This window comes from Saccopteryx leptura, chromosome 4 (genome assembly GCF_036850995.1).
Source record: "Saccopteryx leptura isolate mSacLep1 chromosome 4, mSacLep1_pri_phased_curated, whole genome shotgun sequence".
Classification (NCBI taxonomy): Eukaryota; Metazoa; Chordata; class Mammalia; order Chiroptera; family Emballonuridae; genus Saccopteryx; species Saccopteryx leptura.
The window spans coordinates 131,353,805-131,425,893 of record NC_089506.1 but is presented as its reverse complement, the minus strand read 5'-3'; the positions used below and the strand labels follow the sequence as shown (position 1 = coordinate 131,425,893).

Genomic DNA, 72,089 nt, shown 5'->3' with positions numbered 1-72,089 from the left:
AGAAGCAGAAAGCCTAAACAGACCAATCAGCAGGGAGGAAATAGAAAAAACTATTAAAAACCTCCCCAAAAATAAAAGTCCAGGCCCAGACGGTTATACTAGTGAATTCTATCAAACATTCAAAGAAGACTTGGTTCCTATTCTACTCAAAGTCTTCCAAAAAATTGAAGAAGAAGCAATACTTCCAAACACATTTTATGAGGCCAACATAACCCTCATACCAAAACCTGGCAAGGATGGCACAAAGAAAGAAAACTACAGACCAATATCTCTAATGAATACAGATGCTAAAATACTAAACAAAATACTGGCAAATCGAATACAACAACATATTAAAAAAATAATACATCATGATCAAGTGGGATTCATCCCAGAATCTCAAGGATGGTTCAACATATGCAAAACGGTTAACGTAATACACCATATCAACAAAACAAAGAAAAAAAACCACATGATCTTATCAATAGATGCAGAAAAGGCTTTTGATAAAATACAACACAATTTTATGTTTAAGACTCTCAACAAAATGGGTATAGAAGGAAAATATCTCAACATGATAAAGGCCATATATGATAAACCATCAGCCAACATCATATTAAACGGCATAAAACTGAGGACTTTCTACCTTAAATCAGGAACAAGACAGGGTTGTCCACTCTCTCCACTCTTATTTAACGTGGTGCTAGAAGTTCTGGCCAGAGCAATCAGACAAGACAAAGAAATAAAAGGCATCCATACCGGAAAAGAAGAAGTAAAGGTATCACTTTTTGCTGATGATATGATCCTATACATCGAAAACCCGAAGGACTCCACAAAAAGATTATTAGAAACAATAAACCAATACAGTAAGGTCGCAGGATACAAAATTAACATACAAAAGTCCATAGCCTTTCTATATGCCAACAATGAAATATTAGAAAATGAACTCAAAAAAATAATCCCCTTCACGATTGCAACAAAAAAATAAAATACCTAGGAATAAACATAACAAAGAATGTAAAGGTCCTATATAACGAAAACTACAAGGCATTATTAAGAGAAATAGAAAAAGACACAATGAGATGGAAAAATATTCCTTGTTCTTGGATAGGAAGAATAAATATAATTAAAATGGCCATATTACCCAAAGCAATATATAAATTTAATGCAATTCCCATCAAAATGAGATTTTTTAAAGAAATGGAACAAAAAATCATCAGATTTATATGGAACTATAAAAAACCCCGAATAGCCAAAACAATCCTAAGGAAAAAGAATGAAGCTGGGGACATTACAATACCTGACTTTAAACTATATTATAGGGCCACGATAATCAAAACAGCATGGTATTGGCAGAAAAATAGACACTCAGACCAATGGAACAGAATAGAAAGCCCAGAAATAAAACCACATATATATGGTCAAATAATCTTTGATAAAGGGGCCAACAACACACAATGGAGAAAAGAAAGCCTCTTCAACAAATGGTGTTGGGAAAACTGGAAAGCCACATGCAAAAGAATGAAACTCGACTACAGCCTTTCCCCGTGTACTAAAATTAATTCAAAATGGATCAAAGACCTAAATATAAGACCTGAAACAATAAAGTACATAGAAGAAGACATAGGTACTAAAATCATGGACCTGGGTTTTAAAGAACATTTTATGAACTTGACTCCAATGGCAAGAGAAGTGAAGGCAAAGATAAATGAATGGGACTACATCAGACTAAAAAGTTTTTGCTCAGCAAGAGAAACTGATATCAAAATAAACAGACAGCCAACTAAATGGGAAATGATATTTTCAAACAACAGCTCAGATAAGGGCCTAGTATCCAAAATTTACAAAGAACTCATAAAACTCAACAACAAACAAACAAACAATCCAATAAAAAAATGGGAAGAGGACATGAACAGACACTTCTCCCAGGAAGAAATACAAATGGCCAACAGATATATGAAAAGATGCTCAGCTTCATTAGTTATTAGAGAAATGCAAATCAAAACTACAATGAGATACCACCTCACCCCTGTTAGATTAGCTATTATCAACAAGACGGGTAATAGCAAATGCTGGAGAGGCTGCGGAGAAAAGGGAACTCTCATCCACTGTTGGTGGAACTGTAAAGTAGTACAACCATTATGGAGGAAAGTATGGTGGTTCCTCAAAAAACTGCAAATAGAACTACCTTATGACCCAGCAATCCCTCTACTGGGTATATACCCCAAAACCTCAGAAACATTGATACGTAAAGACACATGTAGCCCCATGTTCATTGCAGCACTGTTCACAGTGGCCAAGACATGGAAACAACCAAAAAGCCCTTCAATAGAAGACTGGATAAAGAAGATGTGGCACATATACACTATGGAATACTACTCAGCCATAAGAAATGATGACATCAGATCATTTACAGCAAAATGGTGGGATCTTGATAACATTATACGGAGTGAAATAAGTAAATCAGAAAAAAACAAGAACTACATGATTCCATACATTGGTGGAACATAAAAACGAGACTAAGAGACATGGACAAGAGTATGGTGGTTACCAGAGGTGGGGGGAGGGAGGACATGGGAGGGAGGGAGGGAGGGAGGGAGAGAGTTAGGGGGAGGGGGAGGGGCACAGAGAACTAGATAGAGGGAGGCGGAGGACAATCTGACTTTGGGCGAGGGGTATGCAACATAATTTAATGACAAAATAACCTAGACATGTTTTCTTTGAATATATGTACCCTGATTTATTAATGTCATCCCATTATCATTAATAAAAATTTATTAAAAAAAAAATTGGGAAGAATATTTTGGATGTAGAGGTTCTCCCTGAGGAGAGAGGGGTCCAAACCCCCACCACCCACCCAGTCCAGGGTTCCAGTGTGAGGAAGTAAAGTCCCCATAACTTCTGGCTGTGAAAATCAGTGGGGGTTGTGGCTGAGTGGGAAGAAGCGTTGCTGAAAAGTTCCCTAACCTGGTGAAGAAAATAGACACAAGTCCAGAAAGAACAGAGAGTCTGAAACAAGATAAATCCAAAGACATCATACCTACAGCAAGACACATCATAATTAAAATGCCAGAGGTTAAACACACAGAAAGAATTTTAAATATTCAAAGTAATGAAAAACAAACACCGAAAACCAAAATTACTCTACCTAGCAAAGCTATCATTTAGAATCAAAGGACAGATTAAGAGCTTCCCAAAAAAGAAAAATCTAAAGGAGTTCATCACCACCAAACAAGTATTACAAGAAATGTTAAAAGGTCTTCTAAAAGAAGAAGAAAAAAATCAAAAATATAAATAATAAAATGATAATAAATACATATCTATCAACAATTACTTTAAATGCAAATAGAATAAATGCTCCAATTGAAAACATATGGTCGCTGAATAGATAACAAAATAAGACTCTTACATATGCTGTCCACAAAAGATTCACTTCAGCCTGACCTGTAGTGGCACAGTGGATAAAGCATCGACCTGGAAATGCTGAGGTTGCTGGTTCGAAACCCTGGGCTTGCCTGGTCAAGGCACATATGGGGGTTGATGCTTCCAGCTCCTCCCCCCCTTCTCTCTCTCTCTGTCTCTCTCTCCTCTCTCTCTCTCTCCTCTCTCTCTCTCTCTGTCTCTCTCTCTCCCTCTCTCGCTCCTCTCTGAAATGAATAAATAAAATAAAATTTAATTAATTAATTAATTAACTAATTAAAAAAAAAAACCCTCACTGGGTGTAAAGGAAGGGGCCAAGACTCCCCAGAGCCAATGGTAGGAGGATTGGATTTAAAAAAAAAAGATTCACTTCAGATTGAAAGACACATGCAAACTAAAAGAAATGGAAAAGATATTTCCTGAAAACAGAAACAAACAAACAAAAAAAGCTGAGGTAGCAAAACTTATACCAGACAAAATAGACTTTAAAACAAAGACTATAGCAAGTGATAATGAAGGACCTAGCAATTTCACTTCTGGCCCCAAAACACTAAATTGAAAAGAAAAATGCATCCTTATGTTTACTGCAGCATTATTTACAATAGCCAATATATGAAAGCAAGCTATGTATTCATCAATAGATAAATGGATGAAGAAGAACTAGTGCATATACACAATGGAATATGACTCTGCATAAAAAATAATGAAACCTTGCTATCTACAAAAACATATATGGATCTAGAGGGTACTGCACAGAGTAAAATAAGTCAGACAAAGACGAATGCCATGTAATTTCACTTATATTTCTAAAAATCAAAATAAAAGAACAAACAGAACAGAAACAGACTCATAGATATGGAGAACATTTTGACAGTTACCAGACTGGGGGCGGGGAGTTGGAAAACTAGGTAAAAAGGTGAGGGGATTAAGAAATACAAATTGGGCCCTGGCTGGTTGGCTTGGCATAGAGTGTTGACCTAGTATGTGAATGTCCAGGTTTGATTCCCAACCAGGGCACACAGGAGAATCAACATTTGCTTCTCCATCTCCCCTCACTTCTCTCTCTCTATCTCTCTCTTCCCCTCCTGCAGCCATGACTCAGTTGGAAAAAGTTGGCTCCCAGCCTTGCCTCAGCTGCTAACATAGCTTGGTTGCTGAGCAACAGAGTAATGGCCCCAGGTGGGCAGAGCATTGCCTCATGGTGGCTTGCCAGGTGGATCCCAGTCAGGACACATGTGGGAATCTGTCTCTCTGCCTCCCTGCTTCTCACTTAAGAAAAAAAAAGAAATACAAATTGGTAATTACAGGACAGTCATGGGAATGTAAAATACTGCATAGGGAATATAGTCAATAGTTTTGTTAACTATATATGGTATCAGATGGGTACTAGATTTATCAATGTGATCACTTTATAAATCATATAAGTGTCCAGTCATCGTGTTGTACACTTGAACCTAACATAATGTTGCACATCAACGTTAATTTAAAAAAATTAAAAATTATGTTTTAAAAAATCTCCCCCCACTATTCTGAAATTTTACCATTTCAGAAACATTTATTTGGCCTGATCTGTGCTGGCACAGTGGATAAATCAATGACCTGTAATGCTGAGGTCACTGGTTCAAAACCCTAGACTTGCCTGGTCAAGGCACATATAAGAAGCAACAAGTAGGAGTTAATACTTTCCACTCCTCCCCCACTACCTTTCTCTCTTTTTCTCCAATTTCTGAATCAATAAATAAAATCTTTAAAAAAAGAATATTTAAAGCAAGGCAAAGTTTCTCAAAGTAACTAATTTTGTTTAAAAATTCCTCAGGCTAGTTATTTGGCATTTGTTTGACCAAAAGATCTGCTGGCAATTGAGTTTTTCAGTCACCATAAGTATTTGATTTTCATTTCATATCTCCTTCATTAGATCAATCAGGAAGCAGAAGTGATGTATAAAATAGGGTCTTTATTTGTGCACAAAGAAATTAGCAGTTCTTATGTATTTCCTGTTTTGTTTTTTTTCTTCCTCTCTACTAATCTTTCTCTCTTATCATACTGGAAAAGCACTTACTCACAGTTGCACATGGTGCCACAGAGCCACTATTCACATGTCACTGCCCTCAAAGAACTTACCATCAAAGTCCCTTCCTATGCAGGACAGAACTATTTCCACAACTTTCGCCCAGCTATCTGCAAGGTTTAGGAAAGAGGTAGACAAACTAATAGGATCTCAATAAACCAGAAATAAATCAAGTACTAGACCTGTCCTTGTCTACTGCAAGATTCTCCTAATCTAGTGAATTTTTCAGAATATAACCAGATCACTCAGAGACCCCATTCAATACAGAAATTCAATTTTATACCTATTCTCCGAACTTGTGTAAGGAACGCACTGAAAAACCAAATATACATCTTATCCCAAGTTGTTAACTGTGGTATATCTTCCCCTACCAACTCTTAATAGTGCCTCCTTCTTTCCATAGGCTGAGGAATTCTTCTGCATGCAGGCACAGACTTTCCAACTATGGCTGCTAATGCCTGCCCAGCTTTGACTCCAAAGCTTAGAAATGCATCTCAGCAGTTTTATTGGAAGCAGGAGGGACCAGAATGGAGAAAGAATTAAAAGAAATTGACTTCAGAAATTTCCATCAGAACTAGATGTGGTCCCAGCACCATCAAACACACTACCCCTTTCCTTTCCAGTACCTCTGCCTCAACACTTCTGTGAGCAACATTTGAACAATTTTGTGGGAAGACACTATAGTCTTTGTTAATGGACTCTTATGCATATCTATCAACACAGGCAGTTTTTCTAGGAGCATGAACCAAGGCCTCAAGATTACTTGTTTCCTCCATCTACTACTCCTCATTCCATCCCAGGGAGGAAGACATTTTGCAACAAAGTTTCTTCCAATCAAAATTCCTGTGAACAGTGATTGTGTTTAGCAAAATGGTTTCTGACTTCACCTCTTCCTCGACCTCAGACTCCTGGAGACACATCAGGTGTGAAGCCCACGTTAAAAAGGGAAGAAATCAGATAGTGTAAATATTTAGGTGGGTGACTTATAAGCCAATAAACACTTTACAGGTTTTTTAATGTACTTTTTTTTATTTGCCTTTAAAGAATCATAACTCACTACTATTTCTTATAGTCTGAAGAATCTAAGACTAATGCTTTGGTTTGATTTTCAAGACTGAATATTTTCTGCTGGTATAAATAGTATGGACACAGTAAAAGGACTTGAGAGGGTCTAATGAACCATTTCTCACACCCCATTACCTTTAGTCTGATATGACTGAGAGTGCAGGCGCTAATTATCCTCCCTTTTACAGACACTGACATAGATCTCCAGTAGGTCTGAAAATACAATTTCCCATACAACTCAACACTTTTTGATAATAAAGTCCTATATTTTTCTTTTTGTTACAATTTAAGTGAGAAAAGCCAGGTTCTTACCTTCCTACAACTTTCCTAAATATAAAGAGCAGAAACAGTTATTGATAATTTTTTTTAATCTTTCCTTTGATTTCAGAATGGGGAGGCAGGGAGGGAGTGGGAGAGAGGAAGAGGAAGCAAGAGGGAGAAAGAGGGAGGGAGGGAGGCATCAACTTGTTGTTCCACTTAGTTGTTTCATTTATTTATACACTTACCGTTTGCTTCTTATATGCGCCCTGACTGGGGATCTTGGTGAGCCAGGGCAATGCTCTATCCACTGAGCAACTTAGCCAAGGCCAGTTCTTGATACTACTTAAACTCCAGAGACCAAACTAGAAATGAGAATTTTTGTTTAAAAATCACATCTCACAAAGCTTCTGTCTGTCCATGGAAATATGGCCTAAAATGCATTTAGGAAGTCAAAACACAATTGTAACTTATTTCCTACCAGGCTATATGAAGGATTTTTTATACTGAACCTTACTTATCATATAGATAGCACTGGGAATAATTTTTTTTTTCATTTTTTATTTAGAACTGTTTCTATATATTTCTGCATCGCTGATTCCAAATCTGAAATCTATTTTTTGCTGCATGCTCTAGTTTTTATGCAATTTTAATTTCTTTTTGTTACAGTTAATGGCATGCATTGGTTTTTAAATTGGAGTTAAAGGCCAACGACTCTTGGATTGAACATAACCACAAAGCAATTAATGTTTTACACACATCACTTTTACATAATTGTAATTGTTTTTAAATGTAAAATATTATTATCTGATAAAAAAAAACACCCTCTTATTTTGTTTTAAAATTGAATCATGGCTTCTTCGAGTAGGTATAAATGTAAGAATAGTCCTGATACCTTCTGTTATATATGTGGCTGTTATACACTTCAACATCAAAGGCGCAATATTTCATCATTTGTGACACGTGCATATAATGCCTATTTTCAAATTCCTCTTGGCGATCAAGACAAGAATTGGGCTCCTCATATTGTGTGTCATAATTGTGAGAAAATTCTTCATGACTGGACAAAAGGAAAATGCAAAGGAATGCCTTTAGGTATTTCCATGGTTTGGCGTGAACCTAAGAACCACAGCAGTGACTGTTATTTCTGTCTGATCCATACAAAGGGCGTTGGCAAGAAAAAAGGCATATGATCACATATCCTAATATTTCTTCAACAATACAACCTATCCTACACTCTGAGACACTCCTGGTTCCAGTTTTCAATGGTTTTATTTCTTCTAAGGACAAAGAAAGTGAACATGGTGATCAAGTGTATTTTGATAAGATACATGAGGAAATAAATGGTTGTAGAATCTGAAGGGTCTTCTGATGCCAAACAGTCATTAACCCCTCAGCAGTTTAGCCAGCCCGAATTGAATGACTTTAGTAAGAATGACATAAAATTGTCCTTGACTTTCTGAAGTATGAGGAGCATAACTGGATCATTTGTGTGAATCTTAAAATGATAAATTTCCTGCTAGGATAACAGAGAGGTTTCATTGCTTTCTATGTTTATCAGACAGCCAAGCCCAGGAGAAACACTGGACACAGAAGGAGTGGCCGAAACGTGAAGCTCTGGAAGTAGGGATGCAAAATATTGTGAATGAACCTGTAGTTAATTGAGACGGGATCATTTTCTCCCCACTTCACATCAAACTTGGTTTAATGAAGCAATTTGTTCAGGCTGTGAATAGAGAAAGTGAATGCTTTCAACATATTATTTCTGCTTTTCCTGCCTTGTCTTTTGAGAAGATAAAAGCAGGTGTATTCAATGGACCTCAAATTCAAACCCTCCTACGTGATGAAGAATTTGCTAGGAAGATGAATAAGGAGGAGAAAGCAGCATGGCAGTCTTTTGTGGCAGTTACAAAGAACTTCCTTGGCAACAAAAAAGCAGAAAACTATGAACTTCTGGTTCAAAGGATGCTGTTGGCTTTCTGTGACATTGGATGTAACATGAGCTTTAAGATTCACTTCCTGAACAGTCACCTTGATAAGTTTCCCGAAAATCTCAGAGCTGTTAATGATGAGCAGACTACTGCTGGAGCATCAAACGAGATTGTCCTCAACAAGTATACAAACACAAGAGCTACAAATGCAAAATTTTGCCTGAACAGAATTTAAATAATTTTGCACAAATTTTATAATTAAAGTGTTTTAATATGTTCTATTTTGAAATTGTAGACAAATTCTGATTCAATCATATCTTTTAGTGTATTAGTGTATTTACTGCATTATATTAATTATTATATTTTCACAAACATGATGCCCAAGAAGACATTCTACTTCATTATGTTAAACTAAATGTTGAAAATTTTATAGGATGAAAACCTAAAATCTTGAATTGCAAAAAAACTGTAGCTTACAGAGAAAAACTAATATCAGATTTGAGATCAGCACACTCGAATTAGGTAAGAACAAGTGTTTGTGTGGATTTTGTTCCACAGTGATATATACTGCAATATGTCTGGTGTAATGAATATATTTTCTCCCAGCATTATACCACTCTAACTTGTGAAAGAAATAGTTTGTGTCTGAATAACTTTGATAAATGTTTTAATTATAGGAGGAAGAAGTCTTTTAAAGAAGTCAGGCAAGAGCCCCTGTTGTGAGAAGTCTGTTCACCTCAATGTACAGAATAAATACTATCATTTTTTTCTGTATGTCATAATGTAGAATAAAGTTGGGGGGCATTGCAAGAGAACCTTGATTCATAAGCTAATCCTGCTAAAGAACTGAAACTATCCTCGTAGAATTTGTGTACCAGGAGGTGGTGCAGTGGACAGAGCATCGGACTGGGACGTGGATGATCCAGATTCAAAACCCTGAGGTCACTGGCTTGAGTGCGGGCTCACCAGCTTGAGCATGTGGTTGCTGGCTTGAGCATGGGATCATAGACATGAACCCATAGTCACTGACTTGAGCCCAAAGGTTGGTAGTTTGAAGTCCAAGGTCGCTGCTTGAGCTAAAGGTTGCTGGCTTGAGCAAGGGGTCACTCGCTCTGCTGTAGGCCCCTGGTCAAGACACATATGAGAAAGCAGTCAATGAACAACTAAGGTGCCACAATGAAGAATTGATGCTTCTCATCTCTCTTCCTTTCTATCTGTTCCTATCTGCCCCACTCTGTCTCTCTGTCTCTTGTGTATCTTTGTACACAAAAAAATGAATTTGTGTACAAAGATATGGGACAAGTGTAAGGTTAGCAAGATTTATTTTCTGTACCACCATATTTTAATACAGTTGAGGAATAAAAACCTACAAAATGCATCAAGTCTACAAAATCCTTGATCCCAAGGACCATGAAGTGACAAAGTTAGTGTGTGGTTCCTTGAGTGTTCAGGCTATACAGATACACAGTCATAGATCAAAATGAACTTCATCAAATAGATGAAGTCATCCTGACACCACAAACACAAATTTAGCAGCTCTTTTATAATCTATTTTCACTGTCCGTACTTCATAGCATATCTTAAACAGTGTATAATTATCTATCATGTGGCAAAAGATTCTTATTCTCATTCTTTCTTAGAAGAACCACTTTAACTGTGTTCTGAGTCACTCATTTCTGTCTATGGAAAATCATTTGCCTATCTTTCTTGCTTCTCCTTCTGTTCTCTCCTTCACATGTGAACATTTACAGTCTCCCACATGTTTAAATACCCCCTCCCAGACTTCACATCCTCTTCTTATCATTTTATCTCTCTGCTTTTTTTATATCAAGTTCCTTATAATAGTGCTCTACCTTTACTCTCCACATTCTAACATGCCATTTATTCCTTGGACTTCTGTCAATTTTCCATCCTTAGACCAGGCCAAGGTCACTTATGTATGACCCCTCACTGCAAATCTTATTTGACCTGTTATGTACTCCCTCCCTGAAACTTGGACATCTTATTTATTGTGTTAATTATTCCCTCCTTCTTGAATCTCTTCTCAACCCTAGATTCTAATGAGTTCTCTTCTACGAGTAACGTATCTCAATATGTCCAAAACTGCGCCAATTACTTCTCCTCAACTCCTCTTCCTCTCCTATAATCCTTATATTGATTAATTACACCACTATCAGACCAATTGCCCAAACCAGAAATTTGAGAGTTGTAGTAAAGTCATTTTAAAATTCTTGTGACTCTGGCTGGTTAGCTCAGTCAGTTAAGAGTGGCATCATGAAACAAGGCTGTGGGTTCAATTTCCAGTCAGGGCACACACAGGAAGCAACCAATGAATGCATGACTGAATGGAACAGCAAATAATGCTTCCCTTCCCCCTCCCCTCTCTCTTTTCTTCTCTCTATCTCAAAATAAACAAACAAACAAACAAATAAATAAAAATTTAAAAAACCCTGGGCAGGATAGCTCAGTCATCACAGAGCACAGAAGTTGTCAGTTCAATTCCTCGGTCAGGGCACATACAGGAGCAGCTTCATGTTCCTGTCTCTCTCTTCCTGCCTCTCCCCCCAAAAAGCAAACAAGTTAAAAACACAACAAACAAACAACAAAAATACTCACGTGATAATAAGCAATAAGAAATCAGTCCCAAACTACAAAATAATTTTTAAAGTAGGTGAGTATTTAAAAATAACTGGGATACTTCACAGACTCAAAGGAAGAGTTGACAGCAGAAATGAAGGAACCAGGACATCACTGGGAGCTTCAAAAGATGACCTTTTCCCAGAGCCTCATCACAAATATATTTTCCAGGCTCTATATATCTGTGTTCAAAGGTTCTTTTATATTCTCAAGGAAAGAACTGTATTAGTCCAGCTTGTGCCATGAGTCACTTATTAAGTTAATTATGGAGGCCCCCAAATTAGAAGAATGAATTTGTAACCTATATACCAATAAGGAAATAGTATTACAATATAATTATATTCCCTGCAAATCAATATCCCCATTCTACCCCATAACCCCAACCACAAAAGGGGAGGGGATATAAACAGACAATTTTCAAAGCAGGAAATGAGTATTGCTAATAAAATATAACAAGTTGTGGCCCTGCTTTGGTAGTTCAGTTGGTTAGTGCATTGTCCCAATATGCCAAGGTTGTCAGTTTGATCCCCACTCAGAGCACATACAGAAATCAACCGATGAATGCATAAATAAATGGAATAACACACAATATTTCTTTCTCTCTCTGTCCATAAATCCACTTATATATATATATTATACTATATATATATTTTTTAATCTCCATAGTAATCAAGAGATAAAAATAGAATCATTTTGCATTAATCAGAATAGCAAAAATTAAGTCTGATAGCACTAATACTGCAAAGGATGGAGAAATATAAATTTATCTCAATATTTTAGCAAGTACTTTGACAATACTAAGTAAATTTTCCATAACATTACCCAATAACCTAAAAATTTTACATCTAGGTATTCACCCTACAGGAACTTTGCACATGTGCACAAATATATATAAGAAGGCACATTGTAGTACTCTTTCTTTTTTTATTGTTATTAATTTTAATGGGGTGACATTAATAAATCAGGGTACATATGTTCAGAGAAAACATCTCCAGGTTATTTTGACATTTAATTATGTTGTATATCCATCACCCAAAGTCAAATTGTCTTCTGTCACCTTCTATCTCGTTTTCTTTGTGCCCCTCCCCTCCCCCCACCCCTGTAGTACTCTTTCTAATGAGTAAAAGCAACCAAATTATACCTCAGTAGGGAAATGACAAGTTTTTTTCATGAAATAGAGTAGTATATAGTAGTGCTAGGATAGTATACAGCAGTAAAATGAGTTAATGAGAATTTTACTTATCTTTAAAAACTGATGTTGAGAGAGAAAGAGTCCTGAGCAATCAACTCCTACAACAATAGCATGAGGAGCTCACTGACCCACTTTCCAGTTAAACTGGTGAAAATTATTTTGAAAACAAACATCTAGAGCCTCTGGATATGAATGGTCTTAAGGGAAAAGAGCAAATGAAGGAGCTTGAATAGATAGTCAAAAAAGTCTATAAAAATTTATTTAACAAGACCAGAATCTATGGTATTTAAACCAAGATTGTTCCCTCCTCCCACTCTCAGCTCAGTGAGACTTCTCCAGCTAAGAACTTTTCTAGCTAAGAACACAAGGCTCCTTCTGCCTCCAGCATCCAGCTTCTGGAGAAGAATAACTTTATCATTTTCATCCTGCCCATGGAAACCTATTGCTGAGGGTAAGGCCTGGGGGAGTATGGTCAAGAAGTGGGAGTTCCCTTCTTTTACCCAGCCTCAAAACAGAAGCTCTATCTTGGTGTATGTAGTGCACTGAGAATACTGGAAATCTGATCACTTTTGCCCCAGATCATAAAGTGGAGGTTCCATGACAAGAAGAGGTGGACCAAAAAAAAAAAAAATCTCAGGTTTTTGGCCCTATTCCACAGAGCACTCAGGTTCTAGAGCAGCGGTGTTACTCGAAGAGAAGTTTTCATTGTCCCTCTAAGCCCCAGCTCAGAGATTTTGCCTGCAGGGATAAGCAGGTCTAATCTCTTCTCAAATAAACTTACTGCACTTGTAACAGTATGGAGAGGTTCAAACCTCAAGGTATGCTCAAGAATAGTAGAGATTTTGGTGAAATGCAATTAGGAAGAAATTAATGAATTTAAGGAAGAAACACAACTATAGGTGACTGGTTTGCAAGGGAGAACAGGGTAATAAGAGAGTGGGAACAGCCCTCCTGGAATCAGAACATATATCAAACAATGACCTCAGAAAGTATTCATTCAAAGGAGCCTCAATTTATTGGATATATTTGTAGAGAAATTTATTCCCCCAGATCATTAGTAAAAACAGAGAAATCAGCCAGCAATCAGTAGAGTTAACAACTGGATGTGGTCTGAGAAAGAGAAGAAGAGAGCCCAACCCATCCTCAGTCATCCTAGGATAACTGGAGCACACACACCCAAAGCTGCACCTCCCTGAAGAACTCATCAGAGACTTAAAACTGTAGGGAGAAAGAGTATAAATAGAATTCATTACAATAATCCAACTAGGCACTAAACAATAAACAAGAAGAAGGAAGTCTATGGGGAGAGAGGTCCAAGTATAGTAATGAAATATATTATCTAAAATGCCTATTTTCCAACAAAAAAATTACTAGGCCTGCAAAAAAAAAAAAAAGAAAGGAGGAGGAGTTGAAGGAGAAGAAAAGAAAGAAAGAAGAAGAAAGAAGAAGAGGGAGAGGAAGAAGTAGTGAAGGAGGAGGAGGAAGAGGAGGAGGAGGAAGAGGGGAAGAGGAGGAAGAGGGAGGAGGGGGAGGGGGAGGAAGAAAAAGAAGAAGAAGGAATTTACAATACAAATATTAAAAAGAAACCAGATGATAGAAGTTGCTGGTAAGAGCAACCAAATGTTGAATTTAACAGGAAAATATAGTTAAATTAGTCATAGCTTCAAAGTAGTCATTATTATAATGTTTAGAGAACTAAAGAAAAGCATGATTAAAGAAGTAATGTATGAGACCATGAAAACAGGTTCAGAGATATGCTACGTTGCTGGCTTTGAAGATGGGGCCACAAGCTATGGAGTATGGGTGGCCTTTAAAAGCTAGAAATGCAAGGGAACAGTGAGACCCTCCCTGGAAAAGGAATGTATCCTTGCCAGTGCCTTCATTCCAGCCCAGTGGAAACCCATGTCAGATTTCTGAGCTACAGAACTCCATGGAACCCAGACCACATCCTGGATCCATGCTGTGATGAGCTCACTGACCCTGTCCTGTGCAGAGGAGAATGAAGAGGATGGCTCCAGGGAACCTCCTGAATTAGAGTTAACGGTTTTCCGTGGGAAGCTGAGCTCCATGGTCTTCCAGCATCTCTGTCTACACGGATGGCCGAGACGCCTTGTCTAAAATAGAAGTAAACACACACTACTACTGAACTTGCAAAACGGGCACTCCGCATTTAGGCTATTTTCGTAAAATGTTTTGCTATAACTGTATGTTTACGGGATCAATTGCCACTACAGTAGTTCTTTAAGAATAATCTAGTCCTATTTTTCAAAATCATATATAATTAGATTTATATATTATGTATATCTTTTTATATATAATTAGATCTTTGTGACTTTTTTTATACAGTTCTTTATGGAGTGTCTGATACAATGGTTTCTGCAATTAAGACATGTTGGAAAATGATGTGAACATAGTGAAATACTTCATTTATTTGATAATTCGCTAACCTTTTATATTTGTGTGATTTAAGCAAGCTTTTGGATATCTTTTTAAAGACCACAATTAGACAACTATCTCACAGGCTAGTGAATATTGTTATGGGGCTTTCTAATTTACATGATGCTTTTCTGACCCTGTTACTTTCAAGCCATCTGACATGCCCATGATGCAGACCCGGTGGTAATTGTTATTCCTGTATTTCAGTTATGAAAATAGTGGTTCAGAGAAATGAGACACCTGTTCTGAAGCTGAGACTCCCCCTGGAGTCTTCTAATAGTCTGTCCCCGCCCATTTCCACAGCACCCTGCTGTCCCAGCAGAGGGAGGTCACAGCCCCACACAGAAGGCACCGTAGCTCTGTTCATGCAGCTGAGCTCCATTCCGTGCACTCCAGCGGCCGCAGAGATGCAGGAGACATCCCCTCAGTTAGACATGGCCCCTACATAGCGCCACTGTGGTCTGTGACCCCTCCCCCTTCTCCACCTCCAGACTCCCGCCAGGTAGGAGCATGGTTTTGTGATGCTTCATCGGGCTTCTCGCAAGCAGCTCATATTTTCCCAAAGTAAAGCAGGTGGTTCCCCTTGCCTGAGGGAGCATTTGAGGGGAGCTAATGCACAGAGGGCCACCCAGAATCTCCTCTGCTCTCAGAATAGGCATCCTTGAACTCTCCCACTATGAGTTCAAGGCTAACTTCATCCTTGCTGATATCAGCCACCAAGCTAATGATGCTTTTGTCTTATTTCATTTTATTGTAAGGACGCTACATAGTTTCTGTCAGGAATGAGCATTGACTTGGAGTGCTAAAGATTTTCCTCTCAGTTTAATGATTTAAACCCTGGGCTGGAAACCCAGCAGGGGTGGGGGCGGGGTGTAGTGGGAGGAAGTCATTTTTAATGGCTTATAATAAAAAGAATAAAAACTTATTCTTAAAAAAAAAAAAAGAAGTAATGTATGGGCTGACCAGTAGTGATGAAGTTGATAGGTTTGAAACCTTGAGGTCACAACTTGAGTGTAGGTGGGGTGGCTGGCTTAAGCATGAGATCATTGACATGATCTCATGGTTGCTGATTTGAAGCCCAAGATCACTGGCTTGAGCAAGGGGTTACTGGCTTGACTAGAGGCCCTGAGTCAAGGCATGTATGAGAAGCAATAAATGAACAACTAAAAAAAAGTGCCACAACTACAAGTTGATGCTTCTCATCTATCTCCTTTTTGTCTGCCTGAAGGAAGGAAGAAAGGAAGAAAGGAAGGAAGGAAGGAAGGAAGAAAGGAAGGAAGGAAGGAAGGAAGGAAGGAAGGAAGGAAGGAAGGAAGGAAGGAAGGGAGGAAGGGAGGGAGGAAGGGAGGGAGGATCACAATGTCTCATGAAATAGAGAATACCAATCAAAAAAGAGATAGAAATTATAAGAGCCAAATGAAAAATCTGAAGTTGAAATGTACAGTAACAGAAAATTCCAAAATTAGCTTCAGGGGATCAACAGATGTGAACTGGCAGAAAAAATTAGTGAACTTCAAAATAAATCAATAGTAATCATGCAGACAAAAGAACAAAGAGAAAAATAAATGAAGAAAAATGAACAAATGGGGCATGATTAAACTTACTTACACGCACATAATAGAAAAATCAGAAGGAAAACAGAGAAATTAAAAGAAAATATATTCAAAGAAAAAAATGGCTTAATATGTTCCAAATTTATAGAAACATAATAAACTATACACCCAGGAGGATCCAAGATGGCTGCAGAGTAGGAAATAGTTATATACACTTCCTCCCAGTGCCAAGCCAGATTCACAGCTAAATTATTAAACAATTAGCTTGAATGGCCCTTGAAGGACAGCTGAATAGTATTACACTCAAGAACTTATACATAGAGACTGGTAAGAAGGGCAGAGATACGAAGAGGGTTGGCCCCTGCACTCAGGTGCAGCAGCTGTAAAGCCATAGGGATAACAGCTGTAAAAGTCCCCCCTAAGGAGTGTGGTGTCTCAATCCCATGATGGGATCCCCAAATCAGAGCACCAGAGCTGGGAGGAGGTGCCTGCATAGCATCTGGTAGTGAAAATCAGCGGGGATTCTGTCCGCTGGAAAGCGGAGGGAGTCTACTAGTATCCCAGGTACTCTCCTAAAGGACCAGCAACAGGAGCTCACTCATGAATACTCACCAGGGGCACTGGTAGAGGGATGGTATTCAGGGCATATGAAAGCTATAAAGAGAAGATCTGGGTGGTGTTGCTCAGGAGAGATATAGTCAACTACTGAGGTTCCAAGTCAATACCCCACACCACCCTCAGGCATCATCTTCCAGGATCAGGCACTCCTACTCTTACAGCACCAGCTGGGGGAATGCACCAACCCAGTCCTCCAAATACTGGTGGCACCACCATGCCAAGCTCCAGTCCAGCAGAAAGGACAGCTGGCAGCACCCAACAGGGACCTAAAGTACACTGAATTGTGTGGCTCTGGAAAGCAGCCAATCTTTCTCCCCACCTGCATGTTAGGCAGGTGGCACCTCCAATGGAAGATTCCCTCATGAGGGTCTGTGGCAGCACACCTGAGAAGCTGGGGGGAGGCAAGCAGTTTGCTTCTCTCCCGCATGCTTGCACCACCCTCAGCAGAGGCTGCTTGGATTAGCATTCCCAGGTCCAGCTGGCCCCATCGCTAGGCTAGGTTCAGTTTTTCAGGTGGAAAGGAAAGCAGCTCAGAGCTGGGACCTTTGGTGTGACCCACTTGAAGCGTCCCCTCAGGGTTTCTGGCAGAACAGCTGAGAAGCTGGAGGAAATGTGCCACTAGCTCCACACCTGCAGGCCTGTGCTATCCCCAGCTCTTCAGTGGAGAACTGCCTTGATTTGCATTCCCAAATCCTGCTGGGTTTAGTGCCGCAGGCAGACATGAGTGGAAACAGTGTGTGTGTGTGTGGGGGGGCATAACTCAGACCCCACACCTTTAGTGAGCAGCTGAGGAGCTAGAGGGAGAAATGCAACTAGCTCCTGCCAGAGAGCCACCACCACCTCTAGCAGAGAGCTGCTTTGATGTCTCAGAGCTGGGACTTCCAAAGTGCATTCACCTCAGAGGCTCCATCCAGGGTTCAAACAAGATTGGCAACAGAGCTAAGGGAAAGAGTGCAGCTCGCCCACCTCCCACAGCCAAACCTCCAATGGAAGGCTTCTGTGATCTGTTTGCCCAAGTCCCATGGCCCCATTTTGCCAAGCTTGCTCCTGCAAAGGGGAGCACTGGCTGCACCCACCCTGACCTGTGGTATACTCCCCCTAGGGGAGCCAGAGTTGGAGACTGGTAGAGACTGAGAGATATGGCTTTGGAGTAGGAGCAACCACATTCTCCCCATTGAGTACATGACCACACAACCCTCAAATTAGGGACCCACTAGCCCTGTCCACCCAACATGGTGGTCCCACCCTACTGAGCTGGAGCCCTGTGGAAGGGTCAGAAGGGCATGGCCAGCTTGGGTCCACTCTATAATCTTTCTTCATAAGACTCTGGAAGAAGTCTAGGCAACCTCAGGGCAGAGCAGAGAAACCAACAGGTAGCCTTGGACTTTTATTGATCTGCTACCTGCTCTGAGCTCCAGGAAGCCAATCATGGAACACAGCTTGGCTTCGCCCAAATACACCCAGGCCCAGTAGAAGCAGCCACAAACTGTAAATAACATCATAATTCCAGACAGGCATCCCAAGGCTGGTTATACACAACATCTGACATCCCTGCACTGGAACCCTGGGCAAAGGAACCCAAAACCAATACAACCATCTGTGGGCTTCAAAGCACACCTGAGTTTGAGCTAATTAGACAGACAAATAGTACTGCCAAAGGGAGCCTCTTAAAAACACCATATCCTACTGGGAACAACTATGACTCAAAGGGCAACTCCTTCCTGATCAGTGACTCATACACAGTGAATGAGGTCTATCTTTATAGTCAGCCAGTCAGAGAGTTAACTCTACCCATGAACAAGCCAACAGCATTCAAGACTCAACTACAATAGGAGAGGGCACATAACCCACACAAGAGTCATTTCCGGAGTACTTCAGTCAAGAGATTTAGAAGACTGCACCACTGAAACCCATAAGACATCTATAACAGAAAACCCTTATAACAAATTTGGGAGCCACAGAAGATCTATCTAATACAGAGAGATAAACACAAATAGGCAGACAAAAACAGGGAGATAAATAAATAGGCCCCATATGAAAGAACAAGAGAAATTCCTAAAAAAAAAAAAAAAAAAAAAAAAATGAATTAAATGAGGCCTTGATCAGTTGGCTCAATGGTAGACTGTTGGCCTGGTGTGTGGAAGTCCTGGGTTTGATTCCTGGTCAGAGCATACAAGTTAAGTAAACATCTGCTTCTCTACCCCTCCCGCTTCTCTCTCTCTCTCTCTCTCTCTCTCTCTCTCTTCCCTTACTACAGTTATGGCTCAAATGGTTTGAGCAAGGTGGCCCCAGGTGCTAAGGATGGCTCTATAGCCTCACCTCAAGCACTAAAATAGCTCAGTCACTGAGCAGCAGAGCAGTGGCCTCAGATGGGCAGAGAATCACCAGTAGGGGGCTTACCAGGTAGATCCCATTAGAGACACATGCAGGAGTCTGTCTCTCTGTCTCCTGCCTCTCAATTAAAAATATAAATAAATAAAAATAAATTTAAAAAAGGACACAAAATCCATAAAAAGAACCAGAGATGACAAATACAATATCTGAAATGAAGAACACACTAGAAGGAATCAGCAGCAGGTTAGATGAAGCAAGGACTGAATCAATGATTTAGAGAATAAGATAACAGTAAGCACCTAATCAGAGCATTAAAAAAAAAGAAGAAGAAAGCTGAGGAAAGTCTAAGAAACCTCTAGGATAACATCAAGGGCAACAACATCCACATTATAGGGTTACTAGAAGTAAAAGAGAGAGAAAAAAGATAGCAAATGCATTTGAAGAAATAATGGCTAAGAACTTTTATAACTTGGTAAAGGAAAAATCCACACAAGTTCAGGAAGCACAGAGAGTCCCACTCAAGATGAACCCAAAGAAGCTCACACCAAGACACATCATAATCAAAATGTCAGAGCTTAAAGACAAAAAAAGAATCTTAAAAGCAGCAAGGTAGAGACAGTTGGGATAGTAATCCACGAAGGAGCTCCCATAAGACTGTCAAAGGATTTCTCAATAGAAACACTTCAGGCCAGAAGGACATAGCATGAAATACTTAAAGTGATGAAAAGCAAAGACCCACAACCAGGACTACTCTATCCAGCAAAGCTATCATTTAAAAATGAAGGTTAAAAAAAAGAGCTGCCCAGACAAAAAAAAAGCTAAAGGAATTCATTACTACAAAACCGGTATTGCAAGAAATGTTAAAGGGACTACTTTAAAGAGAAGAAATAGAAAGAGAGAGAGAGAGAGAGAGGAACATAAGTATAAAGAATAAAATGACAATAAATAAGAACCTATCAACAAAACCTTAAAAGTAAATGGATTAAATGCTCCAAAGGAGCATTTAACTGGGTAGCTGAATAGAATTAGAAACATATACTCTTCCAAGGCTGAATCAGAAAGAAACAGAAAATCTGTACAAACCAAAAACTACTAGTAAAGTCAAATCAGTAATAAAAAAAATCCCAAAAAACAAAAGCCCTGAACTAGATGACTTCACAGGTAGTTATACCAAACATTCAAAAAAGAATTAATGCCTACCCTTTGAAAACTATTTAAAAACACTAAAGAGAAGACTCCCAAACTCATTTTATGAGACCAGTATTACCCAGATTTCAAACCAGATACTATCAAAAAATTATAAATCAATATCTCAGATGAACATAGATGCAAAAATCTTCAACAAACTATGAGTAGACCAAATTCATTAATATATTAAAAAATCATACACCATGATCAAGTGGAATTTATTCCAAGGATGCAAGATGGGTTCGGTATCCACAAATCGATTAAGATGATACACCATAAAAAAAATTAAAGATAAAAATCAGATGATCATATCAACAGATGTCAAAAAAGCATTTGACAAAATCCAACATCTATTTATGATTTTAAAATATCTCAGTAAAGTGGGAATAGAGTCAATATACCTAAATGTAATAAGGACCATATATGACAAATCCACAGCTGACATCATACTCAATAGTGAAAAGCTGACAGTTTTTTCTTTAAGATCAGGAACAAGACAAGAAATGTCCACTTTCACAGTTTTTATTCAACATAGTACAGTAAACAAGCAACAAGACTAGAAAAAGAAATAAAACTCATTCAAATTGGAAAAAAAAGTAAAATTATAATTATTTGCAGAATGCATGATAATATATATAGAAGAACCCTTAAAGATTCCACCAAAAAACTATCAGAACTAGTAAATGAATTCTTAAAGTAGCAAGATAGAAAATTAATATTCAGAAATTGGTTGCATTTCTATACACCAATAACTAACTATCAGAAAGAGAAATTAAGAAAACAACCCCACAGAAGACAAGATGGCGCTGGAGTAGGCGGATGTACCAACATCCACCTCGCAGAACCAAAGTGGATTAAAAATAATTTTAAGAACTATCATCTGAAAAAAACAACTTTGGACTAAACTAAGAGGACTCTTCAACAAAGGAACACTGAAGAAGCCACACCGAGACTAGTAGGAAAAGTGGAAACGCGGAGAGGGCTGCCCAGCTCCTCGGAGCGAACAGCAGCCAGGAGAAACTTGCGTGGCGGGAAGTGAGTTTAGCAGACAGGAGAGGGTCCTGAGACCCAGGAACAAAGCCCCAGCCTGCAGCCCCAGAGCACAGAAGAGGCGTAAGGACAGTATTTAGCTGGAAACAAGTCAGGATACTGTTTGTGAGAAACAGTCTGATTTCTCAGACCCAGGATTCTTCTTAAAGGGACTGCACAGAACACCTCCCTCACAACCACTCACCCGGGGCTCCAGGGGACGGGACAGGGAGAGAGGAGAGGACCAGAGTAGCAGAAAGAAAGTGTAATCTAGGAGGCACAGGGAGAAACATTTTGGGAGATAGCCACCCTAACCCCTGGGTCAAGTCACTCCCAAAATCTGAAGTGAATATTTCCCCCGGAAACAGCAATACCAGCAAAGGGAAGCAGGAGAACAGTCAAACAAGCTCCCCTGTGGCACTGAGAGCAGAGTTGCTTAGAAGGAGGGAGCTTTTGGGTCTACAGTAGTGAGTGTTAGGGTCTGAGCTGCAGTGCCCGCACCCCACACAGCTGAGGGCGGCCACAGGACGCAGGGGGGCGGTTCCGTCAGCAGGGGCAGAAGCCTGCTGGCCACCACTGGGCTCACATGTGAGCTCCATCTTGCCTGACTGGGGAGGGGTAGGCATGAAAAAGTGGTCAAGCCCAGCTGCCGGCAGCCTGTAATCCAGCCTGCGGGGGGAGGGGGGGACCCTGGAAGGGGTGGAGACCAGCCCTAGAGCAAGGGCGCAGGAGCACAGCCTTGCCCTGCCCATGGAACCGAGGCTTGTGGCCTGACTTGGGAGCCGGCTCCTCCCACGAGGGTGGAGCCAAAAGCCCAGAACAGGCGGAGTTCTGCTACTGAGCTGAGCGTGGGCATGCAGTCCTGCCCGGCCAGTAGAGCCAAGGCTAGCAGCCGTTCCACGAGCGGGCTCCTCCTGCAAGGGCGGGGCAAAAGCCCAGAAACAGGCAGAGACCCACAGCAGAGCAAAGGTGCTCGCCAGAGCCCTCAAGACCAAGCATATTGCCACCCACGGGGGTGGGGCAAAGGCCAAGGCCACCAAGGCTTGTGCACCCAACCACATGATCACAGCCACTCCCATGAATGAGAGGTGGAAACCACAGCAACAGCCCCAGTGGGCAGGCACCAGCAACGCCCGAACCCAAAAGCCCTACGCTGCAACAGAAGAGGGGGTGGCAGGCCTGCAGACAAACCATACCTAGGGAACAGAGGCCATACCCAGTGGACTCCAGAGGCCAAAATCTTCCTTTACACAGAGAAAATGCGGAGGCAGAGGAATGCAACACAAATGAACCAATAGAAACCCCCAGAAAAGGACCTAAATGAATCAGATATAACCAAATTACCAGATGCAGGGTTTAAAATAACAATTGTTAGGATGCTCAAAGATATTAGAACAACAATAGATGGTCATTACGAAAACCTAAATAAAGAGATAGCAAATATAAAAAAGGACATTGAAATAATAAAAAAGAATCAGTCAGAAATGACAAATACAATATCTGAAATAAAGAACACAATGGAAAGAATTAAAAGCAGGATGGATGAAGCGGAGAATCGAATCAGCGAGTTAGAGGACACAATAAATAAAGGCATGGAAGCAGAGCAGAAAAAAGAAAAGACACTCAAAAAGTCTAAGGAAACTCTTAGAGAGCTCTATGACAACATGAAGCGAAATAACATCTGCACCATAAGGGTTCCTGAAGAAGAAGAGAAAGAACAAGGGATAGAGATTTTGTTCAAGCATATCATAGCTGAAAACTTCACTCAATTAAGGCACAAAAACATCTCACTTGTTCAGGAAGCACAGAGAACTCCATTAAGAAGAAACCCAAAGAAATCAACACCAAGACACATCATAATTAAAATACCAAAGCTAAGTGATAAAGAGAAAATATTAAAAGCTGCTAGAGAAAAAAAGACTATCACCTACAAACGAGCCCCCATAAGGATGACTTCTGATGTATCAACAGAAACACTTGAGGCCAGAAGGGAATGGCAAGAAATATTCAAAGTATTGCAGAACAAGAGCCTACAACCAAGACTACTTTATCCAGCAAGGCTATCATTTAAAATTGAAGGAGAAATAAAAGCTTTACAGACAAAAAAAAAACCTCAATGAATTCACTACAACCAAACCAAGGCTGCAAGAAATGCTAAGGGACCTGTTGTAAACAGATCAAAGGAGAAAAAGAATATAGCAAAAGAGGAATACAGTTTTAAAGAATAAAATAGCAATAAACAATTACATATCAATAATAACCTTAAATGTAAATGGATTAAATGATCCAATCAAAAGACATAGGGTAGCTGCATGGAAAAGAAAATAGGACCCATACATATGCTGTCTACAAGAGACACACCTTAATTTAAAAGATGAACATAGACTGAAGATAAAAGGATGGAAAAAAATATTTCACGCAAGTGGAAATGAAAAAAAAACTTGAGTAGCAATACCTATATCAGACAAAATGAACTTTAAAACAAAGACTATAGTTAGAGATAAAGAAGGTAATTACATAATGATAAAGGGAGCAATCTAAAAGGAAGATATAACCGTTATAAATATCTACGCACCTAATATAGGAGCACCTAAATATATAAAGCAGACTTTGATGGATTTAAAGGACGAGATCAACAGCAATAATATAATAGTAGGGGATTTTAATACCCCATTAACATCATTAGATAGATCCTCAAGAAAGAAAATTAACAAAGAAACAGCAGACTTAAAGGACATATTAGATCAACTCGATTTAATAGATATCTTCAGAACCTTTCACCCTAAAACAGCAGAATATACATTCTTTTCAAGCACTCATGGTACATTCTCTAGAATAGACCACCTGTTAGGACACAAAAGCGGTCTCAACAAATTTAAGAAGATTGAAATCATATCAAGCACTTTCTCTGATCACAATGGCATGAAACTAGAAATCAACCACAATAGAAAAACTGAAAAATACACAAACACTTGGAAACAAAATAGCATGTTCTTAAATAACAAATGGGTAAACAATGAGATCAAAGAAGAAATTAAAAAATTTCTAGAAACAAATGATAATGAGCATACATCAACTCAAAATTTATGGAACAGAGCAAAAGCAGTCCTGAGAGGGAAGTTTATAGCATTACAGGCATACCTCAAGAAGCTAGAAAAAGCTCAAATAAACAACTTGACCCTACATCTAAAAGAACTAGAAAAAGAACAGCAAGTAAAGCCCAAAGCTAGTAGAAGGAAGGAATTAATAAAGATCAGAGCAGAAATAAATGACACAGAGGCTAAAGAAACAATACAGAGGATCAATGAAACCAGGAGCTGGTTCTTTGAAAAGGTAAACAAGATCAATGAACCTTTAACCAGACTCACCAAAAAAAAAAAAAAAAAGAGAGAGAGGACTCAAATAAATAAAATTAGAAATGAGAGTGGAGAAATAACAACTGACACAACAGAAATACAAAATACTGTAAGAAAATATTATGAATAACTGTATGCCAAAAAACTAGACAGCCTAGATGAATGGACAAATTCCTTCAAACATATAATCTTCCAAAAATTAATCTGAAGAATCAGAAAACCTAAACAGACCAATTACAACAAATGAGACTGAAACAGTTATCAAAAAAAAAAAACCCAAAAAAGAAAAGTCCTGGACCAGATGGCTTCACAAGTGAATTCTTCCACATATTCAAAGAAGAACTAACTCCTATCCTTCTCAAGCTATTTCAAAAAATTCAAGGGGAAGGAAGACTTCCAAGCTTCTTTTATGAGGCGAGCATAATTCTGATTCCAAAACCAAGCAAAGACAACACAAAAAAAGAAAATTATAGGCCAATATCCCTGATGAATTTAGATGCAAAAATCCTCAACAAAATATTAGCAAACAGGATCCAGCAATATATGAAAAAAATCATACACCATGATCAAGTGGGATTTATTCTTGTGAGGCAAGGCTGGTACAATATTTGCAAATCAATCAATGTGATTCATCACATAAACAAAATGAAGGAGAAAAACCACATGATAATTTTAATAGATGCAGAAAAAGCATTTGATAAAATCCAGCACACATTCATGATCAAAACTCTCAGCAAAGTGGGAATACAGGGAACATACCTCAACATGATAAAAGCCATCTATGACAAATCCACAGCCAACATCATACTCAATGGGCAAAAATTAAAAGCAATCCCCTTAAGATCAGAAACAAGGCAGGGGTGCCCCTTTTCACCACTCTTATTCAACATAGTTCTGAAAGTCCTAGCCACAGCAATCAGACAAGAAAAAGAAATAAAAGGCATCCAAATTGGAAGAGAAGAAGTAAAGCTATCATTATTTGCAGATGATATAATATTGTATATAGAAAACCCTAAAGTCACAGTCAAAAAACTACTAGACCTGATAAATGAATTCAGCAAGGTGGCAGGATATAAAATCAATACTCAGAAATCAGAGGCATTTTTATACACTAACAATGAACTGTCAGAAAAAGAAATTAAGGAAGCAATCTCCTTTACCATTGCAACCAAAAAAATAAAGTACCTAGGAATAAGTTTAACCGGGGAGATTAAAGACTTATATTCAGAAAATTATAAAACATTGATAAAAGAAATCAGGGAAGATACAAACAAGTGGAGGCATATTCCATGCTCATGGTTAGGAAGAATAAACATCATTAAAATGTCTATAATACCCAAAGCAATTTATAAATTCAATGCAATACCGATTAAAATACCAATGACTTACTTCAAAGATATAGAACACATATTCCAAAAATTTATATGGAACCAAAAGAGAACACGAATAGCCTCAGCAATCTTGAAAAGGAAGAATAAAGTGAGAGGTATCACACTTCCAGATATCAAGTTATATTATAAGGCCATTGTACTCAAAACAGCCTGGTACTGGCATAAGAACAGGCATATAGATCAATGGAACAGAACTGAGAACCCAGAAATAAACCCACACTTTTATGGACAACTGATATTTGACAAAGGAGGTAAGAGCATACATTGGAGTAAAGACGGCCTCTTCAACAAATGGTGTTGGGAAAATTGGACAGCTACCTGCAAAAAAATGAAACTAGACCATCAACTTACACCATTCACAAAAATAAACTCAAATAGATAAAAGACTTAAATGTAAGCCATGAAACTATAAGCATCTTAGAAGAAAACATAGGCAGTAAGCTCGCCAACATCTCTCGCAGCAATATATTTGCTGATTTGTCTCCACAGGCAAGTGAAATAAAAGACAGGATAAACAAATGGGATCATATCAAACGAAAAAGCTTCTGCACAGCTAAAGACAATAAGAACAGAATAAAAAGACAAACTACACAATGGGAGAATATATTTGACAATGCATCTGATAAGGGGTTAATAACCACAATTTATAAAGAACATGTAAAACTTAATACCAGGAAGACAAACAATCCAATCCAAAAATGGGCAAAAGAAATGAATAGACACTTCTCCAAAGAGGACACACAGATGGCCAATAGGCATATTAAAAAATGCTCAACAACACTAATTATTAGAGAAATGCAAATTAAAACCACAATGAGATACCACCTCACACCAGTCAGAATGGCACTCATCAACAAAACAACACAGAATAAGTGCTGGCGATGATGTGGAGAAAAGGGAACCCTCCTGCACTGCTGGTGGGAATGCAGACTGGTGCAGCCACTGTGGAAAACAGTATGGAGATTCCTCAAGAAATTAAAAATCGAACTGCCTTGTGACCCAGCTATACCACTATTAGGAATATACCCCAAGAACACCATAGCACTGTTTGAAAAGAAGAAATGCACCCCCATGTTTATGGCAGCATTGTTCACAATAGCAAAGATTCTGGAAACAGCTCAATTGTCCATCAGAGTATGAGTGGATTAAAAAGTTTTGGTACATATATACTATGGAATACTACTCAGCCATAAGAAATGATGACATCGTATCTTTTACAACAACATGGATGGACCTTGATAACATTATACTGAGCGAAATAAGTAAATCAGAAAAAACTAAGAACTATATGATTCCATACATAGGTGGGACATAAAAATGAGACTCAGAGACATGGACAACAGTGTTAGGGTTACAGGGTGGGAGGGAGGAGAGGGAGGGGATTGGGGGAGAGAAGGGGCACAAAGAAAATCAGTTAGAAGGTGACAGAAGACAATTTTATCAATGTCACCCCATCAAAATTAATAAAAAAAAATGTGTCTCATGGCTAATTCAGGCAGTTAGAAGAATAGTATAAGGGTTCTAATTCTGCTTCTCAGGCCACATCCTGCAAAAGGGGCCCTAAGCAAATTGGTGATTTGGCTCCTCTGATTTTGCTAATTGGATTTTTTAAAAAATTAGGTCAGGAATGCCCTGAAATGGAACTAACAATACATGAGCATAAATTTAAAGGACTTTTAAATACTGGAGCTGATGTATCTGTTATTGCTAAGCTACATTGGCCTCCTTCCTGGACCACTCATGCAGCAGCCACAGAATTACAAGGTATAGGGCAGAGTAAATCCCCTCAACAAAGTTCTAGTTTTCTACATTGGTAAGATTAAGAAGGTCATTCTGGATTTTTTAAGCCTTATGTGCTCCCTGGATGGCCAGTTAATTTGTGGGGTGGAGATGTTTTGAAAAATATGAGAGCATTGCTTGTCAGTTCTAATGGTTTAGTCAGTACTCAGATGCTTGATCGGGGATTTTTGCCCACCAAGGGACTAGGGAAAGAACAGCGAGGAATTCTCACCCCCATAGAAATGGCACCCAATACCAGAAGATGTGGATTAGAATATCAAGATTTAGCATAGGGGCCTTGATAGCTCCTGCTACCTCAAGAATTCATTGTGCAGACCCAATTACTTGGAAATCAGATAATCCTGTATGGGTAGACCAATGGCCCCTTTCTCAGGAGAAATTTAGGGCAGCTGCTCGATTGGTACAAGAGCAGCTACAGCTTGGGCACATTGAACCATCTAATAGCCCATGGAATACACTTCCATATTTTAATCTTGTTGCCTCCTGGATTATCAAGGGGCATAGGCGACCCTTACAGCTTATAGGTTTTGAGCCTCAAAATTATTGTTGTTCCTTTTTTCAAAAGATCAACAACAATGGCTCTGGGAAACTTCCACTAAATGGCAAATTGCTCTTGCAAATCAATGGACAATTTTATACTGAAACTGTCAACTTAAAATCAGCTCAAAGTCTAGAATTATATGCCATGATCATGGCTTTTCAGCATTTGCCATATTCCACCTTTAATCTATATACAGACAGCAAATATTTACTTATGGTGTTTCCACTATAAAGATTGCTGTCTTAGGGACAACTGCAGATGAACTATTTCAGCAGTTCCTCCTTCTTCAAAGACTTCTATGTCAACATAGAGCTCCATGTTTTATAGGACATACTCGAGCTCACTCCATGCTCCCTGGGAATGCCTTTTTTTTGTTTGTTTGTTTTTGGGTGTTTTTTTTTTTTTTTTTTTTTTTTTTTTTTTTTTTTTTTTTTGGTTGGTTGGTTGGGTTTTTTTGTATTTTTCTGAAGTTGGAAACGGGGAGGCAGTCAGACAGACTCCTCGCATGCGCCCGACCGGGATCCACCCGGCACACCTACCAGAGGGGGATGCCCTGCCCATCCGGGATGTTGGTCTGTTGCAACCAGAGCCATTCTAGCACCTGAGGCAGAGACTGCAGAGCCATCCTCAGCGACCAGGCCAACTTTTTTCCAATGAAGCCTTGGCTGCAGGAGGGGAGGAGAGAGACAGAGGGAAGGGAGAGGGGGAGGGGTGGAGAAGCAGATGGGCGCTTCTCCTGTGTGCCCTGGCTGGGAATCAAACTCAGGACTCCTGCACACCATGCGGACACTCTACCACTGAGCCAACTGGCCAGGGCCTAGGAGTGCCCTTATTGATCAAGCTACCCAAAAGAAAATTATTTGGAGCAACCATGCAGATCAAGCAATTCAGTCTCAAACTATTCATCACCAGAATGCTGCAGCCCTGTGTAAACAGTTTCAACTTTCTCGGGAAGCAGCACGGCAGATTGGGAAATACTGTCCAAGGGGTCCTATACTACAATCTGCCCCTTCATTTGGAGTTAACCCTCAAGGATCCATGCCAGGACAACTTTGGCAAAGGATGTTACTCATATACCTTCATTTGGCAAACAGTCCTATGTCCACATTACAGTGGATACATATTCTGGATTTATAGTAACCTCTTTCAGAATAGGAGAGGCTGCTAAGCATGTTATAGCTCATTGTCTGTATGCACTGCTCTATTATTGGATTTCCTAAACTGGTTAAACTGACAATGCTCCTGCATATGGAGCAAAAGCATTTACTGTATTTTCTCATTCTTACAATCTTTAAAGTCAAGGTATTATTAAAGTGTACCCAGCAAATATTTTAAGGTCAATTTAAAAAAATTTAAAAGGGGGAAGTCAATCCTGGAACTCCTACGGGTCTACCATATCATGCTTTTTACTTAAAAAAAATTTTAAATTTCTTTTGAATGCTGATGAACAGGAGATGCCAAATATTTTTCTACTGCAAACTACTACCTTCTTTATTTGATCCAGCTAATAACACTGTTTTGTTATTTTCCAAATAGCTCCAGATATATGGAAAAGATTTATATAGGCAGATGGGGATCCTCAAACCCCTCAGCGAGATCTTCTGAGCATGGTCTTTAAGATACCAAGAGGCAGAAAAAGCCCAATAGAGATCAGGGGAACTACCAGCTTTTAGGATATGCCCTTAAAGGCTCCAATGCCCCAAAGGTGTCTCATAGGATGCCATCTGGGTCCTGCTTTAATAGTGGAAAGGAAGGTCATTGAGCTAAAGCCTGCCAGACTTACATGCCTCTGCTATGAGGAAACAGGGAAACTGGAAGGTAGGCTTCCCCCTCGCTCCTCTAAGGGAGGGTTCAGTTTCTTCCATCCCTGCTCCAGCCACCTATGACTTAACTTTGCCCAGAATGCTGGGGCTTGCCACTGAAGGCTGAAGGTGCCCAGGGCCGTCGGCCCCATCTATGACACTGTGGATGAGCCTAGGGTATTTCTTCCAAGAAGCAGATAAACTGATCTCATTTGCACAAGGGCCACTTAACTATGTCTTGCCTGAATAGTCAGGATTTTTATTCTTCCCTCGAAGTTCTCTGTTGTGGGTGTTGATAGTCCTATTTTCTGCTGCTTTGTTTAATATATAGTGTTTCCTTTATTCCTCCTACCTCAATGCCCCACTCATATTTCAGGCTGGGACCTACTCCTAATTTAGAGCTCTCTTTACCCCTTTTGCCAACTTCTATTATGAATCTACCTTTGCCACCCAGCTTAGTGTATCCCAAGATTCTCTTTACCAAGCCACAGTCACAGAGCTCCAGGGAAAAGCAACCTGGTCTCATCTCTCCAGGCAGAGGAGAACTGAAGCTCCATCTCCACACATGCTGCAGATGGCTTTTCCAGTCTACCTGAATCATTGCTAGCTAGAAGCAGTGGTCATTGGGACTTGGACGTGAGCTGCAAAGTATAGAATTGTGACAACAATTCCAGTGCCATGCGAACTTTTCCTGGATGTGGACTTTTCCTGGATTCCTGCTTCTTGTGACAGCTTCTAACAGACTGAACTGGGGTTGGGTTGCATTTTTCAGGGATTTGGCATGGTGTTGGGGCCAACTTGGACTTGGTGAACATGTTAAGGACACTATTCTTTTATGGTTTCTTGCTGTATTGGCCAAGAGTTTGCTTAAAGGCTTTAATCACTGTAAAAAAAATAGAAGACTGGATAAAGAAGATGTGGCACATATACACCATGGTATACTATTCAGCCATAAGAAATGATGACATCGGATCACTTACAACAAAATGGTGGGATCTTGATAATATTATACGGAGTGAAATAAGTAAATCAGAAAAAAAAACAAGAACTGCAGGATTCCATACATTGGTGAGACATAAAAACGAGACTAAGAGACATGGACAAGAGTGTGGTGGTTACAGGGGGTGGGGGGAGGGAAGGAGGGAGAGGGGAAGGGGGTGGAGGAGGGGCACAAAGAAAACTAGATAGAAGGTGATGGAGGACAATGTGACTTTGAGTGATGGGTATGCAACAGAATTGAATGACAAGATAACCTGGACATGTTTTCTTTGTATATATGTACCCTGATTTATGGATGACACCCCATTAAAATAAAAATTTATTTATATAAAAAAAAAAGAAAACAACCCCACATACTATTACACCAAAAATAAAATAAAACACCTAGGATTAAATTTAACAAAGGAGGCAAAGTACTTGTTATTGGAAAACTATAAGACACTGAAGAAAGAAACTGAAAAAGATACAAATAAATTGAAACATATTCCATGTTCATGGATAGGAAGAATTAACATAGTTAAAATGTCCACACTACCCAAAGCAATCTACGGATTGAATGCAATCCTTTTCAAAACACCAGTGGTATTTTTCACAGAACTAGAACAAATAATCCTAAAACCATGGAGCCATAGAAGACCCCAAATAGCCAATATAATCTTGAGGAAGAAAAAGTTGGAGGTATGCTACCTGGTATCAAATTATACTACAAGGCTACAGTAATCAAAACAGCATGGTATGACATAAAAACAGAACATAGACCAATGGAACATAATAGAGAGCCTAGAAATAAAACTCATACCTATATGGTCAATTAATCTATGCCAAATGAGGCAAAGATATACAATCGGGAAAAAATATTCTCTTCAACAAACAGTGATTTTAAAAAAAATGGACAGATACATGAAAAACAATGAAAATGAATCTTCTTTTATTGAGAAAGAGAGAGAGGCAGAGAGAGAGACAGGAACATCAAGCTGCTCCTGTATGTGCCCTGACTGGGGAATCAAACTGGCAACTTTCATGCTCTAAGACAATGCTCCAACCAACCAAGCTATCTGGCCAGGGCTTAATTTTTTTTTGATTTTTAGAGAGATGGAGAGAGGAAGGGAGACAGAGGGGAGGGGAAAGAAAAGCATTCGTTTATTGTTCCACTCAGTGGTGCACTTATGGTTGCTTCCCATGTGTGCCTTGACTGGGGATCGAACCCACCTTTATTTCTAGACAATACTCTTAACCAACTGATCTAGTTGACCAGGGCCTTGATAACTTTCTTAAACTATATAAAAGAATAAACTCAAAATGTATAAAAGACTTAAATGTAAGACCTAAAATCATAAGGCACTAAAGAACATAGACATTAAATTCTTTGGCATTACTTTTAGTAATATGTTTTGGATATATCTCCTCATACAAGGGAAACAAAAATAAATAGACAAATAGGATTACATTAAACTAAGAAGTTTTTTAAAGGATTTTAAAGCTTTTAATGGTACTGTAAATTGTCCACACATTTGATTAAAACTAAAAAGTTTTTTCACAGTGAATGAAACCATTAACAAAACAGAAAGACAGCCTACTGAATGAGAGAAGATAGTCTCCAAAGAAACATCTAGTAAGAGATTAATATCCAAAATATATAAGAAACTCCTACAACTTAATACCAAAAAAAGTAAAAAGATTTAAAAATGGGCAAATACGTGAATAGACATTTCACCAAACAGAACACACAGATGTCAGACAGACATATGAAAAGATGCGCAACATCATAAACCATCAGGGAAATGCAAATTAAAACGACGATGTGATATCACCTCACACCTGTCAGAATGGCGCTCATCAACAAATAACAAGTGCTGCCCAGGATGTGAAGAAAGGGAGCCCTGGTGCACTGTAGTTGTAAACTGGTGCAGCCATTATAAAAAACACACAGAGGTTTCTCAAAAAAATAAAAATAGTAAACTGCCATATGACCCAGCAATTCCATTTCTGGGTAACTATCTGAAGAAATTTGAAAAGATATCTGCATCCCTATGTTCATTATATTATTATTTACAATAGCCAAGATATGGAAACAACCTATGTGTCCATCAGAAGATGAATGAATAAAGAAGATGTGGTAGAGACCTGAAGATGGCAGCAGAGTAGGCAGATGCACAGACTCCCAGCTCACACAACCGAACTGGATTATAAACTAATTTATGAACAATCAGCGTGAAAAACCAAATCTGGACTACAAGAACAGCTTTCAAAAACCAAGGAGCAAAGAAGAAGCCACAACAAACCTGGTAGGGAGCGCTTGAATCTCCCCTGCTTACAGGAATGGGGGGGGGGTGAGGCTGGGCTCTCATTCCAAGGAAAAGATCAGTAAATACTACTCACAGCCACTTGCCTGGCGACCAGGGAATGAGGTGTGTTGAAAGGGCCCACTTGTCTTCCAAAAAGAAAGGAAAGAGAGAAAGACAAATGGTGAGGGGGAGAGGAATATAGGTGATGACATGAAAAGCTGACTCATTCAGTGCTGGAGGCGGCCATAACTGGGGGAGGGGCTGATCCTTCCACAAAGCAAAATACAAAAGTATTTCCAGGTCACAAAGATACAGACATCTCTCCAGCTCCAATCAGCACAACAAGACACAGCTGAAAACAAGAAGTGGGGAGGAGGGGCAGTAACTCAGGTCTCCATGGAGATCTGAGATACACCTCTCCCTAATGAACCTGAGAAAGCAACCCACTCCCAGAGAGATTAACTGGCAGAAGAGGACTTCAGAGCCTCAGGTCACACACACTGTATTTCTGGATACAGTTTCAAATAAGCCCCCTGCTGAGATCAGCAAACAAGACAATCACCTGTTAAGAAAACAAACAAATCAAGACTTCAAAGCAGCCCAAATCCTAAAGTGGATTACAAATAATAGCTGATGCCAACCCAAGAAGACCTAGAAACAACACAAGTAAAAACTGGAGGCAGACAACACCAAGCCTAGACTCAACCAACTCTACAAAGAAAACACCCAAACACCCAGACACAATAAGAAGACAAAGAAGTGCAATCCAAATGAAACCACAAGAGAAACCTTCAGGAGATGAACTGAGTGATATGAAAATAATCAAACTTCCGGATGCGGAGTTTAAAATAATGATTGTAAGGATGCTTAGGGATCTTAGAACAACAATGGATGGTCATCACGAACACCTAAATAAAGAAATAGCAAGTATAAAAAAGGGTATTGAAATATTAAAAAAGAATCAGTCAGAGATGACAAACACAATATCAGAAATGAAGACCACAATGGAAGAAATTAAAAACAGGATAAATAGAGCTGAGGATCAAATCAGCAAGTTGGAGGACAACTGGAATGAAGGCATAAAAGCTGAGAAGAAAAAAGAAAAGAAACTCAAAAAGTCTGAGGAAACTCTTAGAGAGCTCTGTGACAACCCAAGTAGAAATAACATCCGCATCATAAGGGTTCCTGAAGAAGAAGAGAAAGAGCAAGGGATAGAGGCTTTGTTCAATCATATCATAGCTGAAAACTTCCCTAAATTAATGCAGGAGAAACTCTCACAAATTCAAGAAGCACAGAGAACTCCACTAAAAAAAAAACCAAAAGAAACCTACACCAAGATACATCATAATTAAAATACTAAAGCTAAGTGATAAAGAGAAAATATTAAAAGCTGGGGGGAAAAAAGGCTATCACCTACAAAGGAGCCCCCATAAGGATGACATCAGACTTCTCAACAGAAACATATGAAGCCAGAAGGGAATGGCAAGTAATATTCAAAGTAATGCAGAACAAGAACCTACATCCAAGACTACATTATCCAGCAAGGCTATCATTTAAAATTGAAGGAGAAAGAAAAAGTTTCCCAGACAAAAAAAAAAAACTCAAGGAATTCATTACAACCAAACCAATGCTGCAGGAAATGTTAAGGGGCATGGTGTAAACAGATCAAAGTGGGAAAAGAATATAGCAAAAGAGGAATACAGCTTTAAAGAATAAAATGGCAATAAACAACTACATATCAATAATAATCTTAAATGTAAATGGATTAAATGATCCAATCAAAAGACATAGGGTAGCTGCATGAATAAGAAAACAGGACCCATACATATGCTGTCTACAAGAGACACACCTTAAAACAAAAGATGCACATAGGTTGAAAATAAAAGGATGGAAAAAAACATTTCATGCAAATGGAAATGAAAAAAAAACTGGGGTAGCAATACTTATATCAGACAAAATGGACTTTAAAACAAAGACTATAGTAAGAGATAAAGAAGGCCACTACATAATGATAAAGGGAGCAATCCAACAGGAAGTTATAACTATTATAAATATCTATGCACCTAATATAGGAGCACCTAAATATATAAAGCAGACTTTGATGGATATAAAAAGAGAGATCAACAGCAACACAATAATAGTAGGGGATTTTAATACCCCACTAACATCACTAGATATATCCTCAAGAAAGAAAATTAACAAAGAAACAGCAGACTTAAAACACACACTAGATCAACTCGATTTAATAGATATCTTCAGAACCTTTCACCCTAAAGCAGCAGAATATACATTCTTTTCAAGTGCTCATGGTACAATCTCTAGGATAGACCACATGTTAGGGCACAAAAGTGGTCTCAACGAATTTAAGAAGATTGAAATCATATCAAGCACTTTCTCTGATCACAATGGCATGAAACTAGAAATGAATCACAACAGAAAAGCTCAAAAATTCTCAAACACACGGAAACCAAATAGCAGGTTGTTAAATAATGAATGGATTAAGAATGAGATCAGGCCCTGGCCGGTTGGCTCAGCGGTAGAGCGTCGGCCTAGCGTGCGGAGGACCCGGGTTCGATTCCCGGCCAGGGCACACAGGAGAAGCGCCCATTTGCTTCTCCACCCCTCCGCCGCGCTTTCCTCTCTGTCTCTCTCTTCCCCTCCCGCAGCCAAGGCTCCATTGGAGCAAAGATGGCCCGGGCGCTGGGGATGGCTCTGTGGCCTCTGCCCCAGGCGCTAGAGTGGCTCTGGTTGCAACATGGCGATGCCCAGGATGGGCAGAGCATCGCCCCCTGGTGGGCAGAGCGTCGCCCCTGGTGGGCGTGCCGGGTGGATCCCGGTCCGGCGCATACGGGAGTCTGTCAGACTGTCTCTCCCTGTTTCCAGCTTCAGGAAAAAAAAAAAAAGAAAGAAAGAATGAGATCAAAGAAGAAATTTAAAAAATCCTAGAAACGAATGATAATGAGCATACAACAACTCAAAATTTATGGGACACAGCAAAAGCAGTACTGAAAGGGAAGTTCATAGCACTACAGGCACACTTTAAGAAGCTAGAAAAAGCTCAAATAAAAAACTTAACCCTGCATCTAAAAGAACTAAAAAAAGAACAGCAAGTAAAGCCTAAATGTAGTAGAAGGAAGAAAATAATAAAGATCAGAGCAGAAATAAATGACATAAAGACTAAAGAAACAATACAGAGGCTCAGTGAAACTAGGAGCTGGTTTTTTGAAAAGGTAAACAAGATTGATGAACCTTTAACTAGACTCACCAATAAAGAGAGAGGACTCAAATAAATAAAATTAGAAATGAAAGGGGAGAAATGACGACTGACACAACAGAAATACAAAGGATTGTAAGAAAATACTGTGAAGAACTGTATGCCAAAAAACTAGACAACCTAGATGAATGGACAAATTCCTTGAAACATACAATCTCCCAAAAATTAATCTGGAAGAATCAGAAAACCTAAACAGACCGATTACACCAAATGAGATCAAAGCAGTTATCAGAAAACTCCCAACAAAGAAAAGTCCTGGGCTAGATGGCTTCACAAGTGAATTCTACCAAATATTCAAAGAAGATCTAACTTCTATCCTTCTCAAGCTATTTCAAAAAATTCCAGAAGGAAGACTTCCAAGCTCTTTTTATGAAGGGAGCATAATTCTGATTCCAAAACCACGCAAAGACAACACAAAGAAAGAAAATTATAGGCCAATATCCCTGATGAATATAAATGCTAAAATCCTCAACAAAATATTAGCAAACCGGATCCAGCAATATATGGAAAAAGTCATACACCATGATCAAGTGGGATTTATTCTGGGGAGGCAAGGCTGGTACAATATTCGCAAATCTATCAATGTGATTCATCACATAAACAAAAGGAAGGAGAAAAACCACATGATAATTTTAATAGATGCAGAAAAAGCATTTGATAAAATCCAGCACACATTCATGATCAAAACTCTCCACAAAGTGGGAATACAGGGAACATACCTCAACATGATAAAAGCCATCTATGACAAACCCACAGCCAACATCATACTCAATGAGCAAAAATTAAAAGCAATCCCCTTAAGATCAGGAACAAGGCAGGGGTGTCCCCTTTCACCACTCTTATTCAACATAGTCCTGGACGTCCTAGCCACAGCAATCAGACAAAAAGAAGAAATAAAAGGCATCCAAATTGGAAGAGAAGAAGTCAAGCTATCATTATTTGCAGATGATATGATATTGTATATTGAAAATTCTAAAGTCTCAGTCAAAAAACTGGACTTCATAAATGAATTCAGCAAGGTGGCAGGATATATAATTAATACTCAGAAATCAAAGGCATTTTTATACACCAACAATGAACAGTCAGAAAGAGATATTAAGGAAACAATCCCCTTCAGTATTACAACCAAAAAAATAAAGTACCTAGGAGTACATTTAACCAAGGAGAATAAAGACTTGTACTCAGAAAATTATAAAATATTGATAAAAGAAATCAACAAAAATACAAACAAGTGGAAGCATATACCATGCTCATGGTTAGGAAGAATAAACATCATTAAAATGTCTATATTACCTAAAGTAATTTATAAATTCAATGCAATGCCAATTAAAATACCAATGACATACTTTAAAGATATAGATCACGTATTCCAAAAATTTATATGGAACCAAAAGAAAACACGAATAGCCTCAGCAATCTTAAAAAAAAAAGAATGGCCCTGGTCGGTTGGCTCAGCGGTAGAGCGTCGGCCTAGCGTGCGGAGGACCCGGGTTCGATTCCCGACCAGGGCACACAGGAGAAGCGCCCATTTGCTTCTCCACCCCTCCGCCGCGCTTTCCTCTCTGTCTCTCTCTTCCCCTCCCGTTCCCCTCCCGCAACCAAGGCTCCATTGGAGCAAAGATGGCCCGGGCGCTGGGGATGGCTCCTCGGCCTCTGCCCCAGGCGCTAGAGTGGCTCTGGTCGCAATATGGCGACGCCCAGGATGGGCAGAGCATCGCCCCCTGGTGGGCAGAGCGCCGCCCCATGGTGGGCGTGCCGGGTGGATCCCGGTCGGGCGCATGCGGGAGTCTGTCTGACTGTCTCTCCCTGTTTCCAGCTTCAGAAAAATGAAAAAAAAAAAAAAAAAAGAATAAAGTGGGAGGTATCACACTTCCTGATATCAAGCTATTTTACTCAAAACAGCCTGGTACTGGCATAAGAACAGGCACATAGATCAATGGAACAGAACGGAGAACCCAGAAATAAGCCCACAGCTCTATGGACAACTGATATTTGACAATGGAGGTAAGGGCATACAATGGAGTAAAGACAGCCTCTTCAACAAATGGTGTTGGGAAAATTGGACAGCAACCTGCAAAAAAATGAAACTAGACCACCAACTTACACCATTCACAAAAATAAACTCAAAATAGATAAAAGACTTAAAGTAAGGCGTGAAACCATAAGCATCTTAGAAGAAAATATAGGCAGTAAGCTCTCCAACATCTCTCGCAGCAATATATTTTCTGATTTATCTCCACGGGCAAGTGAAATAAATGACAGAATAAACAAATAGACTATATCAAACTAAAAAGCTTTTGCACAGCCAAAGACAATAAGAACAGAATAAAAAGACAAACTACACAATGGGAGGATATATTTGACAGTACGTCTGATAAGGGGTTAATAACCAAAATTTATAAAGAACTTGTAAATGTCAACACCAGAAAGACAAACAATCCAATCAAAAAATGGGTAAAAGAAATGAATAGACACTTCTCCAAAGAGGACACACAGATGGCCAATAGGCATATTAAAAAATGCTCAACATCACTAATCATTAGAGAAATGCAAATTAAAACCACAATGAGATATCACCTCACACCAGTCAGAATGGCACTCATCAACAAAACAACACAGAATAAGTGCTGGTGAGGATGTGGAAAAAAGAGAACCCTTCTACACTGCTGGTGGGAATGCAGACTGGTGCAGCCACTGTAGAAAACAGTATGGAGATTCCTCAAAAAATTAAAAATCAAACTGCCTTATGACCCATCCATCCAACTCTTAGGAATATACCCCAAGGACACCATAGAACGGTTCCAGAAGGAGAAATGCACCCCCATGTTTATAGCAGCATTGTTCACAATAGCAAAGATCTGGAAACAGCCCAAGTGTTCTTCAGAAGACAAGTGGATTAAAAAGCTTTGGCACATATATACTATGGAATACTACTCAGCCATAAGAAATGATGACATCAGATTATTTATAATAACATGGATGGACCTTGATAATATTATACGGAGTGAAATAAGAAAATCAGAAAAAACTAAGAACTATATGAACCCATGCATAGATGGGACATAAAAATGAGACTCAGAGTCATGGACAAGAATGTGATGGTAACAGGGAGTGGGGTGGAGGCCTGGGGAGGGGGCGAGGAAGGACAGGGAGGTGGTGGGGGGAGGGTAAGGGCACAAAGAAAATCAGATAGAAGGTGACGGAGGACGATTTGATTTTGAGTGAGGGGTATGCAGCATAATCAAAGGTCAAAATAATCTGGAGATGTTTTCTTGGAACATATGTACCCTGATTTATCAATGTCACTGCATTAAAATTAATAAAAATAAGATTAAAAAAAAGATCTGGTACATATATACAATGGAATGTTACTCAGCCATAAAAAAGAATAAAATCTTGCCATTTGCAACAACATGTATGGACCTAGAGGGTACTAAGCTAAGTGAAATAAGTCAAAGAAAGACAAATACCATATGATTTCAAGTGTATGTTGGATCAAAAAAACAAAATAAACACACAGAACAGGAACAAACTCATAGATACAGAGAACATTTTTATAGTTGCCAAATGGGAGAGGGGTGAGGGGAATTGGTGAAAAGGTGAAGGAAATAAGAAGTAAAAATTGCCAGTTATAAAAAGTCATGCAACAAATAAGCAAACACTTCAATTAAAAATGGGGAGAGGATCTGAATAGACATAGAGACATTTACAGCATGGATGGACCATGAGAACATTTTACTGAGTGAAATAAGTAAATCAGAAAAAGCTAAGAATTGTATGATTTCACACATTGAGTGGGATATAAAACTGAGATTCATTGACATAGATAAAAGTGAAGTGGTTATGGGGGAGGAGGACGGGTACAGGTTGAGGGGAAGGGTATAAAGAGAGACAAATATAAGGTGATGAAAAATGATTTGACTTTTGGTGATAGGTATACAACATAATCAACAGTTCAAATGCTATAGAAATATTTACTGGAAATCTATGTACTCTAATTGATCAATGTCACCCTGTTAAAGATAATTTTCTAAATAAAACACACAAAAAAAAACAGTCATAGGGATGTAAAGTATAGCATGGTGTGGGTGGAGCGCAGAGCGCATTCCTAGCAGCTGTGGCTGATGCAATGCTGTGAGAATACTCCAGCTCCCAGAATCCTCCTGGGCATACCCAGGAAGGAAGCTCACCCACTATATGGAAGTGACTCAGCGCCAACCACGCAGCTCCCTGACCTTTTCAGCCATTGGCTTTGAAGGACATGCTGTAACACCCTATAGGCTGAACCCGTGTATATAAGCTAGCTTACTTCCTGAATAAAGTGATCTGCGTCACTGAACCTGGTCCTCAGAGTCGGGTCTTTGCATCTCCATTGTCCTCACCCCCGGCAGGACTTGTCTACAACTGGTGCCCAATATCAGGCAGGGACCTAACTGGCATCCAAGGGACAAGTGAGTGACCCTCTGCAATGGGAAACCTCCCCCACTCTCGAGCCCTGCAGGCTTGAGCCCTGAACGCCCTATTGCGGAGTAGGCGAGTTGAAGTTAATGAAAAGGATCTTTGTACTTACTGGGAAATCCTCTCAGGTTTCAACCCTTGGCTCCAGGACACGTCATGATTTCCGCATTCCCTGCCGGAGCTCAATGCCCCACCCTAGCCTCTCAGGTGCCATTTTCTACCCCAGCTTTAACTCCAATATGTGTTCCTGCTGCAGACCCATGGGCCAGCCTATACGCCCTCAGGTGTCTTTTTTCTGTATCTCTTGCTCTCTCTCTCCCCCACCCCTCTCTCTGAAATGACGCTGGAAGGACCCAGCCATGGCACAGTGGTGGGGATCACACCATCTTCTAACACAAGGAAGAGGTTATGCTTGTGTTTTTCAGCCAATTTGGATCCCAGGAACCCCCAAACCTGCTTGACAGGGTTTCTTGGGCACCCACTAAGTGGTTCAGTCTTCACCTATCCAAAGCCACAGCCCTGGCCTTCTCCACACAGACTACACCTGAGGGGAGGAGGTCCTCGGTGCTCCAGAAGAAGACCTTGTGGCCAGCGTGCACGCCCCATCACCTGGGGGGTTGTGGAGGCTTTGGCGGGGCGGGCCCAGAGAATTGCCCCTGATGGGCCCCCAGGCCCTGATGCTCTGTTCTTGCTTATGTGTGCTATAGTGACTGCTGACTCCCAGACGCAGGTGGCAGCAGCCCAGGGCTCAAGCCCAGCGGCGCAAACTGGTGTTTTCAATTCATCTTTGGAGGATAAAGAGAATTGGGCTGGAGTTGCATATCACAGACTCCAGAAGGTAAATGGCAGCAGCTGCAGCAGGAGGATGAATGAAAGCCAGGCTTGCATCACTGAGTGGCAGCTGGAACAGCAGGGAGTGCCTGCTAAGCCGCTGGTGGGTTTGCTGACATTTTGGGACATAGGGGTGGGTGCCATCATGCTCTCCAGAGCAAAGATGCAATTGCTGACTTCCACTGCCACATGCTCTTCTTTGGGACAGTGTAAGACCTGCCAGGATGGCAGGGATGAGGGGGTGGCTGAAGCCTCATATGTATGGACATGTTTCCTGGACTACGACCCGAGTGAGCACTGGCTCCTTTGTTGGATGGACTTATGGATTTTGGACAATGTGAAATACCCTGATGAGGGTGGGGGGCGGCTTTGCTGGAGGCCCTTCCCCTGCCCCGGGAAGCTTTTCCCATGGCTAGAAAGAAGGCTGAGGACATTTTGTGTTTTTGGCAAAGTGCTCAGAGACTGGTGAAGTGTACCTCTGTTATTGTGAAAATTATATGATTTGTCATGTTGTTGTAATTTGTGTAATATGCCTTGCAACCATATGCAGTACGCAGCCCACAGCAAGCCATCCGTTCTGTGTTTGGACCCTGGGACCTTTGTGGGAAGGGGGCGTGCATGGACCTACATCCATTTTTTACAATCAAAATGGAACTGTGTTTAATGGCACCTAGAAGTTCTCCATAACACAATGGGAGAAAAATGACATCCTGACCCCTAGGAGAATCCCCTGTTTAAGACCCCCATTCTATTTGCTAACTAGCCAAACATTACAGAAGCTTGCCTCATTGTTTAATCCAGCTAACCTATTAGCATATAGTATAATAGGTATTATAGTTGTTTTAGTCCTACTAGGGTTCCATTGCATAATGCGTAGCATTCAGAAGCTACAACAACAGCAAGCTGTCATTCATCAAGTCCAATTGGCCTTAATTAAAAGAGAAGGGGGAGGTGTGGGTGGAGCGCAGAGCGCATTCCTAGCAGCTGTGGCTGATGCAATGCTGTGAGAATAGTCCAGCTCCCAGAACCCTCCTGGGCATACTCAGGAAGGGAGCTCGCCTGCTATAAGGAAGTGACTGAGCACCAACCACACAGCTCCCTGATCTTTTTAGCCATTGGCTATGAAGGACACACTGTAACACCCTATAGGCTGAACCCGTGTATATAAGCTAGCTTACTTCCTGAATAAAGTGAATCTTCGTCACTGAACCTGGTCCCCGGAGTCGGGTCTTTGCGTCTCTGTCATCCTCACCCCGGTAGGACTTGTCCACAGCATGGGTAATATAGTCAATAATATTGCAATAACTATATACAGTGTGTCCGTAAAGTCATGGTGCACATTTGACCAGTCACAGAAAAGCAACAAAAGATGATAGAAATGTGAAATCTGCACCAAATAAAAGGAAAACTCTCCCAGTTTCATACCTATTCAGTGCAGTTTGATGTGGGCTCATGCACAGGTTTTTCAGGGCTCCTTAGGTAGCTATCCCCTATAGCCTCTACAGACTCGTCACTGACTGATGGCCTACCAGAACGAGGTTTCTCCACCAAACTGCCAGTTTCCTTCAACTGCTTATCCCACTGAGTAATGTTATTCCTATGTGGTGGCGCTTCATTATAAATGCGCTGATATTCACGTTGCACTTTGGTCACAGATTCGAATTTAGCGAGCTACAGAACACACTGAACTTTCCTCTGTACCGTCCACATATCGACTGGCATGGCCGTGGGCTGCTCCACTGTATACACAGTGTTACGTCATCATCTGTACATGAGCACATGCTGCCACATCATCCTACAGAAACTGGGAGGGTTTTTCTTTTATTTGGTGCATATTTTACATTTCTATCATCTTTTGTTGCTTTCTTGTGACCGGTCAAAAGTGCACCATGACATTACGGACACTGTATGTCAAATGGGTATTAGACTTACTGAGGTGCTTATTTAAAAAGTTATATAAATATCTAATAACTATGCTGTACATCTATAACTAATATAATATTGTATGTCAACTCATTTAAAATTTAAAATTTTTAAAAATCCTCATTCATGTGGACCCATGTAGTTCAAACATGTGTTATTCAAGGGTCAACAGTAGTTGATTAAAAATTAAGTGTGGCCCTGGTCCATTCGCTCAGTGGATGGAGTGCCGGCTTGGTGTGTGGATGTCCCGGATTTGATCCCTGGTTAGGACACACAAGAGAAGCAACCATCTGCTTCTCTTTCTCTCCCTCTTCTCCGTCTCTCTTTCTATTTTCCTGTTGCAGCCAGTGGCTCAATTGGTTTGAATGTTGACCCCGAGCGCTGAGGATAGCTCAATTGATTCGAGCATCAACCCCAGACAGGGGTTGCCAGGTGGATCCTGGTCAGGGCACATATGAGAATCTCTCTATTTTCCTTCCTTTCACTTAAAAAAAATTAAGTGTGACAGTTTTCTTTTATTTATTTAGCTCACTTACATTTAATGTATGATAATGTCTGAGTCTAAATTTACCATCTTAATTTATATTTTCTATACTTGTCTCATGTTATTTTTATCCTTGCTTTTCTTTCTTGCCTCATTTTAGATTAATCAAGAATATATTATTAGCCTGACCTGTGGTGGCGCAGTGGATAAAGCGTCGACCTGGAATGCTGAGGTTGCCGGTTCAAAACCCAAGGCACATATGGGAGTTGATGCTTCCTGCTCCTCCCTCGCCCTTCTCTCTCTCTCTCTCTCTCTCTCTCTCTCTCTCTCTCTCTCTCATTCTCTCTCCTCTCTAAAATTAATAAAAGTTAAAAAATTTTAAAAAAGAATATATTATTATTTCATTTTCTCCCTCTCATTAGCTTATTAGTTGTGTCAGTATTCCCCAAGACTACCTTCGGTTTCAATAATTCTCTAGAACTAAGAATTCAGAAAAGCTGTACACTCACCATTATGGTTTAACACAATAAAAATTTATAGTTTAAAATCAGCAAAGCAAAAAGGTGCACAGAGGAGTCCAGAAGAACCAGGTTCAACCTTCCAGTTGACCTCTTCCAGTGGAGTTGCAATCACAGCACTTAATTCTTCCAGCAATGATATATAAATATGCAGAGTACTGCCAATAACAGAAAGACCAGGAAGCTCACCCAAGTCTTGGTGTCCAGGTTCTCTCCTTCCCCCAGCTCTACTGAGATATTATTAACATACACAGTTTTGTTTTGTTTTTATTGAAGGTGCCTATCACACATAGGCATGAAGCAGCTTACCTTATGACTGACCTTAGCTACTCAATCTGCAGTGCAGCTTCTCCTATCTCCTATCCCCAGGTCAATCACATACAGCGTGGCCCAGCACCATTGATGAACAAAAACAGGTGTTCACCATCATTCACAGTGTCAGCAATAAACTAGCTGGCATGGCCCTCAGCACCAAGTATACAAAGACACTGTTACCAGGCAGGATATCCAAAGGTTTAGATTGTTTCCCAGGAGCTGGGCAAGGGCCAATTCTAAATATTTTGGAATGTTCAGGATTTGATCAACCCAGACCTGAGGAGTTAACCCTTTATTGCACATTGGTCTTATATTAATTTATTATTGTTTTTCCAATTTCTGTAGAGGTCATAACATACATCCTTAATAATCTACTACAAATTAGCACTTTTACAATTTCCCAGACCATACAAGGACTTTACAAAACTTTAATACTATGAACCATGTCTCACATTTTGTGCTATTTTTAAAATGTATAATTTTTAATTCTACATACATTTAGAACCATATATTATTTTGAATAAACTAAACCACTCTGATTTGCTCACATGTTTACCCTTTCTAGGGTTCTTTATTTCCTTCTGGAATACTGTGATTCCATCCAGTGATCATCTGCCTTCAGCCCAAAGAATTCTCTTATAGTACATGTCTGCTAATAATAAATTTAATTTTAATCACTAAATGTCTCATTGTTTCTGAAGAATTTTTATTGTGTATACAATCTTAGGTTGCTAGTTATTTTATATTAGCACTTTAAAGATGTTATCTCATTATTTTCTGGCTTCCATTATCTAGTTTCATGACTCAGAATTGTTTCCATAGCCAGCAGGCAACCATAACCACAATCTAATTTTAGAACACTTTCATTTCCACTAAAGAAACTCCATACTGCCTGACCCGTGGTGATACAGTGGATAGAGACTCAAGCTGGGACACTGAGGTTCCAGGTTTGAAACCCCAAGGTCGCCAGCTTGAACACAGGCTCTCCAGCTTGAGCACAGGCTCGCAAGCTTGAGCACAGGCTGACCAGCTTGAGCACAGTATCATCAACGTGATATCACGGTCACTGGCTTGAGCCCAAAGGTCACTGGCTCAGCTTGAGCCCTGGGTCAAGGCACATACGAGAAGTAATCAATGAACAACTAAAGCGATGCAACTACGAGTTGATGCTTCTCATCTCTCTCCCTTCCTCTCTCTCTCTTTCTTTCTCAAAATATAAGAAAGAAAGAAAGAAAGAAAGAAAGAAAGAAAGAAAGAAAGAAAGAAAGAAAGAAAGAAAGAAAGAAAGAAAGAAAGAAAGAAAAACTAACTCTATATTTATTAGCTGTCCCTCCTCCTCATCCTCCTCCCCAGCCCTAAGCAACCACTAATCTACTTTCTGTCCTTAACAGAATTCTGGATGTTTCAAAACAAATGTAATCACACAACATGCAGGCTTCTGTGACTGGTTTCTTTCATATAGGTAATATTTTCAAGATTTAAGTATGTAAAACATGTATCAGTATTTGACTTATTTTCATTGTCAAATAGTATTCCATTGTATAGAACACCATATTTTATTAATCCATTTATCAGTTATTGGGTACATTTGGGTTATTTCTGCTTTTTGGCTACTATATTGATGCTATGAAAATTTGTATAAAAGTTTTGGTATGGATGTATTTTTTATTTCTCTTAGATATAAACAGTGAGATTGCTGGGGTCAGAATATAAATCTATATCAAGCTTTCTGAGGAATTGCCAAATGATTTTCCAAAGCAGCCACACCACTTTACATGCTCACACAAAATATATGAGAGTTCTAATTACTCCATACCTTTTTTTTTAGACAATTAATTTTAACGGGGTGACATTGATCAACTAGAGTACATAGATTCAGAGAAAACATCTCCAGATCATTTTGACATTTGATTATGCTGTATACCCATCACCCAAAGTCAAATTGTCCTTCGTTATGTTTCTTTGGATTTCTTTATGCCCCTCGTCTCCTCCCACCCCTCCTCTTCCCTGCCCCTCCCCCTGGTAACCACTGAACTCTTATCTATGTCCATGATTACTCCATATATTTGCCAACATTTGTTTTCCATCCTTTTCATTATAGCCAGCTTAGTAGGTCTATAACAGTGTTTTGTGTGTGTGTGTGTGTGTGTGTGTGTGTGTGTGTGTGTGTGTGTGTGTGTGTTTTAATAGCTTGCTTTTTTTTTTGACAATAAGTTTGATTATTTATTTTTTTTAATAAATTTTTATTAATGTTAATAGGATGATGTTAATAAATCAGGGTACATATATTCAAAGAAAACATGTCTAGGTTATCTTCTCATTAAATTATGTTGCATACCCCTCGCCCAGAGTCAGATTGTCCTCTGTCACCCTCTATCTAGTTTTCTCTGTGCCCCTCCCCCTCCCCCTAACTCTCTCCCTCCCTCCCTCCTGCGTCCTCCCTCCCCCCACCCCTGGTAACCACCACACTCTTGTCCATGTCTCTTAGTCTCGTTTTTATGTTCCACCAATGTATGGAATCATGTAGTTCTTGTTTTTTTCTGATTTACTTATTTCACTCCGTATAATGTTATCAAGATCCCACCATTTTGCTGTAAATGATCTGATGTCATCGTTTCTTATGGCTGAGTAGTATTCCATAGTGTATATGTGCCACATCTTCTTTATCCAGTCTTCTATTGAAGGGTTTTTTGGTTGTTTCCATGTCTTGGCCACTGTGAGCAGTGCTGCAATGAACATGGGGCTACATGTGTCTTTACATATCAATGTTTCTGAGGTTTGGGGGTATATACCCAGTAGAGGGTTTGCTGGGTCATAAGGTAGTTCTATTTTCAGTTTTTTGAGGAACCACCATACTTTCCTCCATAATGATTGTACTACTTTACAGTTCCACCAACAGTGGATGAGAGTTCCCTTTTCTCCGCAGCCTCTCCAACATTTGCTATTACCCGTCTTGTTGATAATAGTAATAGCTTACTTTTACAAAACATTTGATTTTAACTTGGTACCACTTTTCTGGAAGGCAATATGATCACATGTCAAAAGCTTTAAAAATGTCAATCCACTTTGATCCAGCAACTCCAGTTTTAGAAATTTATACTAAGTAAATCACAGATATGGTATAAAGAATTAGATACAAAGCTATTTACAACTGTGTTATTTCTGTAACTCAGGCCGGAAAGCTAGATAAGATCTATTCTATTCCTCTCCCTACTTCCAGTGAGCAATCAAGTGGTCTCCCTGTAACTTCTGGTTTTATTTTTTATTTCTGCTGAATTCTCATTCTTCATGTACAACTGTTCCTTTATCACCACCTGAGTTTTGACTCAAACATAAGACCTGGCTTTTCTTGATTTCCTCCAACAAAACAATGCCACTGCTGTGAGGAAGCTGTGTGCTGGGGACTTGGGGAATAATGAAAGAAGGCTTATATTGTTGCATAACATAAAAATAAATATACAATACCTCTGTTCTTTTAAAAATTCCCTCAGTCATTTCTGCCTACTCATGCTTCACCCTTTTGCCCTATAACATGACTCTCTTTCTCCACTAGGCCCCCTAGCTTCTCCATTCTCTTTTCTCCTACTCCAAAATTACTATTCACTTTTTTTCAAGGTACTTTAGCTATGTCATTGTTATTTTCTTTCAACTCATTTCCTCATGGACACACATTCCATCTAAAGAGGCTAATCAAGATGTTTTCTAAATAAAGACAATTGACAAAATAATAACTTTCCTCATCCTACTACATTTATAACAGAAAAATATTGAACCAAATCTTGAGTCATTCAAAAGGTCTTTCAAGTGCCTTCTGTAAGCTGCACATAGTTTTTGGTGTTGGGGCTTTAACAAAACAGAGGCAGTCCTACCCTCAAGGAGTTTACATACTGAAGACAGAGATTTAAAAGGAAGAAAGAAATACATAACATAATGTTTGGTAGTAATGAGTGCTATAAAGAATAAAAACAGTAAGAGGAAAGAGAATGCTAGATGCATGCTATTTTAGATAGCATTCTCAGGAAAGAACTGTCTAGGTACAAATCTGAAGGAAGTGGAAAAAACATAAGAAGAAATATGAAGGAAGTGGGAAAAAAATAATGGAGGTATTAGTAAGAAGAGTGTAAGAAACACCAAGAGTAAAGGTCCTGAAGTTGGGACATGCCTTAAGAACTGGAAAACAGCCAAGAGAACAGTGGGTGGAGTCTGGTGAGTGAAGTCGAGTGTAGAAATAAGGTTCCAAGTTAGGCAGATGTCAGATTACACAGTGCTCTATAGGCGATGTAAGTTTTGGATTTTATTCTAAAAATAGTTGGAGAGTCCTAAGCACAACAATGTTGTATCTGATTGCCAATTAAAAAGAAAAAGATTTCTCTGATTAGAGGCTATAAACTATAAGAGGCAATAGCAGGAAAAGGGAGACAAATTAATAAACTATGACAGCATTATATGAAAGATATGATATCTTTGATTGTATCCAGGACTGAGATGGTTAGGTGAATTAAAGTAAAACCATATAATGAAATATGATACAGCTATTATAAATAATGTAAAAGAATATGTAAGAACATAGAAAAATATATTAAATGTAAACAAAGCAGGTTATAATAGTAGATTATTATGAGTCTTAAAGTTTATTTCTATGTATAGGATGATACTATTTTATAAAAACATTACATGCATGGAATATTAAATCTGAAAAGACTTAGAGCTCACAATGTCTACTAAAGCCAGCAAAGTTAAAGGGCTTAACTGACAACAAGGACTAGAACATAAATCTGATTCTCTACATAATGCTTATTCTATCTCACCCATGGTATCTCTGTTATTATCTTGGCTTACACAAGTACTTATACTTCTGCTGGTTGGGCATTCAAATAGGGAATTAGAAGTACCTAGCAAGATCTTTTATTTTATTCATAACCTATTATAAATCTACTTAAAGCTAGATTTTAAAACTTAATCTACAGTACACTGAAGCCCTGTCCAAATAAAAAAGGTAGGTAGGAGGGGCTATTCTTAAATAACATATATATTTATTTTTTTGCAAGACTGTTCACGTGAATCAAGTCGTTGACTATACATAAATAAATACAGTGGTACCTTGAGATACAAACAGACCAACATACGATTATTTTAAGATATGAGCTGCAACTTGGTCCGTATTTTTGTTCAAGATCTGAGCGAAATTCCGAGATACCAGTCGTGATTTGGAAACTGCCGCTAGTTGGCGCGTTGGTGCACGGGCACAGTATTGGCAGTTTGATATATGAGTTGTCTGACCTACGAGCTCGGTTACAGAACGAATTAAATTCGTATCTCAAGGTACCACTGAACATGTCAGCACACATTATGAAAATAGCTGTGGTTATTGATTTTTTGAAATTCTAACAATAGTTACAGAATTTGTCCAGGAAATAACATTCCTGAGCAGCAAAACACTGTCTCTGTGATACCAGTAATCAATTCTCCTTTGAATATGCAGGTTTCCCTGGCTATGTTTTTATTTTATATCAAGGGGCCAGAAGGCTCCTTCTAGAAACCGAACAGCCTAACTTACTTTTTTCTATGGTAACATAGCCCAGCCCTTCACTGTCTGACCTACAGGGGGGAAAAAAAATCCTTCTAATTAACTATTAATTACTCGAATGCAGCCTGCATTATGTTGAAAACATTACTTTCACCTTAATTTAAAAGACACATCTGAGGTTCAAACTGGCAGGAAGATACACTTTATAAATGCTTTATATCATTATTGTCCTTCAGAGAATTAGAAAAGAGATACGTTTTCCTATGGTTCTGCAGGGATTGGAATGGGTAAGAAGGACAGAAAATGAGAAAATGGGGGTTTCTCTTGGAAGCATTTTATAAGAGAGAAAAAACATTTCTTAATTAAGAAATTTTTGATTACTATAAATAGTTACCTGAATATTAAAAAGTAAATTCAGATGAGGTCCTACAGAGTGCTAATAAAGTCTATTTGAAATTTAAGGTTTTTGCATTGCTATAAAGACATTAAAGTTATCCAAATTTATATATATATTAGATCAAGTAGAAAATAGAAAGTATTTGTCACAGGTATAGAGTGCATGACCAATAAAATCTATGAGAGAATATTTATAAATATGGGGGAAAGTTGCCTCAATATTTTTATAATTTTATGTGCATTATTTTTCACATCTTAAAGCTGCCCAAGTATAGAAAAATACAGGACTTCAATAACAGTTACCAGCATGATTTGCTTTTATTACCTTTCTGTTCAAGACCCTTGTTTCCCCTTGTAGCATGTCAAATTGCCCCCAAAACCATATTATACAGCAGAGAAATGTTGTTCACACTTCACTGGCTATTGATTTACTTTATTTATTGGCACAAAATCAGCTTGAGATAAACATTTTGTCCCCCATTTCCACTATTGTAAATGGTATACTTCATTGCAAGATAGGTAAGCCCAAATGTGCAGGGTCACAATTCGACATGGCTTTCTAATCAATGTGTGAAAAATTATCTAATGAATAATAGGTTGCACATTTCCACAAACAAATTAACCAGGGTGAGACTGAAACTAATGATTATATTTATCTAATGTAATTTCACATCTGTTACTAGGGGTAGTAATTTTTTTCTCTTTCATCCATGGTGTCCTCAAAATTACAACTTAGCTTTTCAAATACAGTTATAGAACATCAGTTTAACTAAAAAATAGACAATTTTGTGGAATGTTTGTTTTTTCTTTGAATGTCAGCAGCCCTGAGAAATATAATTCTATTTTATAAAACTTGGGGATTCAGTCTCTTCTAGACCATTACCTTTGTTATGTTTTTAAGTACTGCTTGTGGGCTTAATTTCATAACGTATGAGTCAAATTCTATAATTCAGACTCAGAAAGAGCAAAATGACCCCCTTTTACCACTGTTAAGACAATTCATAATTATACCTGTCCTTATAATATTTATCCCAATTTAAAATGTAGAATTTTTTAAAATTTAAAAGCAGTTTCAACTAAGGAAAAAAGTTAAATCCTGACATTTCATTGGGAACTTAAGACAACTTAGACTCCCAGGCAAGCCCACAGAAGCCTATTTCAGCCACATGTAACTTTGTAATAGAAACTATCCACAACTGGTATCATATTTCCATGGAAAACAGTATCCACAGTTTAAGCCAAGAGTACATGTTTGTCAGATATAGCTTGCCACTCTCTCCCGCCACCTGCCAGCGAGTCTGGAGAGTCTCCTGCTTTAAGGTGCTGACTCAGGCAACAATACCTTGGGAAAGGAGCCCTAGGGGTGAGCCTGAGGCAAAAAAGTAACTTCACATAGAAATAAACAGGGGAGCTCTAGATGTAGGAGTGATTTGTTGGAGTACATACCGGGGATATTTCTTGAACCTATGCTTGATCCCTATCCAGACAGACCACAGCCTAATTCTGAAACCAAGTCCTCTAATTTTAATAATAAAAATTTCCAGTGATTTGTATTCCAAGGTTTCAATTATTAAAAATTAGACTGATAATCAGAAAGGGATCTGCAAATTCTACCACCTAACTGAAGAGTTCCTTAACAAATTTTCACTTTGGTTCACTATGGACAAAAGTAGAAAACTAAGACAGATGCATCTTTTGAACCTTGGAGGAAAAAAATAACCCTTAAAGGCAGCAGTTTTTAATGTTTGAGTTCTCAAACATTCTTGATCCCTTAAAATTTACTGAGGACTTAAAAGAACTTTTGTTTATAGGTTATATGAATAGTCATGCTATGAGAAGTTAAAACTGACCCTGGCCAGTTTGCTCAATAGATAGAGCATCACCCCAGCATATGGATGTCCTGGGTATAATTCTAGTCAGGGCACACAGGAAAAGTGACCACCTGCTTCTCTCCTCCTGCTTCTCTCCTCCTCTCTCTCCCCTTTCTCTTCCTCCCCATAGCCAGTGGCTTAATTGGTTCCAGCATTGGCCCAGGGTGCAGAGCATAGCTCATTGGTCCCGGTGTCAGCCTCAGACTCTAAAAATAGCTCAGTTGATTCAAGTATTGGCCCTAGACAGGGGTTGCTGGATGGATCCTGGTCTGGGCACATGCTGGAGTCTGTCTCACTATCTCCCCTCCTCTTGCTTACCAAAAAAAAAAAAGAAGAAGAAGTAAAAACTGAAAAATATTAAATGAATACTTAAAACAAAATAAATTTATTATGTTAACATAAACAGCATAGTTTATTAAAAATAAATATATTCCCACCAAAAAAAAACAACTTAGTGAGAAGACTGTCTTAATAGAAGACAACTAAATTCTCATAAATGAACCTGCCTTCAATTTGTCATGGTTTGTTGTTTTGACTGAAGTGTATGAAGAAAATCTGACCCCAGACAGATATGTAGTTGAAAAGAGGTTAATAGTCATTCTAAGTAATTGTAGATATTCTGCTTTGATTTTAAAAAAATGTGTCAAGAAGTAATTTCTTAAAAGTTAGTTGCAATATGGAATCTAAAACCTTATCAATGAAATTTTCATACTTTCTTACATTAAAAATATATTGGTTTATAGTGCACTTTGAATGAATCTTCTAACTTGTATGATTTGTGTATCACTACATAATAGTCATTTAGAAAATATTAGTTTCCTGACTTATGTAGATCTTTCAAATGTTGACATATTTCATTATGCAATATTTAAAAGTCACATTCATCAATTTACCACCAAACCCACCAAAAAAGTCTTTAAATTACTGAGAAATTGTTGAGCTCACAGTGACTAATACAACTTTTCTAGAATTCTAGTTTTCTCTTCAAAATATTAAGACTAGAACTACCATATGATGCAGCAATTCCTCTACTGGGTATATACCCCTAAAACTCAAAAACATTGGTACATAAAGACACATGCAGCCCCATGTTCATTGCAGCATTGTTCACAGTGGCCAAGACATGAAAACAACCAAAAAGCCCTTCAATAGATGACTGGATAAAGAAGATGTGGTACATATATACAATGGAATACTACTCAGCCATAAGAAATGATGACATAGGATCATTTATGACAACATGGATGGACCTTGATAACATTATACTGAGTGAAATAAGTAAATCAGAAAAAATTAAGAACTGTATGATTCCATACATAGGTGGGACATAAAAATGAGACTAAGAGACATGGACAAGAGTGTGGTGGTTACCAGGGGGAGGGGAAGGGAGGAGAAGGAGAGGATGGGGGAAGGGGAGGGGCATAAAGGAAACCAAATAAGAGGTGACAGAGGACAATCTGACTTTGGGTGATGGGTATACAACATAATCAAATGTCAAAATGATCTGGAGATGTTTTCTCTGAATCTATGTACTATAACTGATCAATGTCACCCCGTTAAAATTAATTGTCTAAATAAAATTTTATAAAAATTCTAGTTTTCATTCAAGAAGTCAAATTTTTATCATTGGCTATAAATAATACTATCAGTTGTTTTCCTTAAATATTTCATGAAAGATTGCTCTGTGCATTTTTGAGAAAATGTCTGCCAAATACCTATCGAACTCTGAAGAGCCATAGTTTCTCAAATATTCTCTCAAGTAAAAATAGTATTCCTTGAAAAAATCAGGTAGGTCAATTCACAACTCAAACAATCATCACACGTTTTTCTGTAAGAACCATCGTACTTTGGTATCTAGGCAAAAGTCCTTTATGCATGATTCTCATTACTCAAGAGTTGGGATTTAATTAAATTGTCTTTAATTGATCAAATGTTTTTTAGTGTTCATCAAAAAAATTTTTAATTGTTTTCTTTCTTTCTTTTTTACTGTAAGAATATAGTGAATACTAAGTACAGGTTGGTGTCATTGTATTAATTTGCTCTAAAACAAGAATTGCTTTTACACTATCAGACCAAATGTCAACACAGTAAAAAGGTAAATCACATCTTAATCTTAAAATGAAAATGCTTGTAACCTCCCATACCTGCTAAAAAGGGACCTCATATATCTGCAGACTACCTTCTAAGAATTACTGCACTAAAAAGACTACAATTCTGTGTGCACGAATGGAAGGTAGTTACTGGGGGTAAAGGGACAAACTTTTCCTAAAAACCAACCCAGAAAATTGAAGAAAAGGCATGTTGAATATAAATAAATGTTAAACTCATTTGGCTTTCCTTATAGATTGACTAATTTTAGATAGTTACCTCATTTAGTTCTCTCCCTTGCTTCTGGACCTGATCTGGTTCAGCAAGAATCCTGGTTCCAGCAATTACTACCAATATGAAACGAGGCAATTCCTTAACCTCTCTAAGATTATCCTCCTCACTATGAAACAGAGAAATAACTGTCTCACAGAGACACTGTAAGACTAAAATTAAGTGAAACTACATTTGTGAAAGTGTCTAGCTTAGCATCTAGCAAATAGAAAATGGCAAGCACATGTTAAATATTAATGTGTAGATGTTTGGTATTGGGTTACATTACATCTATTCCTCCTTCATTTGATAACTATATCCCAAATTGCCTCTAATGAATGCTCAGTTCTTAGTCCAGAGGTTTAGATGGAGCTTCAAACCTAGATTTACTGGCCTAAGCCTAAACAATCAGGGCACCATTTCCCTGAGCAGAGTCACATATGCTAGATAATCACATATTTCAGTCAGAGCCAAAGAAACTCAAACTCTTATTGGGAATTCTGGAAAGAGCCTCCTTTTTCCACAGGACTTGACTCTGGGAAGACACAGATAGGAGCTGCTACAGCCAACCTGGTACCACAGGGAAGAATCTGCCTGAGAACACAACCCAAACAGCAGTGTCAGAGCTGAGAGATACAGAAGGAAAAACTAGGTTTAGCAAACAATGGTTGAGCTCCAATCAAGTAATGTCTGAAGCCAACCTGACCTTTGGAATTATATAAGACAATAAATATCTTATTTTTTCCTTAGTCAGGTTGAATTTCCTGACATTAACAATAGAAAGAGTCAGTCTGATTTGGTATCATTTTCTTTTTCATAAGGCCCAATCAAATTTGCACAATTATGATTCAATGCTAATGTTATTGATGAGGGCTAAAGCATAATGCCAAAGTCAATCCTTAGGTCTTTAGTATTCCTATGGCCTTAAGTGAACCACAAATCCAGGTTCTCAAAGATTTTGGTTAATGTTTAAACCAGGCATCTATGAAAAATATAATCACATAGTGATTCCATACCTAGAGTCTCTAGACCTTTAAGAATATGTAGTTATAGAAACGAGTGACCTCAAACTATTATTAATATCTCTAAAAATACTAAAATAAGGAGCATATGTTCCCTTAATGAGGTCAACTAAAACATAAATTTGCTCTTGGCAGAAATCGTATACTCTATGCAGTTAACAGTGGTTATCTCTTGCTAATCAGAAGCTCTTTTACTATCAGATACATAACTAGCTAGATAGATATCTTTGACTGATTTTCCAAATAAGAAAATTATTTATTTAATAAATGATATATGATAGATAAAATATTCCAGAATACAGATCCCACAGTGGGAAGATGATGAAGAAAGAAAAAAAAAAAGGACTTTGGCACTTGGTGATGAAAAGAACAGAAAAGACTACTGTTAAGAGGCTGTGGGTGGATGGAGAAGGCGTAATCCAATAAAGTATATGGAGGTTTTAAGGGTATTGTGCTTTAGGGGCTAAATATCTTAAAATCACAACCTGACAAAATTTTGGAATGAATGTGGCTTACTCAATAAATATCAAAAGTTTACAATGGCACTGACGGAGAAAGATAATTTATAAAAGAATAAGACAAGTTCCTCAAGGAACTAAGAGTCTAGTGGTTATGCTCCCTTATTGTTCTGTAACAGTCTATCATGGATTCTCTCAAGGCATTCTTTTTCCTTAAGCCTCTAGGTATAATTCAAGTGATAACTTCTATACAGTTTAATCCTAAAGAAAATTTAAGATTCCTATGCCAGAATGTACTACTGAACTTTCATAGGGTATCCTGGGCTTGACCATGAATGGATTAAAATCACTGATCTATGTACTAAAACTATACCAATCTGCTTAAAGCACTCTTTAGAATAACACACTAAAAGTAATGACCCTCAGTACAGCTATACAATGGAACACTACCTAGCAAGAAAATAGTGATATATGCCACAATGTGCATGAATCTCAAAACCTTGTGCTAAGTGAGAAAAGCTGAATGTAAAGACTACATACTAGATGATTCCATTTGTTTGGCATTCTGGAAAAAGCAAAACTATAAGGACCATATATCATCACTACTTTCAAGTCCAAATGTGCTAGGAGAATTTTGGGGCAGGGCAGTTGTGGAAATGCTCTAAAACTGGTTGTGATAGTGCTTGTGCAACTCTGTAAATTTACTGAATATTATTGAATTGTACTTTATTGGTCATAAGAGACTACTGTAATAATATATGGACTCTGTTTGACCTGATTCTAACAATCTAACTCTAAAAAGACGTTTCAAGATAATTAAGAAATTTGACTATTAACTAGAAACAAGAAATTATTTAGATTTTGGGGGGTATAAATGGCATATTTGTTTATATATTTAGAAAATCATATCAAAACATGTGCAATGTCAGAGATATGTGTTACTATACTAAAACAGAAAAATAATAGATGAAGCAAATAGAATAAAAATCAGCATTAAATCTGAATGATAGAAAGTGGGAGTTCATTGTACTATTTTCTCTATACTTGTATATATTTGAATCTTTTATAATTAAAAAAATAATAGGTACTATAATACCCCTTCACAGTGAATGATATAAACCAGGTCAATGATAAGTTTGTGATTCCCCAATATTGCCAGTCACTAAGATACCAGGATATAATTTTAATTTAGTTTCAGTTTTTTAAATTATTAAAAGTACCCATAGTAAAAACTAATTGGATACTTTTAAGTTACCATTTGAAACTTGAAAAAGTTTTATAACCTACTCTGTTGTGGAGTGAAGGCAGAGGACAAACACCTGTATGCATTTTTTTTTCCTACTAGCTCAATTGAGTCTCTATTACATTTTTTACCCTGCCCAGGTCATGAAATAAATCCATCAACAAGCATTATCAGTAACTAGGCTGCAATAACTATGCCTGGCACCTGTGTGATGTATTTAAGCCTTTTTGACAGCTTTTTCTTTGTGCACATCTGCATACCTAATCCCCAGCCATGATCAGCATTATAATCAATGTAACAGCACATATGACCAGGTCCACAGGGTTTTGATATATAACAATTTTTGAGGTCTACAGAGAACTGAGGATGCCCTGGGGAAAAAGTATGGCTAATTTCAGATCAGATACTGGACAAGCTATAGTGGGAAGGCACTTCTTTTTCTGAAACAGTTATGATATTGTTCAAGGATAATCTTAGTATGTGTGTATGTGTATGTGTATGCATACAATATACAGTCATCACCACATCCCTCATATAATAACTCTAAATGACCAATGTATAACCACAAATGTACATATGGATCCAATTCAAAATCTTATATAAAAAGCATTCTTTGGCTACCATTGACTGAGAAAATTATTGAAATGTGGGTTCAAGTAGTGGTATACAGAATTATTAGACTTGAAGACTACATCCCTTGATAGTTAAAACTTTCTTCCTCATGCCTCCCTTACTCCCATTTAAATTATTTTTCTATTTTGAAATCTAGATAGATAATCCCATGGATAGGTAAATTCTTGCTTACATGCATTTCTTCAGAGGTCCTCAGGGTTATTCACTATCCACTTACATTGTTCAGTTCCACAGTTACAACACAGTGAAGTGTCATGGAACTCAGAAAGAACCAGATCAGCTTGGTTCTGTGATCTCTTTAGCTTATAGTGCTAGGAATCACAACTGTCCAATAAAACTTTCTATAATGATATCCAATATAGTAGCCACTAGTCACATGTGGTTTTCAGCACTTAAAATGTGACTGAGGAACTGAACTTTTAATTTTATTTAACTTAAATTGCCACATGTAGCTAGTGGTTACCATATTGGACTGTGTAGCAGTAAGTGAAAAAGTTTCTTTTGTTGTGTTTACACTCAGGAATTGTTATACACAAAGTTTCTTTAAAATAATTCTCATCCACACACACCCCCACACACACATCAAATCTTAATAATGCTTAAGTAAGTGATAAAGCTGTGAAAGCAGACATTCAAATATATTTTGAATAAATATATGTTTGTATTCAATAATTTTTACATTAAACAGGTAACATTTATAATCAGAAAAACCTCTAAACTAATACCTTAGTCTTTAAAACTCTAAATATGAAGATATACTCCAATATGAAAAATATAAAGAAATAAAATACAAAATATCATCTATTTTTGGTCACAACTATTTAAAAATTAAATAGGCAAATGTATAAGGATTAGAAGTGATCATAAACTAATGAATATAATCAGATAAAAGGAAGGACCATAAGTAGATTTTATTCATGCTGAATTGCATTAATGTTTGTATATAAATAAAACTTTAGAAAAATAAAATAAGGTTGAAGAGCAACAAAATCTAAATGACTGATCATAGGAATAATCTCATGAAACCTGAATGTTAGAAGATGACTACCCTATATCAGCACCAACCGAGAGGGCTACGGCTAAGAAGACTAAAAAAAACTCAAGTTGTATGCTATGTAAGGAAGGTGTAACTAGAATTGAGAAATCCATGACTAAGGGAAAGAGGAAAAAGAAAAGGCTCATAAATGAGAATAAGAGAACTAATGGGTGTCAATCTTAATGTTCAGTCAGTAAAAGACTTAAGATTGTTTCAAGGCTGTTAGCAGAGAGGCTAGAGACGCTCAACATTGCTTTCTATGTGCAATGCATTCCTGAGATTAGCATTAATTACACTTTATTTACCTGTACAGCATCAGTGACCGAAACAGGTGTTCTCAAACTTCAGACTGATATTCCTAAAACCCATCCCTAAAGACTGAGAAATACTTGAGTTTTTAAAAAATAACATGCTTTCAATGTTTGGGATAGAAAAAAGAGTAAAGACCCCCAATGTTCTTTATGAATAAAATCTGTCCTCTGTTTAACAAAGATAACTAAACAAGTTTTTTTGATAACTTTGGACATCCTAGACCCTCTAACCACAGTCCCTTATCTTTGCATAGATTTTAGGAAAGAAAGGGGAATAGAAAAGCTGTCTTTAAAGATATGAAGACCTGTCAAGGAATAAAGGATGCAAACTTGTTTTGTGGGACATCAAGGATAAGTGAGAGGGGGACGGTTTTAGTTTAATACAATAATGTTTTTAAAGAAGTGGAATACCTTATAAGATGATAAGCTTCCTATCTCTTGGAGATGTCTAAGCTGATGCTCAGTGATCACCTGAGCTCAGTGATCACACAGTCCATAATCTGTGTGAATTATTTAACCAGCAATAGCAAAATTAGGTGACTAGTGACCTTCTTTTCTACCTTGATACATCCTACCAAACATCTAGTAGAATTTACTAGTGTTACAAAAAAAATTCAAAGTTCATTTGAAAATATTTTATTTTACATATAATTGTTTCAGTGCTTCATGACAATTAGGTAAACAGCTCATATCAACATGACTTTTTTTTTACTTTTACACTGCAAACATTTGACTGTTTCACTTTCACTTTTCTGATACCTAAAATCAAAGTCAATGTTGTATTTTTCTCCTCGTTACAACCTCAGTATCATTTACTTAACAACTATACTGCTCACAAAAATTAGGGATATTTCAAAATGAACATGAAGCGATAAAAAAATAAGTATTTGATTTTTTTTTATTAAACAAGAACATCAGAAAAACAAGTCAAAGAAAGTTTTTCAATTATGCAAATGAATGCAAAACCAAGTTTAATTTCATTGGTGAAAATGTACTATACAAAAGGTTGAAAGTACTAGAGTATCTGCATAATCCCTGAACCCCTAATTTTTGTGAGCAGAGTATTTTTGCCAACTAATAAGTATCAGGTATACACATCTAGGCTAGCAAATAGCTTAACTAATCCTTGATATACACAAGTTGAGACAAAAGTCCTGGATCAGATTCTCCCCAAACTCATTGTCCCAATGTATTCCTATGCTCCAGGTCCTACTTTCTTGTATAAAACCCAAAGAAACGGCCATTTTTCCTTTTCCATTCCCCCTCTCTGCAATTAACTGAGGGACGCATGGGCAACATATCCAGCTGTTGCTTCTCCCTAGCCCTGACCCCAACTCCACCTGTTCCTGAGGCAGTAGAAAGTTGGGACCAGGAGGACGAGGACAGCCTGTCTAGAGGAACAGCAAGATTACCTGGGAAAGAAAAAGGAAACTCAGCAGGATATTATACAGTAAAAAAAGAACTCTGAGACTTCAAAGAAGAGGAATAAAGACAAGGAAGAAAAAGAGGTGGGGTTAGAATGGAAGGAGAGGACTACTTTAAAGCCAGGAGATAATGGCTGAAGCGACTCTGGAACTCAGGGTTTCACCCACAAGAAACCAACGATGCAGAAGATGCCTCCATGTACCTAGAAGCATTTACACAGTCAGTCTCTAAGAGAAGATGCAATTATTTTTGTTACTCTAAAAAAGCTGATGTTTGAAGAAAGGCACTGAGGGGAGGGAGGAAATTACAACTGATACTTTTACTTCTGTTGTTTTTTCCTTATTGTGAAATACGTCCAACAAATAAAAATGTATATATACTATTTGAAAAATAATAAAAAGCACCTGTGTTCCTACCTCGCAGCTGAAGACTGTTTTTCTTTACTCTTTTTTCTCCAAGTCCTAGAGCACCCTAAACAACTAAAGTACGTAGTTTTAACTGGAGGCCAGTCTTAGGTGTGATATAATTTTCTTCAATTTCAGAGTGCCCCTCTGAAAACACTCTATCTTCAACATCATTCTTGCTTGCCTCCTAAAGCTTAAGTTTTTCCTTAAAATAGATTAATATACATTCTTTCTACAGTAAAATTAAAGGGCTTAAAATAGATAAGTTAGCATATTTCTTTAAATCCATTCAGTCAAACTGTAAATGATACCAGCTAATTTCCTATTTTGGTTTGGGAAAAAGATTTGAAAGAGAAAGTCCAGACTCTAAAAGTGTCAGAGGAGGGAAGAAAGCTAAAGCCTTAAAAAAAACCTTCACATACTTCACCAGTTTCCCCTGGACTTGAACTATTTGCCGTCATCCACACATAAAAAAAGATGTTTTGAGAAAGAGATACACACTAGGCTCATTCTCTCATGTGGCCATAAACACCTGGCATTGCCCTGGCAACTGAATAAATCTGCTAACACTGCCCACACTAGATTCTAAGTAGTTTTCCAGTTACCTTGCTAACTTTATACAAGGAATTAGTACTATTTGAATCCAATCAATCCAACCAAAATTTATTGAGTTTTTCCTATAGGAAAATACATCTAGGTTGTCTGTTTTCTCTCTAATTTCTCCTTTTTAGTCAGGTCCATGGGATAACCACACTTTATTGGGTGATATATAACCTGTGGCATTAATGATTTAAGGAGAGGCCTAAGGATTCATTTGCATAGCCAAATTTGTCTATGGAAAATTAAATTCTTGCATGTCCCAATCTCTCTTTTCTATTCTGGAAAAGAAGTCCAGTGAAACCCCAACCCCTTCCCTGGGTCCTATTATATGGAAGTTACAGATGTTGTCAGTGGCAGCAACTCTTCAGCAGAGCACTAGTGTCATGTGCTTACCTCTTCAGCACCTTAATACAATGCTGACTTGTCTCAGAATTAGATCCCCTTCTCCTCAATAAAAGGACAATATCTTTAAAAGAAACAGATTAGACAAGGATCAGTCTGGACCTCTGATTAACAGGTATTTTTAAACTGACTTGACCCATACTAGTCAGTCATATAAAATTATTTAACATTATCAGAAATGTTTCACATTGGGGAAAAACTTTAGATATTATCTGAGGAAAAACAAGCTCACAGTTGCTTAGTGACTGGCTCAAGATCACACAGTCAGATAATGGCAGACCAAGGATTACTATTATTATGTTTCCCAATCCATGCTGCGTTTCCTCATGGTCCCCACTATAGCAGAGTAGAGACAGAACAAGGACTATTCCTCTAAAACAAAAAGAAAAACAAAAACCTATCTCCCTGAAAAGCAGCCAACTCCTCGTCTGTACCCAAAATGACCCTTATCAAAACCTTAAGGTTCTGCTTTGGAGTTCTGTCTAAGGAGAAAATTCTCATCATAACTCTTCAAATCTGAAATGTCTCATGGCATACAACCATTTCTCAGAGAAGCCACCAGGTTTACATGAAAATGAAGCTCTTATGTTTACCAACAGGGAAATCTAAGATAGCTGGTTTCCTGGCAAGTATGTGCTCCTCCTCCTATTGTGGGAAACAATCCAGTCACTGGAGCTTCTCAGAGTGGCAGATTAACTCTTCCAAGATAACAGTGCATAATTTACTCAATTACCTCTTTAAAGACACTACATGGTACCCTAGTTCTTTGGGAAAGGTAATTATCCTCCCATGGGTGACTAGTTTATTCCAAGTGAGCACTGTGCTCACTGTACAATGATTGTGTTAAGCCAGAGATATAAGGAATATCTGGTATCATAGCATAACCTAGTATTATAATGACTGATATAAATATTAATTAAGACTAAAAAGAAATCATTTTACTACTAAGAGATAAGATGAAAAGCCCCTAATGAGGCAAGAATATAGAAGGAAGAACAGGAGGTATACCAGGCTCAATAAAAGGAAGGACTTCCTGGCAGTTGGGCCAATAATAGAGATCTTTCTTTTAATCAACCAAAATTGTTAAGTCCACTTGGCAAAAAATGGAAAAGGGAACCATGGTCAGAAAATTTAAATTAGGTGATTTCAAAGATCCCTTCAAATGCCAAGATTTTATGATCTATGATTAACAGAGTGGGTTTCTAATATATAGAGGACCTAACAATGAGAAATAGCTTATCTGAGTTGTGACTATTTAATATTATACAGAAGCAACATCAAGAGATTCCCCTATAAAATCTTGCAGAGACAGACAAGAAACACATTTGAAATACCAAGGAATTCATGGATCCTCTCCCTTTGATAAAGTCAAACCATCCCCTCTTCATGTACAATGCCAGCCACCTCAAAATACTCCCAGGGCTAGTTCCCAAGTTTCTTGCTACCTCAGACCAGAGTTTGTGGCACAGGAGTCAACTGTATTGATAAAGATTCCTCACACAATAAAGAGTCTTCTCAGTAGCAAACTAGAACTATCTTGAATTAACCACTAAAGAGAGGGTAAAGTTTAGGAGGTAAGGAGTGTTTCTATACTTGAAACTATATTTAATTTTAACATATCTATCAGGTCCCATAAAAAAATAATGTCTTGTTTAAATCACAAAGGTGAATTGCTAAAACTTCTACTTAAGGCTCTGGCCGGTTGGTTCAGTGGTAGAGCGTCGGCCTGGCTTGTAGAGGTCCCGGGTTCGATTCCCTGCCAGGGCACACAGGAGAAGCGCCCATCTGCTTCTCCACCCTCCCCCTCTTCTTCCTCTCTGTCTCTCTCTTCCCCTCCCGCAGCGAGGCTCCATTGGAGCAAAGATGGCCCAGGCGCTGGGGATGGCTCCTTGGCCTCTGCCCCAGGCGCTAGAGTGGCTCTGGTCGCGACAGAGCGACGTCCCGGAGGGGCAGAGCATCGCCCCCTGGTGGGCGTGCCGGGTGGATCTCGGTCGGGCGCATGCAGGAGTCTGTCTGACTGTCTCTCCCCATTTCCAGCTTCAGAAAGAAAAAAAAAATTCTACTTAAGGAATTTTTTTTAGTTTTTGTCCCTGAAAACATTTTAAGACTAAGAGCAATGTCTATATGTCACACACACAATTGTATTGCTGAACGATCTGAAGCACTTTAAGATTATCCTAAAGAATAATCTGTGACACCTACTAGGTATGTGACCTCAGACACGTTTTTAGCCTCTAAGAGTCTCAATTTCTTCATCTGTAAAATAGAGATTATAATATCTACTTCATAAAGGTGCTATGATTTAAATGAGATAATGTGCTGTATAAACTGAAAAATGGGGTTCAAAAATAAGGCACTGGAGGAAAAGTAATATACACCCTCTGAAAATGTTATTTCTGAAATCAGTGTTGGAGTACCTAATGGACTAAACAAGTAATAATAAAGCAAGGACAGCAAAAAGAGACCCCAATTCAGCTACACCAAAATCATTCAGAGTTTTGCAGTTAGGAAAGCTAGAGAGAACTTATTTTATTTTCAGTAAACTTATGTTTTCTGTTTTACACTTTAGTATTTTTAATTTCCTAAGAATCACATATAATCTTTTCAGTGTTAAAGGCTTCTAGAGTTCTTAAGCTGACCTTTTGGGGATTTATTTTAAAGAGACTCAACAAGGACTGTGAGCAAAGGTATACAAAACCTTGTGACATTCAATGAATGATGTAAAGAACATATGCTATATGTGTCATGTGGGTTAATTATATATTTCTTGGCACTTGTGAATCACTTCAACACAGAACTAAGAGGGATTGTAGCAGCATGAACAACTGCAACAAGTGTATCTTAAATCCACTGTGGTCTTTACTGAGGATATATAAGACGCAATTTCAAGGGGGGGAGAGGAGGGGCACAAAGAAAACTAGATAGAAGGTGATGGAAGAAAATTTGACTTTGGGTGAGGGGTATGCAACATAATCAAATGTCAAAATAATCTGGAGATGTTTTCTCTGAACATATGTACCCTGATTTATCAATGTCACCGCATTAAAATTAATAAAAAAATTTTAAAAGATGCAATTTCATTGCACAAGTAATTAGGCCTGCTTACATTCTTATTATGACATTGTCAAAATCAAAAGATGGCCCTCTCTTGTGTAGCTCATGCCTGAAATTTCTTAAAAGCATTTTCTACTAAGTCTGATAAAATCCATGCCATGTTTTGGTAGAGTATGCATGAAGAAAACGAAAGACATTTGTTCTGTTTCTCTCTGTAATGACAACATGCTAAACAGGCCACTGTTCCTGTACCAAAAGATTTGCACTGATGAGAGTTAGCAGAGTGCCAGGCAGGGAGTGCCCCCTTTGTTGCTGCTTTCATTCTTAAAATGAATCATAATTTCTCCACTGGATACCAAGATGGGTTTACAGCTATTAGCCATTATATTAATAATTTAGAAAATACATGCCCAATCACTTGTGTTCTTTCAATTCCCTATGAACACAGCTGCAACCCACATTAGAAACGAGGGTGAATGGATATTTTTCAGATGAGATATTTGCGTTGAATTATTAGGATAGGCTGTACTACAAAATTACTAATAAACATTGCTTCTGGCTCAATTTAGCCTGAACTCAGTGAACCTATCCAATGGTGACAAATCAAAAATTCTGAAATACCTGATAAATGAATCTAGCTAATTAAGGAGCCCTGTAGGAAGTAGATGCCAGGATTAATGAGCCAGTAGTTTTACCACTCTGTGCTGTTATTTCTTCACATAAATGCCCTCAGATGAGATTACCTTTATGTCATGAAAAGGAGAAAAGGAAGGTTACATTCTTTCAACAGACAGGTTAACTACTGCCATTACTAGAAGACACCTTTGTGGGCTAAGTTTCTTCTTTATCCCAGAAATTAAAATGTAAACTATATAACACAAATTAAAAACATTTTCATTTTCAGGGGAAGCAGTCACTGAGGTCTTCAAACATAAATTGCCCCAAAGTTAGAATTTCTTCTGTGTACTCCAGTCATATCTATTGGATTTACTCAAGTTGCTCTGTGTCCTATTTTGTATTTAATACCTAACGCCATCTTTAGCACACTGAATTCCTATATCTTATTTTTTCTACCATCAACAAAGGTAAACTAAGTGCAATGTCATTACTATGCCATCACTTAATGCCATCCATGAGATTTAGTACCAATATTGAGAAAATAAAAATACAAGGATGAATATATGTATTTAAATAAATCAATTATATAGTTATATCATAATAGACTTTGACTTCTTCTAGTTAGCACTGGTGACAGTATTCAATGCCAAACAGGTTGCTCAGCAGTAAGTACAATTCATTAGAGGCAGGACATCTATCATGTTGTACCTTGTGTTCTAGTATGCCAAATTATTACTGTATTTATTCCCTCATTACTATAACTAACAGTTTTGAGTCAGAATTGCTGCTGATAAGGAGTAACAAATAATATGAAGCATTATTCTGTTGTTAATGTTTCTTGTACCTGAAACAAGAAATTGTTCAGGCTTGTGACTGAGATTCTCATTCTCTGCTTTTTATCACTGGCAAACTGTCAACTTGAACAATTCAGACCAGGTTGCCTTCCCTTATGCTTATGGTATACATGATATTAAAATGTTCAGCATTCTTAATACAAAAATCTATTGCCATAGAAACAAATATTATTCCAGAGTCAGATCAAGTGAAAAGCTCTGTACTCTTTTGTTATAATGTTGATGAATAACCAATACATTATGAAATATAAGTATCTTTGAAAGCATCTAATCACTTCACTTGATTTGTAACTTCTCATCCGTGTTCTAAGTTGGCTTATTTTTTTTTTTTTCAAATGAAAGATTCCATTTCCCTTGGCTTTGAGAAATACAATTTTTAAAGATTCCATTTAGCATCCTTTATTACATCCTACATCATAAGGTTATGCTTTATAGCAGCATAAAAAATCTGTAAAATTAGCATCCTTGTAAACAACCTTCCATGCTCACTGGTGAAGCAATCAGTAATTTGTACTGATCTCTTAAATGTGACTTGAGATTACAGTATCCATGATTTCAAATTAAAAAAAAAAAAAGAGTACTAGCCTAAGAAAAGGAAGAATGTGAGAAAATGTAAGAACAAGAAAAAACCATTTTCTTTTACCTGCAGATATTTTAGAAATTTGATTATGCTGCTAAATTCTAGGGTGAGTTCTAAAATACAGAAATGTTCCATTTTTATACGAAATCCCAAGTGTGCATGTTCTTATTTTCCCTAATATTTTAACGCTATATCAAAAATACCCTTTAGAAAACATAGAGTTGAAATCCACCAACTAAATTTTATCTGTAATTAAAATTCCTAAGTAATATGAATATATTATTTTTATTTATCACAGAAAATCGTGACTTTTGTCCTGACCTTTGAGAAGATTCCATTGTGTTCTCTTAGTGGAGTAACAATTACAACAGCTCCTAAGATTCCCATGTAGCCCAACAGTATAAAACTGTATTCCAGGAGAAGGGTGTTTTAGGGTTTACACCCTGTGGCAACCAAATCAGAAATCTGCCCATGGTAAAGGGTGCGCTCTTAAAGCCTATAATGACCATTTAATTTCAAACCACAAGATTGATTTTAGTTAGTCTTCCAAAAGAAGCCTGTGCTTCCAAGTTTCATTGACCTCCAAGTTTCATTGACCTCCAAGTTTAAAACATATCCACATACTAGACTTCTGGGGTGATCACTTTGTAAGTTATATAAATATCTAATCGCTATGTTGTACACCTGAAACGAATGTGTTGTCATATTACTGAAATGTCATTGTTTAAATGTCAACTGTTATTCAAAAAGAAAGAAAATACCCCTACAACCTTCCCCCTCAAACTACAGACGACAGCAATTTTCAAGACTAGTTGGGGAAGTCATCTAAGCACGTGCCTAAATTCTAAGTGCCTAAACTCCAAGTCAGCTCGAACCACGTGCGGACCCTGAAACAAGCAGGGGAGCCCCGCGGAGGGAAGCGGGAGGCACAGGCCCGCCCCCTGGTCGTTCTGGACACGCTTCTTGCGACGTGTCCCCTGTCCTCCGCTGGGAGGAGACGGGAATCTGAAGCCGAGCCTGGATCTGCCCGGTTCTCTAGGAGAGGAAGGAGCCCCAGGCCCTCCGTCCTCCGCCCGCCGGGGCCCAGACGCAGCTCCGGGCAAAGCCCGAGGGCAGAGCGCAAGTGCCCGCTCCCTCCAGGACGGTGCTCCAGGGGCCCGCAGCCTTTCCATCACTCGCACGCAGCCGGGCAAGGGTCTCCCTCCATTACTCTGTCGAAGGACCGCGTTCACCTGAAAAGCTTATCAACTCCTGAGCCCGCGATTAGTGCCCGCAGCTGCGCCTCCAGGCCCCTCGCGGCTCGGAAGTCCGCGGCTGGCCCAAAGCTCGGGCGGCCCGCGCTCGCTGGCGGCGCTCGTGGCGCTGCCTCCCCGTCTTCCGCGCCAGTCCCGACGCTGCGCTGGCGCGCGGCGGAGGCTCCTGTGCAGCCTGGACACTGAACCCAAGCCCGCGGAGGAGCTGACGCGGCCCAGGCGCCGGGATCCTGCAAATTGAGCGCGATTTGAGAACCTTCAGAACAAGCTCTCTTCCGGTTCCCCCATCAAAGTCACAGCAAAACCCATCATTCTCCATATCACATACTGAAAATGATTTTATTTTATCCATTTACATTTAACTTGATATAAACTTGTCCAGAAAAGTCAGTATGCTTTATATTAGCTCAAACATTTATTAAGAAAACCAAATTCCATAAATAAGCACAGACAATAAGTTAAAACATATCACAAATTGACCAGTATGTAACAAGAATGCTTTATCTACACAAAACATCCTATTTCACATGTTTGTTCATTCTTCAAAAGCGCTTCATGTTCTCTGGGTTTGGATTTGACCAGCACATGCAGAAAGAGCTGATTTTTTCTGTACAGAGTTGCAGGGTTGTAGATGTCTGAGTGCCCCCACAGGCGGCTGGCAGAGGCCAGAGCGGTAGCCCAGGGACACGAGGGACGACGGGACGACCACAGAACAACCAAGGGCACAGAGCAGCGAGAAGAAACGGAAAAGCAAACAAACCCCAGTCCGGAAATATCCAGAAGAGATGTGGCTTTTGCTTTTACAAAAGGAAATTTTTCTTACATGTTTATTATTTCTTATAAAGACATCAAAATGGATAAGATCCCCTCTTCGTCACATGACTGCCTTAGTCTAGCCCAGCCACACAATCCACTGGCGCGGTCCTCCTGAGCAGCTTTCCCTTCAATACCCTCACACAGTTATGCTTAAGAAAATAAAAATAAGATAAAATAAAAGCTTTTTTTGCTTTTTTTTTTTTTTTTTTTTTTTTTTTTGCAAGCCAGTAGAGGGTTGCATGGAGGTGACTGGGTGGATGGGGAAGGATAAGATGGTGGAAGAGTAAGCAAAGAGGAATTGGATAAAAAATACAAGGATGAATCAAATTGTATCATTTGGGCCCTCGGATGAAGTGATGGTAGCCGATGCTTGTCCTCCTGTGAGACAAAAATCCCTAACATTGTGCTGTCCCTTGAACACGTCCGTGTGTGACTTAGGTGCACTCCGTGTGTGCGCGTGCGTGCAGTGTCAGAGAGTGAGCGAGAGTGCGAGTGTGTGTGTTTCTGCCCACTAACCAGTCCATTGGTGTCTGATTTCAGATCCTGAGTCGACTCCCTGTTAAGTACAATGGCGGGAAGGATGCTTTTTGCAGGGCGCGGGAGGAGGGACACGTGGCGTGGGGAAAGAAGGGACTGGGGACGGCGGCGGGCGAGGGGTCGTAGGCGTCGCCTGGACAGTGTGTGTGGGGGCGCCGCCAGACAGCAGGACGGGCAGGGCGTGAGCACAGCTAGTGCGAGCCGGGAGGCCGGGGCACGGGAAAGGCGAGGGGAGGCGCACAGGATGGGGCTGAGAGGACTGCTGACAAGGTGAGAGTGGCCGGCGGGGGCGGAGGGGTAGAAGGGGCAGGGGCAAGTGGAACCAGGCGGAGGGGCGACCTCGTGCGCTGGGGCTGGGGGTGAGCCCAGACGAGTGGAGGGGAGAGGAGAGGACAAGACGCCCCGTGGCGGAGGCCGGGGCCGGGCCGGGCCAGGGCCGGGCGGGGCAGGGCACGCGGGTGGGGGCCGGGTCAGCGAGCGGGCCCCGGACACGCGCGGTCGAGGCCTCGGGGCGGCACTGGAGGCGGCGCCGGGGGCGGAGCGGCCCGGGCGCCGCTGCATTAGGTGAAGCTCATGGAAACTGTGTGCTCGAGCGCCTTACGGCGAAGGGAGGCGATGCTCGTGCCCCGCCACACGTCGCTGCTGTCCGGGGAGCTGCAGAGCTGGGGCGAGCCGGAGACGTTGCTGGGGCCGGGGAGCGAGGCGGGCACCATGCCAGGGAAGGCGGGCTGGTAGAGGTGTGACTGCAGCCCCGCGCCGTTGGAGCCCGCCAGGCTGTTAGACAGGCCCATGGAGTTGGGCGGCGGCCCCGCCGCCAGGCTGCACTGGGACAGCGACTGCGCCATGGCTTGCTGCCTGCCCAGCGCGGGCGGCAGCGGCAGCTGCGACACGCCCGGCATGGCGGCCGCCGCCCAGCGGGTGTCGTTGGCGTGGAAAGAGCAGAGGCTGTCACCCATGGCTGCGGCGGCGGCGGCGGCGGCTGAGGGAAACTGAGGCAGGCCTGGCG

General features: G+C 39.1%; 1 protein-coding gene across 1 annotated transcript in view; it reads right to left on the bottom strand.

Moving 5' to 3' along the window:
• Positions 1-71,643: 71,643 nt before the first annotated feature.
• The window catches only part of OTP (orthopedia homeobox), a 7,961-nt gene continuing 7,515 nt past the window's right edge, over positions 71,644-72,089 (bottom strand). Inside the window, exon 3 of the mRNA XM_066379984.1 lies at positions 71,644-72,089. This exon is cut by the window's right edge and continues 85 nt beyond it. Within this exon, the coding sequence (XP_066236081.1) occupies positions 71,644-72,089 (446 nt within the window).